General features: G+C 45.7%; 1 pseudogene; it reads right to left on the bottom strand.

Moving 5' to 3' along the window:
* Positions 1 to 45,257: 45,257 nt before the first annotated feature.
* Positions 45,258 to 46,277, bottom strand: LOC129552021 (high mobility group protein B2 pseudogene; annotated as a pseudogene).
* Between the last annotated feature and the right edge of the window lie 24,656 nt (positions 46,278 to 70,933).

Genomic DNA, 70,933 nt, shown 5'->3' with positions numbered 1-70,933 from the left:
CAGAGTCCTTCATATGGGCAACAGCATCCATGGAAGTGCATTCGAGATTCATAGGAGAAAGCGGCCTCCTGTTGTGGTGGGAGAAGAGAAAATGATTCCTCTTGAGTTGAAGCAGGGTTTCAACGCTCATATTGTGAGGAAGTTGGGAATACGGAGCCCTTTTGAGGTGTGGAAAGAAACTCAAGTGTTCTCTCAATTGAAGATGGGTATTCTGGGAGCCCCCTGAATTGTAAATAGGAATTCGAGCCTCCTATCATATGTCAAGAGAGAACTCGACTCGGGATTGCCCTTCAGGCGCTGCAGGAAGAGAAGGGCCTCATGTGACGTTCCTGGGGCATCTCGCGGTTTTTGGCGAGTTGCGGGGGGACGTTTGGTTTTCCTTTCGACTTACGATGGGGTACTCAGGTTGACACTCTGTTGCCTCAGGGAAGTCCAGTTGCAAGTGGAAGGTCGTGATTGCTCTTGAGTCAATGCAGAGAAATCGGGCTTCAATTCACATTGAAATGTGTAATCCCAAAGTGTTTCTCGAATTGGGGCAGGAAACTTTCGGATCTCTTGCGTGGCAATAGGGGCCTCACGGAGCCTATCAAGTTGTCTCTGGGAAGACCGGAATCCTTAGAGGTGTGAGGAGACTTTGGGATGACTTTGTAGGCAGTGCAGGGGAATAGGGTCTCAACTGTAGTTGAGACAATATCCTCAGGGTGCCTCTCCAGTTCCGACACGGATCTCAGTGTTCCTATGAAGTTTCAACAGGGGAATCCTGCCACGTCTCTTGTTGTGGCATAGAACTCCGCAATCTTTTGAGTTATAAAAGAGGTGGGAGGCCTCTTGTCGAGTTGAAATTCTGTCCTGGGGTTTTTTCTCCATGATGAACCTGGGCAGTCAGGCCTCCCTCTGTGTTGGTAGTTCATCCCAGGGGTTCTATTTTAATGGGTATAGCGGAATGATTCCTTATGTCCAGCGGATGGGGATATCCTTGACATTTTGCATTGTGGCACGACTCCCAGGGGTCCTCTCGAGTTTCAAAGGAACAATGGCCTCCTCTTCGGATTCGACGGGAATATCGGGATTAATTTCCAGACGAAACAGGGGAATCGATCTTCACCTGGAGATGACAAGTGGAAAACGGGTCTCTTCTTGAGCTGTGGCAGGAACGTCACTGCCCCTCTCGAGTTGGGCCGGGTATCTCGGTTAACTTCTTGAGTTGCGTATAGTTTGCCGAGTATCCTTTCAAGTTTGAAGAGAGTAATGTGGGATTTCTCTGGAGACGCTGAACTGGACAGGGGCGTCGTGTTGCGTGGAGTGGAGCATTTAATGGTTTTTTGCGAGTTGCGTCTTGAAGCTTGCAGGTCTTCTCGAGTTAAGACAGGAACCACTGGGACTTGCTAGTGTTGCTTCAGAGAAGTCAGGTCTGCTTTCTTGTTGAAAGTGGAACCTCGGGATTCCTTTCGAGTCTCTGCAGGGCATGAGGGCCTCATTTAGACTGGAGTGGGTAAACTCAGCTTTCCTCTCCAGTGGCCACAGGGATCTTGGGGTTGCCATGAAGTTGCCACTGAGGAGTCAGGCCTAGTCTTTGTGAAGATGGAGCTCTGATTTCCGCTCCAGTTTAAAAGGATTGTCAGGTCTGCTGTCTTTACAAGCGGGAAATTTGGGCTTTTTTGAGTGTCTCAGCGGGGGATTCATTCCTCAGATCAAGTTGGGAGGTGATATTCGGTGTTCCACGGGAACTGCTTTAAGCGCAACATGACTCATCTCTAGTTGAGTGTGAAGTCGGAGTCTTTGACCTTGCTACAGGATCCACAGGGGTGCCCTCGAGTGTCAATTGAAGTGATAGGCCTCTTCAAGTGGTGCAACAGGAAGTTGGGATTCCTCTTCAGTTGAAAGTGGAATGGCCCATACTTTTCAGCTGAGGTGAGACCATGTGGCTTTTCTTAAATTGTGTCAGGAAATTCGGTTTTCTTCTCTCATAAGGACGGGTATCTCTGGGTGACCATTAAGTTGTTTCAAGGAATTCAAAACTCATAATCAATTTGGAAAATGAACTCTGGACTTCTGTCTATCTGCTGCAGGAAAAAAAGGGCCTCATCTTGCTTTGAAAGAGGAACCTCGAGGTTTTTCTTGAGTTGCTGCTGGAAGTGTGCTGATCTTCTTGAGTAACAACGGAAATATCAGGGAGCCTCCAGTGTTGTCTCTGGGAAGTCAGAACACCTTTCCATTTGCGAGGGGAACCTCGGGATTTCTTTGGAGTCACTGCAGAAAATACGTCTGCATCTTAATTTGAGTCCGTTTCACTCAGGATTCCTCTCCAGTAGCAACAGAGTTCTCGGGGTTGCTCTCCAAATTTACCTGGGAGTCAGGTCTCGTCTCGTGTTCAGACATGGAACTCCGTTTTCTTCGCCATTTGTAAAAGGGGTGTTAGGCCACAGTGAAGATCGATTTGTACCTGGAGATTGTACTGAGAATGCTCGGGGAGTCAGGTCTCCTCTCGTCTAGTGAGTTGATACTCGAGGATACATTTGAATATGTGCAGTGGAATTAGACAATATCTCGAGTGGGTGGGGAAATCGGTACCATTTACACGTGTGTTTTTGAAATCCCGGGGACTCTGCTGAGTTTAAGATGGTACCAGCCTCCTCATACTGTGCGACGGGAATGTCCGGTTTCCATTCCAGACAAAGCAGTGGATTCGTTTGTCATCTGGAAAAGAGGACCTGAAAATGGGGCACTTTGTCAGTTGTGGCGGGAAACTGGCTGTTCCTCTCGATTGGAGCTGGGTAGGTCTGTGTAATTTTTGAGTCCCATAAAGGATGTTAAGTAACGTGTCCTGTTTCATGCGTGAATGTGGGACTTCTCTTGAGAATCTGCCACGGAAATGTTCCTCATCTCACCTTGAGGGCAGAATCTTGTGGTTTTACTCGAGTTGCGGAGGGATACTTGGGGTCTCTCTCGAGATGCGACGGGGACGTAGGAACTCACTCGTGTTGCTTCGGCAAAGTCAGGTCTCCTTTTGTGTTGGAACTGGTACTTCGGTTTACTCTTGAGACGTGGAATGGGAATAGAGCCTCATCTAGTGTTGAATCCGAAAATTGTGTGCTCCTTTCCAGTGGGGATGGCTATGTCGGGAAGTTTTTCAGTTGCATAAAGGATGTCAAAGTACCCGTTCAGGGTTCAAGCGTGAATGTGGGATTTCTCCTGTGACTCTGCAGCGGAAAACTTTCTCATCTCACTTTGAGGGGAGAATCTTGTAGTTTTTCTCGAGTTGCGGCTGGAAGCTTGGGGTTCGTCTCGAGTTGCGACAGGGAACTCAGGAACTCACTTGTGTTGACCCAAGGAAGTCAGGTCTCCTATCGTGTTGGAAGGGAAACCTCGGGATTCCTCTCGAGGCGCAGCAGAGGAATACGGCCTCATCTAGCTTTGAGTCGGTCAACTGTGTGTTCCTCTCCAGTGTCGAAAGGGATCTCGGGGTTGCTCTGAAGGTTCTACTGGGGAGTCAGGTTTCGTCTCGAGTTGAGGCATGGAATTCTGCTTTCCTATCGAGTTGTAAAAGGGGAATCAGTCCTCCTGTCGTGATACGTCATTTCATAAGGCTTTTTCTACAGGCTCAGCACGGTTGTCATGTATCCCGTCATGTTGTGATGTCATAGTCAGTGTTCCCTTGGAGCTTTGCTAGATCGTCAGGACCTACCTCGATTTGAGGAGGAACTCAGAGTCCTTTACACTTGCAGCAGGATCCACGGGAGTGCATTCGAGATTCATAGGAGAAAGCGACCTCATCTTGTGTTGGGAGAAGATGGAAGGATTCTTCTGGATTTGAAGTAAGGTTTGAATGCTCTTGTCGTGAGGAGGATGGGAATACGGAGCCCTTCTTGAGGTGTGGAAAGAAACTAAGTTTTTCTCTCAATTGAAGACGGGTATTTTGGAATCCCTTGAATTGTAAATAAGAAATCAAGCCTCCTATCGTATTTCAAGAGAGAACTCGATTTGGGATTGCTCTTCAGGCGCTGCATGAAGAGAAGGGCCTCCTGTGACGTTCCCGGGGCATGTCGTGGTTTTTGATGAGTTGCGGGGGACATTTGGCTTTCCTTTTCAATTACGAAGGGAACTCAGGTTGACACTCTGTTGCAACAGGGAAGTCAAGTTGCAAGGGGAAGGTCGTGATTGCTCTTGAGTCAATTCAGAGGAATCGGGCTTCAATTTTCATTGAAAGGGGTAATCCCAAAGTGTTTTTCGAAACGGGGCAGGAAATTTTCGGATCCCTAGGTGGCAACAGGGGCCTCACGAATCCTCTCAGATTTTCTCTGGGAAGACCGGAATACTTTGAGGTGTGAGGAGACTTTGTAATGCCTTTGTAGGCAGTGCAAGGGAATAGAGTCTCATCTGGAGTTGAGGCGCTATCCTCAGGGTGCCTCTCCAGTTCCAACAAAGATCTCAGGGATCCTATGAAGTTTCAGCAGGGGATTCATGCACGTCTCTTGTTGAGGCATGGAATTCAGCTATCTTTTCAAGTTTTAAAAGAGGTGGGAGGCCTCGTGTCGAGTTGCATTTCTGTCCTGGGGCTTTTTCTCCATGCACCTGTGAAATCAGGCCTCCCTCTGTGTTGTTAGTTGATCCCAGGGGGTTCTCTTTGAAATGGTACAGTGGAATCAGTGCTTACGTCGAGCGGATGGGGATATCGGTGTCTTTTGATTTGTGGCACAACTACCCGGGGTCCTCTCGAGTTTCAAGGGGAGATTGGCCTCCGCTTCAGATTCGACAGGAACATCAGGATTAATATCCAGATGAAGCAGGGGAATCGATCCTCACCTGGAGATGACAAGAGGAAAACGGGTCTCTTCTTGAGTTGTGGCAGCAACCTCGCTGCTTCTCTCCAGTTGTGCCCGGTATCTCAGTTAACTTCTTGAGTTACATATAGGGTGTCGGGTATCCTTTCGAGTTTGAAGAGTGAATGTGGAATTTCTCTTAAGACGCTGCACTGGATAGGGGCGTCGTGTCACGTGGAGTGGAGCATATAATGGTTTTTCGTGTGATTCATCTTGAAGCTTGGAAGTCTTCTCAAGTTAGAACAGGAACCGCTGGTTCAGGTCAGCTTTTCTGTTGAAAGTGGAACCTCAGGATTCATTCGAGTCGCTGCAGGGCATGAGGGCCTCAATTAGAATGCAGTGGGTAAACTCAGCATTTCTCTCCAGTGGCCACAGGGATCTTGGGGTTGCAATGAATTTGCCACTGAAGAGTCCGGTCTAGTATTTGTTGAGGATGGAACTCTGCTCTCCTCCCCAGATTAAAAGGATTGTCAGGTTTGCTCTCTTTACAATCGGGAAATATGGGCTTTTTCGAGAGTCTCAGTGGGAGATTCATGCCTCAGATCATGTTGGGAGGTGATACTCGGTGTTCCAGGGGAGCTGCTTTAAGCCCAACATGACTCATCTCTAGTTGAGTGTGAACTTGGAGTCCTTTGACCTTGCTGAAGGATCCACGGGGTTGCCCTCGAGTGTCAATTGATGTGACAAGACTTGACAGGTGATGCAAGGGGAAGTTGTGATTCTTCTTCAGTTGAATCTGGAATGGCCCATTATCTTCAGCTGAGGTGTGACCATGGGGCTTCTCTTAAATTGCAGCAGGAAATTCGGTTTTCTTCTCTCAGCGGGACCGGTATCTCTGGGCGACACTTAAGTTGCTTCTAGGAATTCAAAACTCATATCCTATTTGTAGAAGGAATTCTGGACTTCTGTCTATGTGCTTCAGGAAAAAGGGCCTCATCCTGCTTTGAAAGGGGAACCTCGAGGTTTTTCTCGAGTTGCTGTTGGAAGTGTGCAGATTCTCTCAAGTAACGACAGGAATATCAGGGAGCCTCCCGTGTTGTCTCTGGGAAGTCAGAACGCCTTTCCCCTGCAAGGAGAACTTCGGGATTCCTTTGGAGTCGCTGCAAAGAAATAGGTCTGCATCTAGATTCGAGTCAGTTTTCCTCAGGATTCCTCTCCAGTAGCAACAGGGTTCTCGGGGTTGCTCTCCAAATTCACCTGGGAATCAGGCCTTGTCTCATGTTCAGACATGGAACTCCGCTATCTTCTCCATTTATAAAAAGGGTGTTAGGCCAAAATCTAGTTGGAGTTGTACCTGGGGACTGCACTGAGAATGCTCCTGAAGTCAGCTCTCCTGTTGTCCAGTGAGTTGATATTCGAGGATACATTTGAATCTGTGCAGTGGAATTAGACAATATCTCGAGTGAGTGGGCAAATTGGTACCATTTCCAAGTGTGTTTTTGAAATCCAGGGGATTCTGCTGAGTTTCAAGGTGGTCCCAGCCTCCTCATACTGTGCGACCTGAATGTCCGGTTTCCATTCCAGACAAAGCAGTGCTTTCGGCTTTCATCTGGAAAAGAGGACTGGAAAATGGGACACTTCGTTAGTTGCGGCGGGAAATTGGCTGTTCCTCTTGATTGGGGCAGGGTACTTCTCTTGAGAATCTGCAAGGATAATGTTCCTCATCTCGCCTTTAGGGCAGAATCTTGTGGTTTTACTCCAGTTGTAGCGGGAATCTTGGGATATCTCTCGAGTTGCGACGGGGACATAGGAACTTGCTTGTGTAGCTTCAGGAAAGTCAGGTCTCCTTTCGTGTTGGAACGGGTACTTCGGGATTACTCTTGAGACATGGAATGGGAATAGAGCCTCATCTAGTGTTGAGTCCGAAAATTGTGTCCTCCTCTTCAGTGGGGACGGCTATGTCGGGTAGTTTGGGAGTCGTAAAAGGTGTCAAGTACCCATTCGGGGTTCAAGTGGGAATGTGGGATTTCTCTTGTGACTCTGCAGTGGAAAATTTTCTCATCTCACTTTGATGGGAGAATCTTGTGGTTTTTCTCGAGTTGCCACTGGAAGCTTGGGGTACCTCTCGAGTTGCGACAGGGAACTCAGGAACTCACTCGTGTTTACCCAGGAAAGTCAGGTCTACTATCGTGTTGGAAGGGAAACCCCGGGATTCCTCTTGAGGTGCAGCAGAGGAATACGGCCTCATCCAGCTTTGAGTCGGTCAACTGTGTGTTCCTCTCCAGTGGCGAAAGGGATCTCGGGGTTGCTATGAAGTTTCTACTGGAGAGTTAGGTTTCGTATAGATTTGAGGCATGGAATTCTGCTTTCCTATCAAGTTGTAAAAGGGGAATCAGTCCTCCTGTCGTGATAAGGCGGTTCATGAGGCTTTTCCTACAGGCTCAGCATGGTTGTCATGTATCATGTCATGTTGTGATATCATAGTCAGTGTTCTCTTGGAGCTTTGCTTGATCATCAGGACATACCTCGAGTATAGGAGGAACTCAGAGTCCTTTATACTTGCAGCAGGATCCACGCCAGTGCATTCGAGTTTCATAGAGAAAAGCGGCCTCCTCTTGTGGGAGAAGAGGAAAGGATTCCTCTTGAGTTGAAGCAGGGTTTGAACGCTCATATCCTGAGGATGTTGGGAATACGGAGCCCTTTTTGAGGTGTGTAAATAAACTCAGTTTTTTCTTAATTGAAGACAGGTGCTCTGGGAGCCCCTTGAATTGTAAATAGGAATTCCAGCCTCCTATCTAATGTCAAGAGAGAACTTGAATCGGGATTGCTCTTCAGGCGCTGCAGGAAGAGAAGGGCCTCCTGTGACATTCCTGGGGCATCTCTTGGTTTTTCGCGAGTTGCGAGGGGACGTTCGGCTTTCCTTTCGACTTACAACGGGGAACTCAGGTTGACATTATGTTGCCTCAGGGAAGTCAAGTTGCGAGGGGAAGGTCGTGATTGCTCTCAAGTCAATGCGGAGGAATTGGGCTTCAATTTGCATTGAAAGGGGTAATCCCAAAGAGTTTCTCGAGATGGGGCAGGAATCTTGCAGATCCCTCGGTGGCAACAAGGACCTCACAGATAATCTCAGGTTGTCTCTGGTAAGACCGGAATCCTTTGAGGTGTTAGGCGACTGTGGGATGCCTATCGAGGCAGTGCAGGTGAATAGGATCTCATCTGGATATGAGGCGCTATCCTCAGGGTGCTTCTCCAGTTCTGACAAGGATCTCAGTGATCCTATGAAGATTCAACAGGGCAGTCATGCCACGTCTCTTGAGGCATGGAACTCCACTGTCTTTTCTAGTTATAAAAGAGGTGGGAGGCCTCGTGTCGAGTTGCATTTCTGTCCTGCGGCTTTTTCGCCATGATGCACCTGGAAACTCAGGCCTGCCTCTGTGCTGTTATTTGATCCCGGGGGTTTTCTTTGAATCGGTACAGTGGAATCAGTCCTTATGTCGAGTGGATGGGGATATCGGTGTCTTTTGAACTGTGGCACAGCTACCCGGGGTCCTCTAGAGTTTTAAGGGGAGATGGGCCTCCTCATCAGATTCGAAAGGATCATCGGGATTAATATCCAGATGAAGCAGGAAAATCGATCCTTACCTGGAATTTACAAGTGGAAAACGGATCTCTTCTTGAGCTGTGGCAGGACACTGGCTGCTCCTCTCGAATTGGGCCAGGTATCTAGGTTAACTTCTTGAGTTACATAGAGGGTGACGGGTATCCTTTCGAGTTTGAAGAGCGAATATGGGATTTCTCTGAAGTCGCTGTACTGGAAAGGGGCGTCTTGTCGCGTGGAGGGGAGCATTTAATGGTTTTTTGCATGTTGCGTCTCGAAGCTTGGAGGTCTTCTCGAGTTAGGACAGGAACCGCTGGGACTCACTAGTTTTGATGCAGAGAAGTCAGGTCGGCTTTCTTGACGAAAGTGGAAACTCAGGATTCCTTTCGAGTCTCTGCAGGGCATGAGGGCCTCATTTAGACTGGAGTGGGTAAACTCACCCTTCCTGTCAAGTGACCACAGGAATCTTGGGGTTGAAATGAAGTTGCCACTGAGGAGTCAGGCCTGGTCTTTGAGGATGAACTCTGTTTTCCAATTCAGTTTAAAAGGATTGTCAGGTCTACTGTCTTTACAAGCGGGAAATTTGGGCATTTTCGAGAGTCTCTGCGGGGGATTCATGCCTCAGATCATGTTTGGAGGCGATACTCGGTGTTCCACGGGAGCTGCTTTAAGCACAACGTGACTCATCTCTAGCTGAGTGTGAACACGGAGTCCTGTGACCTTGCTGCAGGATCCACTGCGTTTCCCTCGAGTGTCAATTGATGTGACAGGACTCGACACGTGGTGCGATGGGAAGTTGGGATTACTCTTCAGTTGAATCTGGAAAGGCCCACTATCTTCACCTGAGGTGTGACCACGGGGCTTCTCTTAAATTGTGGCAGGAAATTCTGTCTTCTTCTCTCATCTTGACAGGTATCTTTGGGTGACCCTTAAGTTGCTTCAAGGAATTCAAAACTAATATCCTATTTGTAGAAGGAAATCTGGACTTCAGGCTATGTGCTGCAGGAAAAAAGGGTCTCATCCTGCTTTGAAAGAGGAACCTCGAGGTTTTTCTCGAATTGCTCCTGGAAGAGTGTTTATTCTCTCCAGTACCAACGGGAATATCAGGGAGCCTCCCGTGTTGTCTCTGGGAAGTCAGAACGCATTCACATTTGCAAAGGGAACCTCGGCATTCCTTTGGAGTCGCTGCAGAGAAATAGGTCTGCATCTAGATTTGAGTCCATTTCACTAAGGATTCCTCTCCAGCAGCAACAGGGTTCTTGGGTTTACTCTCCAAATTCACCTGGGAGTCAGGCCTGGTCTCTTGTTCTGGCATGGAACTCCGCTTTTTTCTCGATTTCTAAAAGGTGTGTTAGGCAACAGTCGAGTTAGATTTGTACCTGGAGATTGTACTGAGAATGCTCGGAGGTTCAGGTCTCCTCTCGTCTATGAGTTGATACTCAATGTTACATTTGAATCTGTGCAGTGGAATTAGACAATATCAAGAGTGGGTGGGGAAATTGGTACCATTTCCATGTGTGTTTTTGAAATCCCGGGGACTTGGCTGAGTTTAAGATGATACCAGCCTCCTCATACTGTGCGACGGGAATGTCCGGTTTCCATTCCAGACAAAGCAGTGGATTCGGCTGTCATCTGGAAAAGAGGACCTGAAAAAGGGGCACTTTGTCAGTTGTGGTGGGAAACTGGCTGTTCCTCTCGATTGGGGCAGGGTAGGTCAGTGTAACTTTTGAGTCACATAAAGTATGTAAACCGTGAACTCCCAGATGTTCAAGCAGGTTTTAGAAAAGGCAGAGGCACCAGAGATCAAATTGCCGACATCCGCTGAATCATGGAGAAAGCAAGAAAGTTTCAGAAAAACTTCTATTTCTGCTTCATTGACTATGTCAAAGCCTTTGACTGTGTCGATCACAATAAACTGTGGAACATTCTGAAAGAGATGGGAATCCCAGACCACCTGACCTGCCTCTTGAGAAACCTGTATGCAGATCAGGAAGCAACTGTTAGAACTGGACATGGAATAAGACACTGGTTCCAAATAGGAAAAGGTGTACGTCAAGGTTGTCTATTGTCACCTTGCTTATTTAACTTATATGCAGAGTACATCATGAGGAACGCTGGGCTGGAAGAAGCTCAAGCTGGAATCAAGATTGCCGGGAGAAATATCAATAACCTCAGATATGCAGATGACACTACCCTTATGGCAGAAAGTGAAGAGGAACTCAAAAGCCTCTTGATGAAAGTGAAAGAGGAGAGTGAAAAGGTTGGCTTGAAGCTCAACATTCAGAAAACAAAGATCATGGCATCTGGTCTCATCACTTCATGAGAAATAGATGAAAAAACAGTGGAAACAGTGTCAGACTTTGTTTTTTTGGGCTCCAAAATCACTGCAGACGCTGATTGCAGCCATGAAATTAAAAGACGCTTGCTCCTTGGAAGGAAAGTTATGACCAACCTTGATAGTATATTAAAAAGCAGAGACATTACTTTGCCAACCAAGGTCCACCTAGTCAAGGCAATGGTTTTTCCCGTGGTCATGTATGGATGTGAGAGTTGGACTGTGAAGAAGGTTGATCGCCGAAGAATCGATGCTTTTGAACTGTGTTGTTGGAGAAGCCTCTTGAGAGTCCCTTATATTGCAAGGAGACCCAACCATTCCATTCTAAAGGAGATCAATCCTGGATGTTCATTGGAGGGACTGATGCTAAAGCTGAAGCTGCAATACTTTGGCCACCTCATGCAACGAGTTGACTCACTGGAAAAGACTCTGATGCTGGGAAAGGTTGGGGGCGGGAGGAGAAGGGGACGACGGAGAATGAGATGGCTGGATGGCATCACCGACTCAATGGACATGAGTTTGAGTGTACTCCGGGAGTTGGTGATGGACAGGGTTGCCTGGCGTGCTGTGATTCATGGGGTCGCGGAGAGTCGGACACGACTGAGCGACTGAACTGAAACGATGTTAAGTATCGTGTCCTCTTTCATGAGGGAATGTGGGACTTCTGTTGAGAATCTGCAACGGTAATGTTCCTCATCTCACCTTGAAGGCAGAATCTTGTGGTTTTTCTCGAGTTGTGGCGGGAATCTTGGGATTTCTCTCGAGTTGGGATGGGGACAAAGGAACTCGCTTGTGTTGCTTCAGGAATTTCAGGTCTTCTTTCATTTTGTAACGGCTACTTGGGGATTACTCTTGAGACGTGGAATGGGAATAGAGCCTCATCTATTGTTGAGTCCGAGAATTGTGTGCTCCTCTCCAGTGGGGACGGCTATGTTAGGCAGTTTTTGAGTCACATAAAGGGTGTCAATTACCCGTTCAAGGGTTCAAGCGGGAATGTGGGATTTTTCTTGTGACTCTGCAGAGGAAAAATTTCTCATCGCACTTTTAGGGGAGAAACTTGTGGTTTTTCTCGAGTTGTGGCTGGAAACTTGGGGTACATCTCGATGTGCAACGGGGAACTCAGGAACACACTCTTGTTGACCCAGGGAAGTCAGGTCTACTATCGTGTTGGAAGGGAGACCTCGGGATTCTTCTCGAGGTGCAGCAGAGGAATACGGACTCGTCCAGCTTTAAGTTGATGAACTGTGTGTTCCTCTCCACTGGCTAAAGGGATCTCGGGGTTGCTATGAAGTTTCTACTGGAGAGTCAGGTTTCGTCTCAATTTGAGGCATGGAATTCTGCTTTCCTATCGAGTTTTAAAAGGGGAATCAGTCCTCATGTCGTGATAAGGCGGTTTATAAGGCTTTTTCTACAGGCTCAGCATGGTTGTTATGTATCCCGTCATGATGTGATGTCATAGTCAGTGTTCCCTTGGAGCTTTGCTTGATTTTCAGGACCTACTTCGATTATAGGGATTATAGGAGGAACTCAGAGTCCTTTATACTTGCAGCAGGATCCACAGGAGTGCATTCGAGTTTCATAGAAGAAAGCGGCCTCTGCTTGTGGGAGAAAAGGAAAGGATTCCTCTTAAGTTGAAGTAGGGTGTGAACGCTCATATCGTGAGGAGATTGGGAATACGGAGCCTTTCTTGAGGTGTGGAAAAAAACTCAAATATTCTCTCAATTGAAGATGATATACTGGGAGCCCCTTGAATTGTAAATAGGAATTCCAGCCTTCTATCTTATGTCAAAGGAGGACTCGACTAGGGATTGCTCTTCAGGTGCTGCAGGAAGAGAAGGGCCTCCTGTGACATTCCTGGGATATCTCGTTGTTTTTGGCGAGTTTTAGGGGTACGTTGGCCCTTCCTTTCGACTTACGACGGGGAACTCAGTTTCACACTCTGTTGCCTAAGGGCAGTCAAGTTGCGAGGGGAAGGTCGTGATTGCTCTTGAGTCAATGCATAGGAATCTGGCTTCAATTCGCATTTAAAGGGGCAATCCCAAAGAGTTTCCAGAGATGGGGCAGGAAATTTTCGGATCCCTCGGTGGCAACAGGGGACTCTCGGATACTCTCAGGCTGTCTCTTCAAAGACCGGAATCCTTTGAGTTGTGAGGAGACTTCGGGATGCCTTTCGAGGCAGTGCATGGAAATAGGTTATCATCTGGGGTTGAGCCGCTATCCTCAGGGTGCCTCTCCAGTTCCGACAAAGATCTCAGTGATCCTATGAAGTTTCAACAGGGAAGTCATGCCACGTCTCTTGTTGAGGCATGGAACTCCGCTATATTTTCTAGTTATAAAAGAGGTGGGAGGCCTCATGTCGAGTTGCATTTCTGTCTTGAGGCTTTTTCTCCATGATGCACCTGGGAATTCAGGCCTGCCTCTGTGCTGTTAGTTGATCCCGGGCGTTCCCATTGAATCGGTACAGTGGAATCAGTCCTGATGTCCAGCGAATGGAGATATCGGTGTTTTTTGAATTGTGGCACAACTACCCGGGGTCCTAAAGAGTATCAAGGGGAGATTGGCCTCCTCATTAGATTCGACAGGATCATCAGGGTTAATATCCAGACGAAGTAGAAATATCGATCCTCACCTGGAGATGACAAGTGGAAAACGGGTCTCTTCTTGAGCTGTGGCAGGAACCTCGCTGCTCCTCTCGAGATGGGCTGGGTATCCCGTTTAACTTCTTGAGTTACGTATCGGGTGTCAGGTATCCTTTTGAGTTTGAAGAGCGAATGTGGGATTTCTCTGAAGACGCTTCACTGGAAAGGGGCATCCTGTCGTGACGAGTGGAGCATATAATGGTTTTTCACGTAATGTGTCTTTAAGCTTGGAATTCTTCTCTAATTAGGATAGGAACTGCTGGGACTCGCTAGTTTTGATGCAGAGAAGTCAGGTCGGCTTTCCTGGTGAAAGTGGAACCTCGGGATTGCTTTCGAGTCTCTGCAGGGCATGAGGGCCTCATTTAGACTGGAGTGGGTAAACTCAGCATTCCTATCCAGTGACCACAGGAATCTTGGGGTTGCAATGAGGTTGCCACTGAGGAGTCAGGTCTAGTCTTTGTTGAGGATGGAACTCTGCTTTTCGCCCCAGTTTAAAAGGATTGTCAGGTCTGCTGTCTTTATAAGTGAGAAACTTGGCCTTTTTCGTGAGTCTCAGCGGGGGATTCATGTCTCAGATCATGTTAGGAGGTGATACTCGGTGTTCCAGGGGAGCTGCTTTAAGCGCAACAGAACTCATCTATAGTTGAGTGTGAACTCGGAGTCCTTTGACCTTGCTACAGGATCCACGGGGTTGTCCTCAAGTGTCAGTTGATATGACAGGACTCGACACGTGGTCCAAGGGGAATTTGGGATTCCTCTTCAATTGAATGTGGAATGGCCCATTATCTTCAGCTGAGGTGTGACCACGCGGCTTCTCTTACATTTTGGCAGGAAATACTTTTTCCTTCTCTCATCGGGACAGGTAACTCTTGGCGACCCTTAAGTTGCTTCAGTTCAGTTCAGTCGCTCAGTCGTGTCCGACTCTCCGTGACCCCATGAATCACAGCACGCCAGGCCTCCCTGTCCAACACCAACTCCCGGAGTACACTCAAACTCATGTCCACAGAGTCGGTGATGCCATCCAGCCATCTCATTCTCCGTCGTCCCCTTCTCCTACCGCCCCAACCTTTCCCAGCATCAGAGTCTTTTCCAGTGAGTCAACTCGTCGCATGAGGTGGCCAAAGTATTGCAGCTTCAGCTTTAGCATCAGTCCCTCCAATGAACATCCAGGATTGATCTCCTTTAGAATGGACTGGTTGGATCTCCTTGCAGTATAAGGGACTCTCAAGAGTCTTCTCCAACACCACAGTTCAAAAGCATCGATTCTTCGGCGATCAGCTTTCTTCACAGTCCAACTCTCACATCCATACATGACCACGGGAAAAACCATTGCCTTGACTAGGCGGACCTTGGTTGGCAAAGTAATGTCTCTGCTTTTTAATATACTATCAAGGTTGGTCATAACTTTCCTTCCAAGGAGCAAGCGTCTTTTAATTTCATGGCTGCAATCAGCATCTGCAGTGATTTTGGAGCCCAAAAAAATAAAGTTGCTTCAAGGAATTCAAAACTCATATCCTATTTGTAGAAGGAACTCTGGACTTCTGTCTATGTGCAGCAGGAAAAAAAGGGGCTCATCCTGCTTTGCAAGAGGAACCTCGAGGTTTTTCTCGAGTTGCTGCAGGAAATGTGCTGATACTCTCAAGTAATGACTGAGCTACTGAACTGAACTGATTCTGGGAACCGCTTGAATTGTAATTAGAAATTCAATCCTCCTATCGTATGTGAAGAGAGAACTCGACTCCTCATTGCTCTTTAGACACTGCTTGAAGAGAAGGGCCTCATGTGACGTTCCTGGGGCATCTCGTGGTTTTGGCTAGTTGCGGGGGGACGCTTGGGTTTCCTTTTGACTTACGATGTGGAACTCAGGTTGACACTCTCTTGCCTCAGGGAAGTCAATTTGGGAGGGTAAGGTCGTGATTGCTCTCAAATCAATGCAGAGGAATCGGGCTTCAATTCGCAGTGAAATGTGTAATCACAAAGAGTTTCTCGAGATGGGGCAGGAAACTTTCGGATCCCTCGCTTGGAAACAAACGCCTCACGGAGCCTCTCAAGTTGTCTCTGGGAAGACCAGAATCCTTTGAGGTGTGAGGAGACTTTGGGATGCCGTTCTAGGCCGTTCAGGGGAAAGGGGTCTCATCTGGAGTTGAGGCGCTATCCTCAGGGTGCCTCTTCAGTTCTGACTAGGATCTCAGTGTTCCTATGAAGTTTCAACAGGGGAGTCATGCCACGTCTTTTGTTGAGGCATGGAACTCCGCTATCTTTTGCAGTTATAAAAGAGGTGGGAGGCCTCATGTCGAGTTGAATTTCTGTCCTGGGGCTTTTTCTCCATGATGCACCTGGGAAGTCAGGCCTCCCCTTGTGGTGTTAGTTGATCCCGGGGGTTCTCTTTGAATCGGTACGGTGGAATGAGTCCTTATGTCGAGCGGAAGGGGATATTGGTGTCCTTTTGAATTGTGCTAAGACTCCCCGGGATCCCCTCCAGTTTCAAGGGGAGATTGGGCTCCTCTTCAGATTCGACGGAAATATGGGGATTAATTGCCAGACGAAGAGGGGGAATCGATCCTCACCTGGAGATTACAAGTGGTAAACGGGTCTATTCTTTATCTGTGGCAGGAACCTCGCTGCTCCTCTCGAGTTTGGCCGTGTATCTCGGTTAACTTCTTGAGTTGCGTATAGGGTGCCGAGTATCCTTTTGTGTTTGAAGAGCGAATGTGTGAGTTCTCTTAAGGTGCTGCAGTGGAAAGGGGTCTTCTGTCGGGTGCAGTGGAGCATTCCATGGTTTTTATCCAGTTGTGTCTTGAAGCTTGGAGGTCTTCTTGAGTTACGACAGGAACCATTGGGATTTGCTTGTTTTGCTTCAGAGAAGTCAGATCTGCTTTCTTGTTGAAAGTGGAACCTCGGGATTCCTTTTTAGTCGATGCAGGGCATGAGGGCCTCATTTAGACTTGAGTGGGTAAACTCAGTTTTTCTCTCCAGTGGCCACAGGAATCTTGGGCTTGCTATGAAGTTGCCACTGAGGAGTCAGGCCTAGTCTTTGTTGAGGATGGAACTCTGCTTTCCGCCCGAGTTTAAAAGAATTGTCAGGTCTGCTGTCTTTTCAAGTGGGAAATTTGGGCTTTTTCGAGATTCTCAGCGGGGGATTCATGCCTCAGATCATGTTGGGAGGTGATACTCCGTGTTCCACGGGAGCTGCTTTAAGCACAACATGACTCATCTCTGTTGAGTGTGAACTTGGAGTCCTTTGACCTTGCAGGATCATTGAGGTTGCCCTCGAGTGTCAACAAATGTGACAGGACTCGACAGGTAGTTCGAGAGGAAGATGGGAATCCTATTCATTTGAAAGTGGAATGGCCCATTATCTTCAAGTTTGGTGTCACCATGGGGCTTCTCTTAAATTGTGGCAGGAAATTCGGTTTTCTTCTCTCATCGGGATGGGTATCTCTGGGCGACCCTTAAGTTGCATCAAGGAATTCAAAACTCATATCCAGTTTGGAGAAGTAACTCTGGACTTCTGTCTACGTGATGCAGGAAAAAAAAAAAAAGGGCCTCATCGTGCTTAGAAAGTGGAAACTCGAGGATTTTCTTGAGTTGCTGCGGGAAGTGTGGTGATCCTCTCGAGTAACGACGAGATTATAAGGAGCCTGCCGTGTTGTGTCTGGAAAGTCAGAACTCCTTTCCTTTTGGAAGGGCAACCTCGGGATTCCTTGGGAGTCGCTGCACATAAATCGGTCTGCATCTAGATTTGAGTCCGTTTAACTCAGGATTTCTCTCCTGTAGAAACAGGGTTCTCGTGGTGGCTTTCAAAATGCACCTGGGGAATGAGGCCTTGTCTCTTGTTGAGATATGGAATTCTGCTTTCTTCTCGAGTTGTCAAAGGGGTATTAGGCCACTGTCGAGATGAATTTGTATCTGGAGATTGTATTGAGAATGCTCCGGGAGTCAGGTCTCCACTTGTCTTGTGAGTTGATACTCGAGGATACATTTGAATCTGTGCAGTGGAATCAGACAATATCTCGAGTGTGTGGGGAGATCGGAACCTTTTCCAAGTGTGTTTTGATATCCCGGGGATTCTGCTTAGTTTCAGATTGGTACCATCCTTCTCATACTGTGCGACTGGAAAGTCCAGTTTCCATTCCAGACAAAGCAGGGGATTCAGCTGTCATCTGTAAAAGAGGAATGGAAAATGGGGCACTTTGTCATCAGTGGTCGGAAACTCGGTGTTCGTCTCGATTGGGGCTGGGTATGTCATTGTAATTTTTGAGTCACATAAAGAATGTTAAGTAACTTGTCGAGTTCAAGCGAGAATGTGGGACTTCTCTTGAGATTGTGCAACGAAATGTTCCTCATTTAGCCTTGAGGGCAGAATCTTTCGGTTTTTCCCGAGTTGCTGCGAGAAGCTTCTGGTCCCTCTCGAATTGTGATGGGGACATCAGGAACTTGCTCGTGTGGCTTCAAGGAAGTCAGGTCGCCTTTCTTGTTGGAAAGGGAACCTCGCAATTTCTCTTGAGGCACAGCAGAGGAATAGGGCCGCATCCAGCATTGAGTCAGTCAACTGTGTGTTCCTCTCCAGTGGCGACAGGGATCTCGGTGTTGCTATGAAGGTTCTTCTGGGGATTCATGCTTCGTCTCGATTTGAGCATGGAATTCTTCTTTACTTTCGAGTTTGAAAAGGGAAATCAGTCCTCTTGTCATGTTCAAGTGGTTCCTTAGGGCTGTTTCTATCGACTCAGCATGGGTGTCAGTTTTCCCATCATGTTGTGAGGGGATTGTTGGTGTTCCATTGGAGATTTGCTAGATCCTAGGGACCTACCTCCATTTTAGGGTGAACTCAGAGTCCTTTATCCTTGCAGCAGGATCCGCGGGAGTGCACTCGAGTTTCAATAGGAGACCGAGGCCTCCTCTTGTGCTGGAAGAAGAAGAAAGAATTCCTCTAGAGTTGAAGTAAGATTTGAACGGTCATATCATGTGGAGGGGGAGAATACGGAGCTTTTCTAGAGCTCTGGATGGAAACTCGGGGTTTCTCTCCATTGAAGATGGGTATTCTGGGAGCTCCTTGAATTGTAAATAGGGATTCAAACCTCCTTTGGTATCTTGACAGAGAATTCAGGATTGCTCTCCAGGCGCTGCAGGAAAAAACGGGCCTCATGTGATCTTGCCTCGGGCTTCTTGTTGTTTTTGACCACTTGGGCAGTGAAGTTTAGTTTCCTTTCCAGTTACGACAGGGAACTCAGGGAGATACTCGTGTTGCCTCAGGTAAGTCAAGTAGTGAGGGGAAGGTCTTGATTGAACTCTAGTCAATGCAGAGGAATCGGGCTTCAATTCACTCTGAAAGGGGTACTCCCAAAGTGTTTCTCTCTTTTATTTTTTAATTTGTTTTATTGGAGGCAAATTACCTTACATTAATATATTGGTTAGATTTGCCATACATTGACATGAATCTGCCCCGGGTGTACATGTTTTCCTTTTCTTGAACCCCCCTCCCACCTCCCTTTTCCCCATATCCTCCCTCCAGGTCATCCCTGTGCACCAGCCCCAAGCATCCTGTATCATGCATCGAACATGGACTGGTCACATATGATAATATACATGCTACAATGCCGTTCTCCCCAATCATCTCACCTTCACTCTCTCCCACAGAGTCCCAAAAACTGTTCTATATACCTATGTCTCTTTTGCAGTCTCGTATACAAGGTTAAGGTTACCATCTTTCTAAAATCCATATATATGCGTTAGTATACTGTATAGATGTTTTTCTTTCTGGCTTACTTCACTCTGTATAATAGACTCCAATTTCATCCACCTCATTAAAACTGATTCAAATGCATTCTTTTTGATGGCTGAAAAATACTCCATTGTGTATATGTATCGAAGCTTTCTTATCCATTCATCTGAAGATGGACATCTAGGTTGCTTCCATGTCCTGGCTATTATAAACAGTGCTGCAATAAACATTGGAGTACATTTTTCTCTTTCAATTCTGGTTTCCTCGGTGTGTATGCCCAGGAGTGCGATTGCTGGATCATATGTCAGTTCTATTTCCTTTTATTTGAGGAATTTCCATAGTGTTCTCCATAGTGGCTGTACTAGTTTGCATTCCCACCAACAGTGTAAGAGGGTTCTCTTCTCTCCACACCCTCTCCAGCATTTATTGCATGTAGACTTTTGGATAGCAGCCATTCTGACTGGTGTGAAATGGTATTTCATTGTGGTTTTGATTTGCATTTCTCTGATTATGAGGGATGTTTAGCATTTTTTCATGTGTTTGTTAGCCATCTTTATGTCTTCTTTGGAGAAATGTCTGTTTAGTTCTTTGGCCCATTTTTTGATTGGGTCACTTATTTTTCTGGAATTGAGCTGTAGGAGCTGCTTGTATATTTTGGAGATTAATCCTTTATCAGTTGCTTCATTTGCTATTATATTCTCCCATTCTGAAGCCTGTCTTTTCACCTTGCTTAGACTTTCCTTTGCTGTGCAGAAGCTTTTGATTTTAATTAGGTCCCATTTGTTTATTTTTGCTTTTATTTCCGATATTCTGGGAGGTGGGTCCTGGAGGATCCTGCTGTGATTTATGTCGGAGAGGGTTTTGCCTACATTCTCCTCTAGGAGTTTTATAGAATCTGGTCTTACATTTAGCTCTCTAATACATTTTGAGTTTATTTTGGTGTATTGTGTTAGGAAGTGTTCTAATTTCATTCTTTTACAAGTGGCTGACCAGTTTTCCTAGCACCACTTGTTAAAGAGACTGTCTTTTCTCCATTTTATATTCTTGCCTCCTTTGTCAAAGATAAGGTGTCCATAGGTGCGTGGATTTATCTCTGGGCTTTCTATTTTGTTCCATTGATCTATATTTCTGTCTTTATGCCAGTACCATACTGTCTTGATGACTGTGGCTTTGTAGTAGAGCCTGAAGTCTGGCAGGTTAATTCCTCCAGTTCCATTCTTCTTCTTCAAGATTGCTTTGGCTATTCGAGGTTTTTTGTATTTCCATACAAATTGTGAGATTATTTGTTCTAGTTCTGTGAAAAATATCGTTGGTAGCTTGATAGGGATTGCATTGAATGTATAAATTACTTTGGGTAGTATACTCATTTTCACAATATTTATTCTTCCAGTCCATGAACACGGTATATTTCTCCATCTATTAGTGTCCTCTTTGATTACTTTCACTAGTGTTTTATAGTTTTCTATGTACAAGTCTTTTGTTTCCTTAGGTAGATATATTCCTAAGTATTTAATTCTTTTCGTTGTAACAGTGAATGGAATAGTTTCCTTAATTTCTCTTTCTATTTTCTCATTATTAGTGTATAGGTATGCAAGGGATTTCTGTGTGTTGATTTTATATGCTGCAAATTTACTGCATTAACTGATTAGCTCTAGTAGTTTTCTGGTAGAGTCTTTAGGGTTTTCTGTGTAGAGGATCATGTCCTCAACGAACAGTGGAAGTTTTAGTTCTTCTTTTCCAATTTGTATTCCTTTTATGTCTTTTTCTGCTCTGATTGCTATAGCCAAAACTTCCAGAACTATGTCGAATAATAGTGGTGAGAGTGGGCACCCTTGCCTTGTTCCTGACTTTAGGGGAAATTCTTTCAGTTTTTCACCATTGAGGATAATGTTTGCTGCGGATTTGTCGTATATAGCTTTTATTATGTTGAGATATGTCCCTTCTATACCCACTTTCTGGAGAGTTTGTATCATAAATGGATGTTGTATTTTGTCAAAGGCTTTTTCTGCATCTATTGAGATAATCATATGATTTTTATTTTTCAGTTTGTTAATGTGGTGTATTACGTTGATTGATTTGTGGATATTGAAGAATCTTTGCATACCTGGGGTAAAGCCCACTTGGTCATGATGTATGATCTTCTTAATGTGTTGGGGAAGGAATCTTTCGGATCCCTCGAGTTGCAAAAGGGGCCTCACGGAGCCTCTCATGTTGTCTCTGGGAAGCCCGGAATCCTTTTGAGGTGTGAGGAGCTTTGGGATTCCTTTCGAGTCAGTGCAGGGGAATAGGGTCTGATCTGGAATTGAGGCACTAACCTCAGGGTGCCTCTGCAGTTCTGACATGGATCTCAGTGTTCCTAAGAAGTTTCAACAGGGGAGTCATGCCACGTCTCTTGTTGAGGCATGGAACTCCGCTATCTTTTCGAGTTGTAAAAAGGGTTGCAGGCCTCCTGTCGAGTTGAGTTTCTGTTCTGGGGCTTTTTCTCCATGATGCACCTGGGAAGTCAGACCTTCCTTTATGGTGTTACTTGACCCAGGGTTTTCACTTTGAATCGGTACACTGAAATCAGTTCTTATGTCGAACGGATGGGGAAATCGGTGTCTTTTTGAATTGTGGCACGAGTCCCCACTGTCCTCTCCAGTTTCAAGAGGACATCGGCCTCCTCTTCAGATTCGATGGGAACATTGGGATTAATTTCCAGACGAAGCAGGGGAATCGATCCTCAACTCGAGATGACGAGTGGATAACGGGTCACTTCTTGAGCTGTGGCAGGAACCTCGCTGCTCCTCTCGAGTTTGTCTGGGTATCTCGGGGAAATTCATAAGTTGCCTATAGGGTGCCAAGTATTGTTTCGAGCTTAAAGAGGGAATATGGGACTTCTCGTAAGACGCTGCAGTGGAAATGGGCATCCTGTCGCATGGAGTGGAGAATTTCATGGTTTTTCTCGAGCTGTGGCTTGAAGCTTAGAGGTCTTCTCGAGTTACGACAGGAATCACTGGGACTCGGTAATTTCACATCAGAGAAGTTGGGTCAGCTTTCTTGTTGAAAGTGTATCCTCGTGATTCCTTTTGCCTCACTGCAGGGCAGGATGGCCAAATTTAGACTTGAGTGGGTAAACTCAGTGTTCCTCTCCAGTGGCCACAGGGATCTTGGGGTTGCAATGAATGTTGAGCTGGGGAGTAAGGCCTAGTCTTCGTTGAGTTTGGAACTCTGTTTCCCCCCAAATTTAAAAGGATTGTCACATCTGGTTCCTGTTCAAGCGGTAAACTTGGGCTTTTTCTGGAGGATCAGGGGGAATCCATGCCTCAGATCATGTTGGGAGGTGATACTCCGTGTTCCACTGGAGCTTCTTGAAGCACAACTTGACTCATCTCTAGTTTAGTGTTAATTCAGAGTCGTATGACTTTGCTGCAGGATGCACGGGGTTGTCTTTGAGTCTGAATAGATGTGACAGGTCTCTACACGTGGTGTGAAGCGAAGTTGCAATTCCTCTTCAGTTGAAAGTGGAATGACACATTATCTTCAGCTGAGGTGTGACCACGGGCTTCTCTTAAATTGTGGCAGAATACTAGGTTTTCTTCTTTCATTGGGACGGGTAGCTCTGGGTGAGTCTTAAGTTGAATCAAGGAATTCAAGCCTCATATCGAATTTGGAGAAGGAACTCGAGACTTCTGTCTATGTACTGCAGGACAAAAACGGCCTCATCTTGCTTGGAAATAGGAATCTCGAGGTTTTTCTTAGGTTGCTGCGGGAAGTGTGGTGATCCTCTCAAGTAACGACGGGAATATCAGGGAACCTCCCCTGTCATCTCTGGGAAGTCAGAACGGCTTTCCTTTTGCAAGAGGAACCTCGGGTTTCCTTTGGAACTGCTGCAGAGAAATCGGTCTGCATCTAGATTTGAGTCTGTTAAACTCAGGATTCCTCTCCAGCAGCAACAGGGTAATCAAGGTAGCTTTCAAAACTCACCTGTGGAGACAGGCCTCGTCTCCTGTTCAGAATTGGAACTCCGCTTTCTTCTCGAGTTGTCAAAGTGATGTTAGGCCCCAGTCGAGTTGAATTTGTACCTGGAGATTGTATTGAGAATGCTCGGGGAGTCAGGTCTCCACTCGTCTTGTGAGATGATACTCAAGGATACATTTGAATCTGTGCAGTGGAATCAGACGTTATCTCGAGTGGGTGGGCACATCGGTACCTTTTCCAAGTGTGTTTTGAAATCCCGGGGATTCTGCTGAGTTTCAAGGTGGTACCTGCCTCCTCATACTGTTCGAGAGGAACGTCCGGATTCCATTGCAGACAAATAAGTGGAATCGACAATCATCTGGGAAAGAGGACTGGGAAATGGGGCACTTTATCAGTTGTGTCGGGAAACTCGGGATTTTTCTCGATTGGGGCTGGGTATGTCGTTGTAATTTTTGAGTCACATAAAGGATGTAAAGTAACTTGACCAGTATTCAGTGGGAATGTGGGATTTCTCTTGAGAACCTGCAACGGAAATGTTCCTCATCTCGCCTTGAGGGCAGGATCTTGTGGTTTTTCTCGAGTTGCTTCGGGCAGCCTGGTGTCTCTCTCGAGTTGCTACGGGGACCTAGGAACTCGCTCATGTTGCTTCATGGAAGTCAGGTCTCCTTTCGTGTTGGAAGGGGAACAATGGGATTACACTCGAGGCATTGAATGAGAATAGTACCTCATCTAAAGTTGAGTCCATAAATTATGTTCTCCTCTCAAGTGGGGACAACTATTTCAGGGAATGTCTTGTGTCGCATAAAGGGTGTCAAGTATGCGTTCGTGTTTCAACTGGGAATGTGGGATTTCTCTTGAGACTCTCCAGGGGAAATTTTTCACATCTCACATTGAGTGAAGAATCTTCTGGTTTTTATCGAGTTGTGGCGGGAAGCTTGATGTCTTTGTCGAGTTGCGTCAGGGACCTCAGGAACTGGCTCGTGTAGTCCCTGGGAATTCAGGTATACTTTCATTTTGGTAGGGGAACATCGGGATTACTCTTGAGGCATGGATTGGGAATAATGCCTCATCTAAATTTGAGTCCATAAATTTTGTTCTCCTCTCAAGTGGGGACAGCTATATCAGGGAATATCTTGTTTAGCATAAAGGGTGTCAAGTAGGCGTTCGACTTTCAAGCAGGAATTTGGGATTTCTCTTGAAACTCTGTAAGGGAAATTTTCCTCCTTTCAATTTGAGTGAAGGAACTTGTGGTTTTTCTCGAGTTGCGGCTCGAAGCTTGGGGTCCTTCTCGAGTTGCGACAAGGACCTCAGGAACTGGCTCGTGTAGTCCCTGGGAAGTCAGGTCTCCTTTCGTTTTCGAAGGGGAACATCGGGATTACTATCGAGTCGTGGAATGTGTATAGGGCCTCATCTAAATTTGAGTCCATAAATTGTGTTCTCCTCTCAAGTGGGGACAGCTATGTCAGGGAATGTCTTGAGTCGCATAAAGGGTGTCAAGTAACCGTTCGGGTTTCAAGCGGAGATGTGGGATTTCTCTTGAGACTCTGCAGGGGAAATTTTCCATATCTCATCTTGAGTGCAGAATATTGTGGTTTTTCTCGTGTTGTGGCGGGGAGCTTGGGGTCCTTCTCGAGTTGCGACAGGGATTACAGGAACTCGCTCCTGTAGTCCATGGGAATACATGTCTCATTTTGTTTTTGTAGGGGAGCATCGGGATTACTCTCAAGGTGTGGAATGGTAATAGGGCCTCATCTAAATTTGAGTCCATAAATTGTGATTTAAGCTCAAGTGGGGAAAGTTGTGTCAGGGAATGTCTTGAGTCACATAAAGGGTGTCAATACCCGTTCGCGTTTGAAGCGGGAATGTGGGATTTCTCTTGAGACTCTGCAGGGGAAATTTTCCTCAACTAACCTTGAGTGCAGAATCTTGTGGTTTTTCTCGAGTTGCGGTGGGAAGCTTGGGATCCTTCTCGAGTTGCGAAAGGGACCTCAGGAAATCGCTGGTGTAGTCCCTTGTAAGTCTGTTCTCCTTTCATTTTGGTGCGGATTCATCGGGATTAATCTCAAGGTGTGGAATGGGAATAGGGCCTCATCAAAAATTGTGTCTATAAATTTTGTTCTGCTCTCAAGTGGGGACAGGTGTGTCAGGGAATGTCTTGAGTCGCATAAATGGTGTCAAGTAGTCATTCGTGTTTCAAGTGGGAATGTGGGATTCTCTTGATACTCTGCAGGGGATATTTATCTCATCTCACCTTGAGTGCAGAATCTTGTGGTTTTTCTCGAGTTGCGGCAGGAATCTTCGGGTCCTTCTCGAGTTGCGACAGGGAACTGAGGAACTCGCTCGGTAGCCCTTGGGAAGTGAGGTCTCCTTTCGTTTTGGAAGGGGAACATCGGAATTTCTCTCGAGGCTTGGAATGGGAATTGGGCCTCATTTAAAGTTGAATCCATTAATTGTGTTCTCCACTCAACTGGGGACAGATATGTCAGGGAATGTCTTGAGTCGCCTAAAGGGTGTCAGGTACCCGTTCGCGTTTGAAGAGGCAATGTGGGATTTCTTGAGACTCTGCAGGGGAGATTTTCCTCATCTCACCTTGAGTGGAAAATCTTGTGGTTTTTCTCGAGTTATGGCGGCAATTTTGGTGTCCTACTCGAGATGCGATGGGGACCTCAGGAACCCGCACGTGTAGTCCCTGGGAAATCAGGTCTCCTTTCGTTTTGGTATGGGAACATCAAGATTACTCTCAAGGAGTGGAAAGGGAATAGGGCCTCATCTGAAGTTGAGTCCATAAATTGTGTTCTCCTCTCAAGTGGGGACAGCTCTGTCAGGGAAAGTCTTGACTCGCGTAAACGGTAACAAGTACCTGTTCGCAGTTCAAGTGGGAATGTGGGTTTTCTTTGACACTCTGCAGGGGAAATTTTCCTCATCTTATCTTGAGTGCAGAATCTTGCTGCTTTTTCAAGTTGCGGTGGGAAGCTTGGGGTCCTTCTTGAGTTTCGAGAGGTACCTCAGGAACTCGCTCGTGTAGTCCCTGGGAAGTCAGGTCTTCTTTCGTTTTGGTAGGGGATCTTCGCAATTACTCTCGAGGTGTGGAAAGGGAATAGGGCCTCACCTATAGTGAGTCCATAAAATGTGTTCCCCTCTCACGTGGGGACAGCTATGTCAGGGAATATCTTGAGTCACATAAAGGGTGTCAAGTACCCGTTCGCCTTTCAAGCGGGAATGTGAGATTTATTGAGACTCTGCAGGGGAAATTTTCCTCATCTCACCTTGAGTGCAGAATCTTGTGGTTTTTCTCGAGTTGCTTCGGGAAGCTTGGCGTCCTTCTCCTGTTGCGACAGGAACCTCAGGAACTTGCTTGTGTAGTCTCTGGGACATCAGGTCTCCTTTCGTTTTGGTTATTGTAACATCGGGATTTTTCTCGAGGCGTGGAAAGGGAATAGGGCCTCATCTAAAGTTAAGGCCATAAACTGTGTTCTCCTCTCAAGTGGGGACAGCTATGTCAGGGAATGTCTTGAGTCGTATAAAGATTGTCCAGTACCCATTCTGGTTTCAAGCAGAAATGCGTGATTACTCTTGAGAATCTGCAGGGGCAACTTTCCTCCTCTTACCTTGAGTGCAGTATCTTGTTGTTTTTCTCGAGATGCGGCAGGAAGCTTGGGGTCCTTTACGAGTTGCGACAGGGACCTCAGGAACTCGCTCTTGTAGTCCCTTGGGAAATCAGGTCTCCTTTAGTTTTGGTAGGGGAACATCGAGATTACTCTCGAGGCGTGGAATTGGAATAGGGCCTCATCAAAAATTGAGTCCATACATTGTGTTGTCCTCTCAAGTGGGGACTGCTATGTCAGGGAATGTCTTGAGTCGCAAAAATGGTGTCAAGTACTCATTCACGTTTCAAGCGGGAATGTGGGATTTCTCTTGAGACTCTGCAGGGGATATTTACCTCATCTCACCTTGAGTGCAGAAACTTGTGGTTTTTCTCGAGTTGCGACAGGGACATCACGAGCTCGATCATGTAGTCCCTGGGAAGTCAGGTCTCCTTATGTTTTGGTAGGGGAACTTCGGAATTACTCTCGAGGGCTGGAATGGGAATAGGTCCTCATCTAAAGTTCAGTCCATAAATTGTGTTCTCCTCTCAAGTGGGGACAATTCTGTCAGGGAAAGTCTTGACTCGCATAAATGGTAACAAGTATCCGTTCTTGATTCAAGCGGGAATGTGGGTTTTCTTTGACACTCTGCAGGGGAAATTTTCCTCATCTCATCTTGAGTGCAGAATCTTGCGGCTTTCTCAAGTTTCAGCGGGAAGCTTGGGGTCCTTCTTGAGTTTCGAGAGGTACCTCAGGAACTCGCTCATGTAGTCCCTGGGAAGTCAGGTCTCCTTTCGTTTTGGTAGGGGAACTTCGCAATTATTCTCGAGGTGTGGAAAGGGAATAGGGCCTCATCTAAAGTGAGTCCATAAAATGTGTTCTCCTCTCAAGTGGGGACAGCTATGTCAGGGAATATCTTGAGTCACATAAAGGGTGTCAAGTACCCATTCGCCTTTCAAGCGGGAATGTGAGATTTATTGAGAGTCTGCAGGGGAAATTTTCCTCATGCCACCTTGAGTGCAGAATCTTGTGTTTTTTCTCGAGTTGCGGCGGGAAGCTTGGGGTCCTTCTCGAGTGGCGACAGGGACTGCAGGAACTCGCTTGTGTACTCTCTGGGACGTTAAATCTCCTTTCGTTTTGGTTATCATAACATCGGGATTATTCTCGAGGCGTGGAAAGGGAATAGGGCCTCATCTAAAGATGAGTCCATTAATTGTGTTCTCCTCTCAAGTGGGGACTACTATGTCAGGGAATGTCTTGAGTCGCATAAATGGTATCAAGTACTCATTCGCATTTCAAGCGGGAATGTGGGATTTCTCTTGAGACTCTGCAGGGAATATTTATCTCATCTCACCTTGAGTGCAGAAACTAGTGGTTTTTCTCGAGTTGCGGCAGGAAGTCGGATCCTTCTCGAGTTGTGACAGGGACCACACGATCTCGCTCATGTAGTCCCTGGGAAGTCAGTTCTCCTTTCGTTTTGGTAGGGGAACTTCGGAATTAAACTTGAGGGGTGGAATGGGAATAGGGCCTCATCTAAATTTGAGTCCATAAATTGTGTTCTCCTCTCAAGTGGGGACAGTTATGACAGGGAATGTCTTGAGTAACATAAAGGGTGTCAAGTTCCTGTTCTCGTTTCAAGCGAAAATGTGGGATTTGTCTTGAAATTTTGCAGGGGAAATTTACCTAATCTCAACTAGAGTGCAGAATGTTGTGGTTTTTCTCGAGTTGCGGCAGGAAGCTTGGGGTCCTTCTCGAGTTGCAACAGGGACTTAAGGAACTCGCTCGTGTAGTCTCAGGGACGTCAGGTCTCCTTTCGTTTTGGTTATTGTAACATCAGTATTATTCTCGAGGCGTGGAAGGGGAATAGGTCCTCATCTAAAGTTGAGGCCATAAACTGTGTTCTCCTCTCACGTGGGGACAGCTATGTCAGGGAATGTCTTGAGTCGTATAAAGATTGACAAGTACCCGTTTTGGTTTCAAACGGAAATGTGTGATTTCTCTTGAGAATCTGCAGGTAAATGTTCTTCCTCTTACCTTGAGTGCAGTATCTTGTTGTTTTTCTCGAGATGCGGCGGAAACTTGGGGTCCTTTACAAGTTGCTACAGGGACCTAAGGAACTCGCTCTTGTAGTTCCTTGGGAAGTCAGGTCTGCTTTCGTTTTGGTAGGGGAACTTCGGAATTACTCTCGAGGCGTGGAATGGGAATAGGGCCTCTTCTAAGTTGAGTCCAAACGCAGTGTTTTCCTCTCAAGTAGGGACAGCTATGTTAGGAAATGTCTTGAGTGGTGTAATGATTCTCAAGTACCCGTTCGGGTTTCAAGCGGGAAGGTGTGATTTCTCTTGAGACTCTGCAGGGGAAATTTTCCTCCTCTTATCTTGAATGCAGAATCTTGTGGTTTTTCTCAAGTTGCGGCGGGAAGTATGGGGTCCTTCTCGAGATGGGACAGGGACCTCGGAAACTCCCTCGTGTAGTCCCTGGGAAGTCAGGTCTCCTTTCGCTTTTTAGGGAAACTTCGAAATTACTCTTCAGAGGGTCTCAACTATATTTGAATCCATAAATTGTATTCTTCTCTCAAGAGGGGCAGCTATGTCAGGAAATGTCTTCAGTAGGATAACGGGTGTCAAGTACCAGACCGGGTTTCAAGCGGGAATGTGGGATTACTCTTGAGACTCTGCGTGGGAAATTTTCCTCATCTCACCTAGAGTGCAGAATCTTGTGGTTTTTCTCGAGTTGCGGCGGAAGCTTGGGCTCCTTTACGAATTGTGACAGGGACTTCAGGAACTCGCTCGTGTAGTCCCTGGGACATCAGGTCTCCTTTTGTTTTGGTAGAGGAACATCGGGATTTCTCTCGAGGCTTGGAATAGGGATTGGGCCTCATCTAAAGTTGAGTCCATTAATTGTGTTGTCCTCTCAAATGGGGACAGCTATGTCAGGGAATGTCTTGATTCGCCTAAAGGGTGTCAAGTACCCGTTCGCGTTTGAAGCGGCAATGTGGGTTCTTGAGACTCTGCAAGGGAAATTTTCATCATCTCACATTGAGTGCAGAATCTTGTCGTTTTTCACAAAGATCGGTGACAAGTTTCTGGTCCTTCTCGAGATGCGACAGGGACCTCGGGAACTCGCAAGTGTAGTCGCTGGGAAATCAGCTCTCCTTTCGTTTTGGTAGGGGAACAACGGGATTACTCTCGAGCAGTGGAAAGGGAAATGGCCTCATCTAAACACGAGTCCATTAATTTTGTTCTCAAGTGGGGACTACTATGTCAGGGAATGTCTTCAGTTCAGTTCCCTTCAGTAGCTCAGTCCTGTCCGACTCTCCGCGACCCCATGAATCACAGCACGCCAGGCCTCCATGTCCATCACCAACTCCCGGAGTACACTCAAACTCATGTCCACAGAGTCGGTGATGCCATCCAGCCATCTCATTCTCCGTCGTCCCCTTCTCCACCCGCCCCCAACTTTTCCCAGCATCAGAGTCTTTTCCAGTGAGTCAACTCGTCGCATGAGGTGGCCAAAGTATTGCAGTTTCAGCTTTAGCATCAGTCCCTCCAATGAACACCCAAGATTGATCTCCCTTAGAATGGACTGGTTGGATCTCCTTGCAGTATAAGGGACTCTCAAGAGTTTTCTCCAACACCACAGTTCAAAAGCATCGATTCTTCGGTGATCAGCTTTCTTCACAGTCCAACTCTCACATCCATACATGACCACGGGAAAAACCATAGCCTTGACTAGACGGACCTTGGTTGGCAAAGTAATGTCTCTGCTTTTTAATATACTATCAAGGTTGGTCATAACTTTCCTTCCAAGGAGCAAGCGTCTTTTAATTTCATGGCTGCAATCACGATCTGCAGTGATTTTGGAGCCCAAAAAAATAAAGTCTGACACTGTTTCCACTGTTTTTCCATCTATTTCCCATGAAGTGATGGGACCAGATGCCATGATATTCGTTCTCTGAATGTTGAGCTTCAAGCCAACTTTTCACTCTCCTCTTTCACTTTCATCAAGAGGCTTTTGAGTTCCTCTTCAGTTTCTGCCATAAGCGTAGTGTCCTCTGCATATCTGAGGTTATTGATATTTCTCCCAGCAATCTTAATTCCAGCTTGTGCTTCTTCCAGCCCAGAGTTCCTCATGATGTACTCTGCATAGAAGTTAAATAAGCAAGGTGACAATATACAAGCTTGACATACACCTTTTCCTATTTGGAACCAGTCTGTTGTTCCATGTCCAGTTCTGACTGTTGCTTCCTGACCTGCATACAGGTTTCTCAAGAGGCAGGTCAGGTGGTCTGGGATTCCCATCTCTTTCAGAATGTTCCACAGTTTATTGTGATCGACACAGTCAAAGGCTTTGGCATAGTCAATGAAGCAGAAATAGATGTTTTTCTGAAACTCTCTTGCTTTCTCCATGATCCAGAGGATGTTGGCAATTTGATCTCTGGTGCTTCTGCCTTTTCTAAAACCTGCTTGAACATCTGGGAGTTCACGGTTTACATACTGCTGAAGCCTGGCTTGGAGAATTTTGAGCATGACTTTACTAGCGTGTGAGATGAGTGCAATTGTGCGGTATTTTGAGCATTCTTTGGCATTACCTTTCTTTGTGATTGGAATGAAGACTGACCTTTTCCAGTCCTGTGGCCAGCGCTGAGTTTTCCAAATTTGCTGACATATTGAGTGTAGCACTTTCACAGCATCATCTTTCAAGACTTGAAATAGCTCAACTGGAATTCCATCACCTCCACTAGCTTTGTTAGTAGTGATGCTTTCTAAGGCCCACTTGACTTCACATTCCAAGATGTCTGGCTCTAGGTCAGTGATCACATTATCGTGACTATCTTGGTCGTGAAGATCTTTTTTGTACAGTTCTTCTGTGTATTCCTGCCACCTCTTCTTAATATCCTCTGCTTCTGTTAGGTCCATACCATTTCTGTCCTTTATCGAGCCCATCTTTGCATGAAATGTTCCCTTGGAATCTCTAATTTTCTTGAAGAGGTCTCTTGCTTTTCCTATTCTGTTGTTTTCCTCTATTTCTTTGCATTGATCACTGAGGAAGACTCTCTTATCTCTCCTTGCTATTCTTTGGAACTCTGCATTCAGATTCTTATATCTTTCCTTTTCTCCTTTGCTTTTCGGCTCTCTTCTTTTCACAGCTATTTGTAAGGCCTCCTTAGACAGCCATTTCGCTCTTCTGCATTTCTTATCCATGGGGATGGTCTTGGTCCCTGTCTCCTGTACAATGTCACGAACCTCCGACCAGAGTTCATCAGGCACTCTATCTATTAGATCTAGTCCCTTAAATCTATTTCTCACTTCCACTGTATAATCATAAGGGATTTGATTGTTAGTGGGCGTCAGAGGGCAGCCACACTGAAATCATTATCACAGGAAACTAGTCTATCTGATCACATGGACCACAGCCGAATGGGGTCCACTGGAGAAGGGAATGGCCAACCACTTCTGTATACTTGAGAAACCCATGAACAGTAACAAAGGGCAAAATGATAGGATACTGAATGAGGAATTCCCCAGGTCGGTAGGTGCCCAGTATGCTACTGGAGCTCAGTGGAGAAATAACTATAGAAGGAATAAAGGAATGGAGCAGGAGCAAAAGCAAAACCAATACCCAGCTGTGGATGTGACCAGTGATAGAAGCAAGGTCCGGTGCTGTAAAGAACAATATTGAATAGGAACCTGAAATGTTAGGTCCATGAATCAAGGCAAATTGGAAGTGGTCAAACGGGAGATGGCAAGAGTGAACATAGACATTCTAGGAATCAGTGAATTAAAATGGACTGGAATGGGTGAATTTAACTCGGATGACCATTATATCTACTACTCTGGGCAGGAAACCCTTAGAAGAAATGGAGTAGCCATCACGGTCAACAAAAGAGTCCGAAATGCAGTACTTGGATGCAATCTTAAAAATGACAGAATGATTTCTGTTCGTTTCCAAGGCAAACCATTCAATATTACAGTAATTCAGGCCCATGCCCCAACCAGTAATGCTGAAGAAGCTGAAGTTAATCGGTTCTATGAAGACCTATAAGACCTTTTAGAACTAACAGTCAAAAAAGATGTCCTTTTCATTATAGGGGACTGGAATGCAAAAGTAGGAAGTCAAGAAACACCTGGAGTAACTGGGAATGTCTTGAGTTGCATAAATGGTGTCAAATAGTCATTCGCGTTTCAAGCGGGATTGTGGGATTTCTCTTGAGACTCTGCAGGGGATATTTATCTCATCTCACCTTGAGTGCAGAAACTAGTGGTTTTTCTCGAGTTGCGGCAGGAAGCTTCGAGTCCTTCTCGAGTTGCGACAGGGACCTCACGAACTCGCTCATGTAGTCCCTGGGAAGTCAGGTCTCCTTTCGTTTTGGTAGGGGAACTTCGGAATTACTCTCGAGTGGTGGAATGGGAATAGGGCCTCATCTAAAGTTGAGTCCATAAACAGTGTTCTCCTCTCAAGTGGGGACAGCTATGTCAGGGAATGTCTTGAGTGTGATAAAGATTGTCAAGTACCAGCCCGGGTTTCTAGTGGGAATGTGTGATTTCTCTTGAGACTCTTCAGGGGAATTTTATTCCTCTTATCTTGAATGCAGAATCTTGTGGTTTTTCTCAAGTGTCGGTGGGAAGTTTGGGGTCATTCTCGAGATGCAACATGGACTTCAGAAACTCCCTCATGTAGTCCCTGGGAAGTCAGTTCTCCTTTGGTTTTTTAGGGGAACTTCGGAATTACTCTTGAGGCTTGGAATGGGAATTGGGCCTCATGTATAGTTGAGTCCATAAATTGTGTTCTCCTCTCAAGAGGGGACAGCTTTGTCAGGGAATATCTTTAGGAGCATAAAGGGTGTCAAGTTTCTGTTCTCGTTTCAAGCGAGAATGTGGGATATGTTTTGAGATTTTGCAGGGAAAATTTTCCTTATCTCACCGAGAGGGCAGAATATTGTGCTTTTTCAAGAGTTGTGGCGGCAAGGTTGGGGGTCTTCTCGAGCTGCGATGGCGACCTCAGGAACTCGATCGTGTAGTCTCTGGGAACTCAGGTCTCCTTTAGTTTTGGTAGGGGAACTTCGGAATTACTCTCGAGGCGTGGAATGGGAATCGGGCCTCATCTAAATTTTAGTCCATTAATTGTGTTCTCCTCTCAAGTGGGGACAGTTATTTCAGGGAATGTCTTGAGTCGCATAAAGGATGTCAAGTTCCTGTTCTCATTTCAAGCGAGAATGTGGGATTTGTCTTGAGATTTTGCAGGGGAAATTTTCCTCCTCTTACCTTGAATGCAAAATCTTGTGGTTTTTCTCGAGTTGCGGCGGGAAGTTTGGGTCCTTCTCGAGATGCGACAGGGACCTCAGAAACTCACTCGTATAGTCCCTGAGAAGTCAGGTCTCCTTTCGTTTTTTAGGGGAACTTCAGAATTACTGTTGAGGCTTGCAATGGGAATAGATTCTCATCTATAGTTGAGTCCATAATTTGTGTTCTCCTCTCAATAGGGGAAGCTATGTCAGGGAATGTCTTGAGTAGCATAAAGGGTGTCAAGTACCCATTCGGGTTTCAAGCGGAATGTGGGTTTTCTCTTGAGACTCTGCAGGGGAAATTTTCCTCATCTCACCTAGAGTGCAGAATTTGTGGGTTTTCTCGAGTTGCGTCGGGAAGCTTGGGGTCTTCTCGAATTGCGACAAAGAAATGAGGAACTCACTCGGTAGTCCCTGGGACATCAGGTCTCCTTTAGTTTTGGAAGGGGAACATCGGCATTTCTCTCGAGACTTGGAATGGGAATTGGGCCTCATCTAAAGCTGAGTCCATGAAATGTGTTCTCCTCTCAAGTGGGGACAGCTCTGTCAGGGAAAGTCTTGACTCGCATAAAAGGTAAAAAGAACCCGTTCTCGATTCAAGCGGGAATGTGGGTTTTCTTTGACACTCTGCAGGGGAAATTTTCCTCATCTCACCTTGAGTGCAGAATCTTGCGGCTTTCTCAAGTTGCAGCGGGAAGCTTGGGGTCCTTCTTGAGTTTCGAGGGGTACCTCAGGAACTCGCTCATGTATTCCCTGGGAGGTCAGGTCTCCTTTCGTTTTGGTAGGGGAACTTCGCAATTACTCTCGAGGTGTGGAAAGGGAATAGGGCCTCATCTAAAGTGAGTCCAGAAAATGTGTTCTCCTCTCAAGTGGGGATAGCCATGTCAGGGAATATCTTGAGTCACCTAAAGGGTGTCAAGTACCTGTTCGCCTTTCAAGCGGGAATGTGAGATTTATTGAGACTCTGCAGGGGAAATTTTCCTCATGTCACCTTGAGTGCAGAATCTTGTGTTTTTTCTCGAGTTGCGGCGGGAAGCTTGGGGTCCTCCTCGAGTTGCGACAGGGACTTCAGGAACTCGCTCGTGTAGTCTCTGGGAGGTCAGGTCTTCTTTCGTTTTGGTTATCGTAATATCGGGATTATTCTCGAGGGGTGGAAAGGGAATAGGTCCTCATCTAAAGTTGAGGCCATAAACTGTGTTCTCCTCTCACTTGGGGGCAGCTATGTCAGGGAATGTCTTGAGTCGTATAAAGATTGTCAAGTTCCCGTTCTGGTTTCAAGCGGAAATGTGTGATTTCTCTTGAGAATATGCGGGGGAAAATTTCCTCCTCTTTCCTTGGGTGCAGTATCTTTTTGATTTTCTCGAGATGCAGCGGGAAGCTTGGGGTTCTTTTCTAGTTGCAACAGGGACCTCAGGAACTCGCTGTTGTAGTCCCTTGGGAATTCAGGTCTGCTTTCGTTTTGGTAGGGGAACATCGGGATTACTCTCGAGGCATGGAATGGGAATAGGGCCTCAACATTAATTGATTCCATAAACTGTGTTCTCCTCTCAAGTGGGGACTGCTATGTCAGGGAATGTCTTGAGTAGCATAAAGGGTGTCAGATACCCGTTCGGGTTTCAAGCGGGAATGTTGGATTAATCCTGAGACTGTGCATGGGAAATTTTCCTCATCTCACCTAGAGTGCAGAATCTTGTGGTTTTTCTCGAGTTGAGGCGGAAGCTTGGGCTCCTTCTCGAAGTGCGACAGGGACTTCAGGAACTCGCTTGTGTAGTACCTGGGACGTCAGGTCTCCTTTCGTTTTGGTAGGGGAACATCAGAATTTCTCTTGAGGCTTCGAATGGGAATTGAGTGTCATCTAAAGTTGAGTCCATTAATTGTGTTCTCCTCTCAAGTATGGAGAACTATGTCAGGGAATGTCTTGATTCACCTAAAGGGTGTCAAGTATCCGTTCGCGTTTGAAGTGGCAATGTGGGATTTCTTGAGACTCTGCAGGGGAAATTTTCATCATCTCACCTTGAGTGCAGAATCTTGTAGTTTTTCACAAAGATCGGTGGCAAGTTTGGGGTCCTTCTAGAGATGCGACCGGGACCTCAGGAACTCGCACGTGTAGTTCCTGGGAAATCAGCTCTCCTTTCGTTTTGGTAGGGGAACATCGGGATTACTCTCGAGGAGTGGAAAGGGAATACGGCCTAATCTAAAGTTGAGTCCATTAATTGTGTTGTCCTCTCAAGTGGGGACTGCTATGTCAGGGAATGTCTTGAGTCGCATAAATGTTGTCAAGTACTCATTCGCGTTTCAAGCGGGAATGTGGTATTTCGCTTGAAACTCTGCAGGGGATATTTATCTCATGTCACCTTGTATGCGGAAAGTTGTGGTTTTACTCGAGTTGCGGCAGAAAGCTTCGGGTCCTCCTCGAGTTGCGACACGGACATCACGAACTCGCTCATGTAGTCCCTGGGAAGTCAGGTCTCCTTTCGTTTTGGTAGGCGAACTTCGGAATTACTCTCGAGTGGTGGAATGGGAATAGGGCCTCATCTAAAGTTCAGTCCATAAATTGTGTTCTCCTTTCAAGTGGGGACAATTATGTCCGGGAATGTCTTGAGGCGCATAAAGGGTGTCAAGTTCCCGTTCGCTTTTCAAGCGGGAATGTGGGACTTGTCTTGAGATTTTGCAGGGGAAATTTTCCTCATCTCACCTAGAGTGCAGAATCTTGTGGTTTTTCTCGAGTTGCGTTGGGAAGCTTGGGGTCTTCTCGAGTTGCAATGGGGAATTCAGGGACTCAATCATGTAGTCCCTGGGAAGTTAAGTTTCCTTTCGTTTTGGTATGGAAACTTCGGAATTACTCTCGAGGAGTGGAATGGGAATAGGGCCTCATCTAAAGTTTAGTCCATAAACAGTGTTCTCCTCTCAAGTGGGGACAGCTATATCAGGGAATACCTTGACTGGTATAAAGATTCTCAAGTACCCGTTCGGGTTTCAAGCGGGAATGTGTGGTTTCTCTTGAGACTCTGCAGTGGAAATGTTCCTCCTCTTATCTTGAATGCAGAATCTTGTGGTTTTTCGCGATTTGTGGCGAGATGTTTGGGGTCCTTCTCGATAAGGGGCAGGGACCTCAGAAACTCCTTCTTGTAGTCCCTGGGAAGTCAGGTCTCCTTTCGTTTTGGTAGGGGAACATCGGAATTACTCTCGAGGCTTGGAATGGGAAATGGGCCTCATCTAAAGTTGAGTCCATAAACTGTGTTCTCCTCTCAAGTGGGGACAGCTATGTCAGGGAATGTCTTGAGTCGCCTAAAGGTTGTCAAGTATCCGTTCCCGTTTCAAGCGGGAATGGGGAATTTCTTAAGAGTCTGCAGGGGAAATTTTCCTCATTTCACCTTGAGTACAAAATCTTTTGGTTTTTCTCGAGCTGCGACGAGAAGCTTTGGGTCCTTCTCGATTTGCGACGGGAACGTCAGGAACTCGCTCGTGTAGTCCCTGAGAAGTCAGGTCCCCTTTTGTGTTGGAAGGGGAACTTCGGAAATACTCTCGAACCGTTTAATGGGAATAGGGCCTCTTCTCCACTTGAGTCCATAAATTGTTTTCTCCACTCCAATGGGCACGGCTGTGTGAGAGAACTTTCAGATTCTTTTAAAGGGTGTCAAGTACCCTTTTGCCTTTCAAGCGGGAATGTTGGATTTCTCTTGAGGGACTGCACCGCAAAATTTCCTAATCTCGCATTGAGGGGACAATCCTGTGGTGTTTCTCGAGTTGCGGCGGGAAGCTGGGGATACTTCTCAACTTTCGACGGGGACCTCAGGAACTGGTTTGCGTTGATTCAGGAAGTCAGGTCCTCTTTTTTGTTGGAAGGGGAACTTCGGGATTACTCTCGAGACGTTAAATGGGAATAGGTCCTCTTCTCAAGTTGAGTCCATAAAGTGTTTTGTCCTCTGCATCGGGGAAGGCTGTTTGAGCAAACTTTCTGAGTCGAATAAAGGGTGTCAAGTATAATTTAGCCTTTCAAGAGGGATTGTGGGATTTCTCTTGATATTGTGAAGGGCAAAACTTCCTCCTTTCGCATTGAAGGGATAATTTTGTTGTATTTATCGAGTTGGGGCGGGAAGTTGGGTGTACATCTCGAGTTGTGACAGGGACATCTGGGAATCGCTCGGGTTGCTTCAGGGAAGTCAAGTCCCTTTTGTTTTGGAAGGGGAACTTCGGGATTACTCTCGAGCCGTTAAATGAGAATAGGGCCTATTTTCAATTTGAGTCCATAAAGTGTGTTCTCCTCTCCAATGGGGATGGCTGTGTTACGGAACTTTCTTAGTCGCATAAAAGGTATCAAATACAATTTTGCCTTTCAAGCTGTAATGTGTGATTTATCTTGAGATTCTGAAGCGCAAAATTTCCTCATCTCGCATTGAGGGGATAATTTTGTGGTGCTTCTAGAGTTGTGGCGGGAAGCTGGGGGTAGTTCTCGAGTTGCAACGGGGACCTCAGGTAATCGCTCGGGTTGCTTAAGGAAGTCACGTCCCCTTTTGTATTGGAAGGGAAATTTCGGGATTACTCTCCAGCCGTTGAATAGGAATAGGGCCTCTTCTGGAATTGAGTCCATAAAGTGTGTTTTCCTATCTAACGGGGACGGCTGTGTGAGGAAATTTTCAGAGTCTCTGAAAGGGTTTCAAGTACCATTTTGTCTATCAAGCGGGAATGTGGGATTTCTCTTGAGATTCTGCAGGGAAAATTTCTTCATCTCGCATTGAGTGGAAAATTTTGTGTTATTTCTCGAGTTGCAGCGGGAAGATGGGGATATTTCTCGAGTTGTGACGGGGACCTCAAGAACTCTCTCGGGTTGCTTCAAGGAAGTTAGGTCCCCTTTTGTGTTGGAAGGCGAACTTCGGGATTACTCTCGAGCCATTAAATGGGAATAGGGCCTCTTCTCGAGTTGAGTCCATAAACTGTGTTCTCCTCTGCAATGGGGACGACTGTGTCAGGGAAATTTCTGAGTCGCATAACGGGTGTCAAGTACACTTTCTCCTTTCAAGCGGGAATGTGGGATTTCTCTTGAGATTCTGCAGCGCAAAATTTCCTCATCTCGCAATGAGGGGTTAATTTTGTGCTGTTTCTCCAATTGTGGCGGGAAACTGGGGTACTTCTCGAGTTGCGACGGGGACTTCAGTAACTCGGTCAGGTTGCTTCAGGGAAGTAAGGTCCCCTTTTGTGTTGGAAGGGGAACTTTCGGATTACTCTCGAGTCGTTAAATTGGAATAGGGCCTCTTCTCGTGTTGAGTCCATAAAGAGAGTTCTCGTCTTCAAAGTGGATGGATGTTAGGGAATTTTCTGAGATGAATAAAGGGTGTCAAGTACCCTTTTGCCTTTCAAGTGGGAATGTGGGATTTCTCTTGAGATTCTGCCTCGCAAAATATCCTTATCTCACATGAGGCCATATTTTTGTGTTGTTTCTCGACTTTCAGCTAGAAACTGGGAGTATTTCTCGAGTTGGGACGGGGACCTCAGGAAATCGTTCGGGTTGCTTCCGGGAAGTCAGAACCCCTTTTGTGTTGGAAGGGAACTTCCAGGTTACTCTCGAGCTGTTAAATTGGAATTGGCCTCTTCCCGATTTGAGTCCATAAAGTGTGTTCTCCTCTCCAATGCGGATGGCAGTTTGAGGGACCTTTCTGAGTCTCATAAAGGGTGTAAAGTACCCTTTTGACTTTCAAGAGGGAATGTGGGATTTCCCTTGAGATTCTGCCACGCAAAATTTCCTCAGTTCACATTGAGGGGATAATTTGGTTTTGTTTCTCGAGTTTTGGTGAAAAGCTGGGAGTAGTTTTTGAGATGTGCCGGGGACCTCAGGAACTAGTTTGGGTTACTTCAGGGAAGTCAGTTCCCCTTTTGTGTTGGAAGGGGAACATCAGGATTACTCTCCAGCCGTTAAAAGTGAATAGGGCCTCTTCTCGAGTTGAGTCCCTAAAGTGTGTTCTACTCTCCAATGTGGACTGCTGTGTGAGGGAACACTCTGAGTCGCACAAATGGTGGCAAGTACACTTTTGCCTTTCAAGCGGGAATGTGGGATTTCTCTTGAGATTCTGCAGCGCAAAATTTCCTCATCTCGCATTGAGGCGATTATTTTGTGGTGTTTATCGAGTTGCAGCGGGAAGCTCTGTGTACTTCTCGATTTGCAAAGGGGACCTCAAGAACTCGCTCGCGTTGCTTCAGAGAAATCAGGTCCCCCTTTTTTTGGAAGGGGAACGTCGGGATTACGCTCGAGCCACTAAATATGAACAGGACCTCTTCTCAACTTGAGTCCATAAAGTGTGCTGTCCTCTCCAATGGGGACGGCTGTGTGAGGGAAATTTCTGAGTCGCATAAAGGGTGTCAAGTACACTTTTTACTTTCAAGCGGGAATGTGGAATTTCTCTTGTGATTCTGCAGCGCAAAATTTCCTCATCTCGCATTGAGGGGATAATTCTGTGGTGTTTCTCGAGTTGCGGCGTGAAGCTGGGGGTACTTCTCGAGTTGCGACGGGGACCTCAGGAACTCGCTCGGGTTGCTTCAGAGAAGTCAGGTCCCCTTTTGTTTTGGAAGGGGAACTTGAGTATTACTCTCGAGCCGTTTAATGGAAATAGGGCCTCTTCTCGAGGTGAGTCCATAAAATGTGTTCTCCTCTTCAATGGGGACGGCAGTTTGAGGGAACTTTCTGAGTCGCATAACGTGTGTCAAGTACCCTTTTGCCTTTCAAGCGGGAATGTGGGATTTCTCTTGAGATTTTGCAGTGCCACATTTCCTTATCTCGCATTGAGGGGATAATTTTGTTGTGTTTCTCTTATTTTAATTTATTTTATTGGAGGCAAATTACCTTAAATTAATATATTGGTTGGTTTTGCCATACATTGACATAAATCCGCCCTGGGTGTACATGTGTTCTCTTTCTTGAACATCCCTCCCACCTCCCTCTTACCCATATCACCCCTCCATGTCATCCTCGTGTTCCAGCCCCAAGCATCCTGTATCAGGAGTTGAACCTGGACAGGTCACTTATGATAATATACATGCTACAATGCCGTTCTCCCCAATCATCCCACCTTCACCCTCTCCCACAGAGTCTCAAAGACTGTTCTATATGCTTATGTCTCTTTTGCAGTCTCGTATACAGGGTTCAGGTTACCATCTTTCTAAATTCCATATATATGCGTTAATATACTGTATTGATGTTTTTCTTTCTGGCTTATTTCACTCTGTATAATTGGTTCCAGTTTCATCCACCTCATTAGAACTGATTCAAATGCATTCTTTTTGATACCTGAAAAATACTCCATTGTGTATATATACCAATTCTTTCTTATCCATTCATCTGAAGATGGACATCTAGGTTGCTTCCATGTCATGGCTATTATAAACAATGCTGCAATGAATATTGGAGTACATGTGCCTCTTTGAATTCTTGTTTCCTCGGTGTGTATGCCCAGGAGTGCGATTGCTGGATCATATGTCAGTTCTATTTCCAGTTTTTTGAGGAATCTCCACACTGTTCTCCATAGTGGCTGTACTAGTTTGCATTCCCACCAACAGTGTAAGAGTGTTCCCTTTTCTCCACACCCTCTCCAGCATTTATTGCATGTAGACTTTTGGATAGCAGCCATTCTGACTGGTGTGAAATGGTATCTCATTGCGGTTTTGATTTGTATTTCTCTGATTATGAGGGATGTTTAGCATTTTTTCATGTGTTTGTTAGCCATCTTTATGTATTCTTTGGAGAAATGTCTGTTTAGTTCATTGGCCCATTTTTTGATTGGGTCACTTAGTTTTCTGGAATTGAGCTGCAGGAACTTCTTGTATATTTTGAAGATTAATCCTTTATCAGTTGCTTCATTTGTTATTATTTTCTCCCATTCTGAAGGCTGTCTTTTCACCTTGCTTAGACTTTCCTTTGCTGTGCAGAAGCTTTTGATTTTAATTAGGTCCCATTTGCTTATTTTTGCTTTTATTTCCAATATTCTTGGAGGTGGGTCTTGGAGGATCCTGCTGTGTTTTATGTCAAGGAGTGTTTTGCCTACGTTCTCCTCTAAGAGTTTTATAGAATCTGGTCTTACATTTAGCTCTCTAATACATTTTGAGTTTATTTTGGTGTATGGTGTGAGGAAGTGTTCTAGTTTCATTCTTTTACAAGTGGCTGACCAGTTTCCCCAGCACCACTTGTTAAAGAGACTGTCTTTTGTCCATTTTATATTGCCTCCTTTGTCGAAGATAAGGTGTCCATAGGTGCGTGGGTTTACCTCTGGGCTTTCAATTTTGTTCCATTGATCTATATTTCTGTCTTTATGCCAGTACCATACTGTCTTGATGACTGTGGCTTTGTAGTAGAGCCTGAAGTCTGGCAGGTTAATTCCTCCAGTTCCATTCTTCTTCTTCAAGATTGCTTTGGCTATTCGAGGTTTTTTTTGTATTTCCATACATATTGTGAGATTATTTGTTCTAGTTCTGTGAAAAATATCATTGGTAGCTTGATAGGGATTGCATTGAATGTATTAATTATTTTGGGTAGTATACTCATTTTCACAGTATTTATTCTTCCAATCCACGAACACGGTATATTTCTCCATCTATTAGTGTCCTCTTTGATTACTTTCACTAGTGTTTTATAGTTTTCTATGTACAAATCTTTTGTTTCCTTAGGTAGATATATTCCTAAGTATTTAATTATTTTTGTTGCAACAGTGAATGGAATAGTTTCCTTAAGTTCACTTTCTATTTTCTCATTATTGGTGTATAGGAATGCAAGGGATTTCTGTGTGTTGATTTTATATCCTGCCACTTTACTGTATTAATTGATTAGCTCTAGTAGTTTTCTGGTAGAGTCTTTAGGGTTTTCTGTGTAGAGGATCATGTCATCAGCGAACAGTGAAAGTTTTACTTCTTCTTTTCCAATTTGGATTCCTTTTATGTCTTTTTCTGCTCTGATTGCTGTGGCCAAAAATTCCAGAGCTATGTTGAATAGTAGTGGTGAGAGTGGGCACCCTTGTCTTGTTCCTGACTTTAGGGGAAATGCTTTCAGTTTTTCACCATTGAGGATAATGTTTGCACTGGGTTTGTCGTATACAGCTTTTATTATGTTGAGATATGTCCCTTCTATTCCCACTTTCTGGAGAGTTTTTAATCATAATTAGATGGTGTATTTTGTCAAAGGCTTTCTCTGCATCTATTGAGATAATCATATGATTTTTATTTTTCAGTTTGTTAATGTGGTGTATTATGTTGAGTGATTTGCGGATATTGAAGAATCCTTGCATTCCTGGGATAAAGCCCACTTGGTCATGATGTATGATCTTCTTAATGTGTTGTTGGATTCTGATTGCTAGAATTTTGTTAAGGATTTTTGCATCTATGTTCATCAGTGATTTTGGCCTGTAGTTTTCTTTTTTTGTGGGATCTTTACCAGGTTTTGGGATTAGGGTGATGGTGGCCTCATAGAATGAGTTTGGAAGTTTTCTTTCCTCAGCAATTTTCTGGAACAGTTTAGAATAGGTGTTAGCTCTTCACTAAATTTTAGGTAGAATTCAGCTGTGAAGCCGTCTGGACCTGGGCTTTTGTTTGCTGGAAGCTTTCCAATTACTTCCTCTATTTCTGTGCTTGTGATGGGTCTGTTCAAATTTTCTATTTCTTCCTGGTTCAGTTTTGGCAAGGTGTACTTTTCTAGGAATTTGTCCATTTCTTTCAAGTTATTCATTTTATTGCCATATAATTGCTGATAGTATCCTCTAATAATCCTTTGTATTTCTGTGTTGTCAGTTGTGATCTCTCCGTTTTCATTTTTAATTTTATTGATTTGGTTCTTCTCCCTTTGATTCTTGATGAGTCTGGATAGTGATTTGTCAGTTTTATTTACCTTCTCAAAGAACCAGCTTTTGGCTTTGTTGATTTTTGCTATGGTCTCTTTTGTTTCTTTTGCATTTATCTCTGCCCTAATTTTTACAATTTCTTTCCTTCTGCTCACCCTGGGGTTCTTCATTTCTTGCTTTTCTAGTTTCTTTAGACGTAGAGTTAGGTTATTTAGTTGACTTTTTTCTTGTTTCTTGAGATGTGTCTGTATTGCTATGAACTTCCCCCTTAGCACTGCTTTTACAGTGTCCCGGAGGTTTTGGGTTGTTGTGTTTTCATTTTCATTCATTTCTATGCATATTCTGATTTCTCTTTGATTTCTTCTATGGTTTGTTCATTATTCAGCATCGTGTTGTTCAGCCTCCATATGTTGGTATTTTCAATAGTTTTTCTCCTGTAACTGAGATCTAATCTTAATGCATTGTGGTCAGAAAAGATGCTTTGAATGATTTCAATTTTTTTGAATTTACCAAGGCTAGATTTATGGCCCAGGATGTGATCTATCCTGGAAAAGGTTCCGTGTGCGCTTGAGAAAAAGGTGAAATTCATTGTTTTGGGGTGAAATGTCCTATAGAGATCTATTAGGTCTAACTGGTCTATTGTATCATTTAAAGTTTGTGTTTCCTTGTTAATTTTCTGTTTAGTTGATCTATCCATAGATGTAAGTGGGGTATTAAAGTCTCCCACTATTATTGTGTTATTGTTAATTTCCCCTTTCATACTTGTTAGTAATTGTCTTACATATTGTGGTGCTCCTATGTTGGGTGCATAAATATTTATAATTGTTATATCTTCTTCTTGGTTGATCCTTTGATCATTATGTAGTTTCCTTCTTTGTCTCTTTTCACAGCCTTTGTTTTAAAATCTATTTTATCTGATATGAGTATTGCTACTCCTGCTTTCTTTTGGTCTCTATTTGCGTGGAATATCTTTTTCCAGCCCTTCACTTTCAGTCTGTATGTGTCCCTCGATTTGAGGTGGGTCTCTTGTAGACGACATATATGGGGGTCTTGTTTTTGTATACATTCAGCCAACCTTTGTCTTTTGGTTGGGGCATTCATCCCATTTACGTTTAAGGTGATTATTGATAAGTATGATCGCGTTGGCATTTTCTTTATTGTTTTGGGTTCGAGTTTATATACCCTTTCTGTGTTTTCAGTCTAGAGAAGATCCTTTAGTATTTGTTGGAGAGCTGGTTTGGTGATGCTGAATTCTCTCAGCTTTTGCTTGTCTGTAAAGCTTTTGATTTCTCCTTCATATTTGAATGAGATCCTTGCTGGGTACAGTAATCTTGGTTGTAGGTTATTTTCTTTCATCACTTTAAGTATGTCTTGCCATTCCCTCCTGGCCTGTAGGGTTTCTGCTGAAAGATCAGCTGTTATCCTTATGGGGATCCCCTTGTGTGTTATTTGTTGTTTTTTTTTTTTTAATATATATAATTTTATTACAAATTTAAAAAATAATGCAACATTCTCGTTCTAGAAAACCCAAATTTTGCTATTGATGCTAATTTCTATGAGTTTGCTGTGCTACCATACACAAGTCAAGAAATTAAAGAAACCATTAAATATTTAGAAACATTTAACATCAGAAGCTTGATAATCTAACTGTATGTAGTAGCCCCTCAAAAAGCCACAACTTGCATTTTTAAAAAAGTATTTTCTCTACAAAGAATCTTATCAGCTATACAAAAATCTGTACAGTTTTTATACTGAAGCTAATATTGAGCTGCACTTGAATTCACATTCTTAGCAAAACAATTGCCTGAGCACACACGCACACTCCACACACATCATTACAAGATAGCCATTTATTCCTCATCTTCTTCCTCCTCCTCCTCATCTTCATCTTCTTCCTCCTCTTCTTCCTCCTCATTCTTCTTCTTGGAGCCTGTCAGCCTGCCAGGGCCCTTTTTTCCCGCTTCACTCTTGCCCTTGGCACGGTATGCAGCAATATCCTTTTCGTATTTCTCCTTTAGCTTAGCTGCTTTCTGTTCGTATGGCTGTTTATCTTTGGCTGACTGCTCAGACCACATTTCACCTAATTTTTTTGCAGTATCCCCAATGGATAAGCCAGGGTGTTCGCTTTTGATCTTTGGGCGATGTTCTGAGCAAAACAGGAAGAAGGCAGATGGAGGCCTTTTCGGAGCGTTGGGATCTTTTTTCTTTCCCTTTTTGTCACCTTTAGGAGGGACATAATTTTTCATCTCCCTGTCGTAGCGAGCTTTGTCACTTTTTGCCATGTCTTTGAACTTGGACTTTTCCTTGGCCGACATAGTCTTCCATCTCTCGGAACACTTCTTGGAAAACTCTGCGAAATTGACTGAGGAGTCGGGGTGCTTCTTCTTGTGCTCCTCGCGGCAGGTCTGCACGAAGAAGGCGTACGAAGACATCTTGCCCCGCGGCTTGTTGGGGTCGCCCTTCCCCATGATGCTGCTGCTGCGGCGGAGGCGGCGTGTCAACCTGGCGAAAGATTTTCCACAGAGTTCCGAGCAGCGGCCGCGTCTGACCGCGACGCTGCTGCCCCGGCTCCGGCGTGAACTGGTTCCTGTTATTTGTTGTTTTTCCCTTGCTGCTTTTAATATTTTTTCTTTGTGTTTGATCTTTGTTAATTTGATTAATATGTGCCTTGGGGTATTTCGCCTTCGGTTTATCATGTTAGGGACTCTCTGTGTTTCTTGGACTTGGGTGATTGTTTCCTTCCCCATTTTAGGGAATTTTTCAACTATTATCTCCTCAAGTATTCTCTCATGGTCTTTCTTTATGTCTTCTACTTCTGGGACTCCTATGATTCGAATGTTGGGGCGTTTAATATTGTCCGATATGTCTCTAATATTGTCCCATATGTCTCTAATATTGTCCTCATTTTTTTAAAATTCTTTTTTCTTTTTCCTCTCTGTTTCATTTATTTCTACAATTCTATCTTCTAGCTCGCTTATCCTGTCTTCTGCCTCCGTTATTCTACTGTTTGTGCACTCGAGAGTGTTTCTGATCTCATCTATTGTATTATTCATTGTATATTGACTCTTTTTTATTTCCTCTAATTCCTTATTGAACATTTCTTCCTTCTTCTCAATCCTTTTCTCCAGTTTATTTATCTGTAACTCCATTTTTCTTTCCAGATTTTGAATCATTTTCATAATTAAAATTCGAAATTATTTATCGGGTAAGTTCCCTATATCTTCCTCTTTTGTTTGTGTTGGTGGACATTTATCTTGTTCCTTTACTTGTTGGGTATTTCTCTGCCTCTTCATCTTGCTTATATTGCTGTGTTCGGGGTGGCCTTTCCGTCTTCTGACAGTTTGTGGAGTTTTCTTTATTATGTAGTTACCTCGTTGTGTGTGGGGTTGGATGGGTGACTTTTCAAGTTTCCCTGGTTAGGGAAGCTTGAGTCGATGTTCTGGTGGGTGGAGCTGGATTTCTTCTCTCTGGAGTGCAATGAAGTGTCCAGTAATGAGTTTGAGATGTCAGTGGGTTTGGGGTGGCTTTGGGCAGCCTGTGTATTGAAGCTCAGTGCTATTTTCCTGTGTTGCTGGATAGCTTGCGTAGCATGTCTTTCACTGTAACTTGTTGACCCTTGGGTGGTGCCTGGTTTCAGTGTATGTATGGAGGCATTTGATGAGTACCTATCAGTTAATGTTCTCTGGAACAGGAGATCTCTGGTGTTCACAGGATTTGGCCTTAAGCCTCTGCCTCTGGTTTTCAGCCTTATTTTTTCAGGAGGCTCAAGGCTTCTCCCTCTGTTACTTCCAACGCAGTCCTTCTGTTGAAAAAGCTCTTCTGTTTTCTGGTCTCTCAGTGTCTAATTCCCGTCCTGACACCAGGATGCGGTGGTGGGCAGTATTTTTTTTTTCCTAAGGCTCTCCTATTCAGTTCTGCTATGGGGAGGCAGGAACAGCTAACAAATATCCCTGGCGTCTGTGGGGAGTGCTCGCGGTGTCTCGGTAACACTGGGAATGCTCCCGCTCGAGGCGTGTGTGCTTTCCCTTTTTATGCTGCTTAGGCTTTAGTTTGCTCTGCTGCGAGCTCTCCGCAGCTGGCACTAGGTTGCATGCACTTCCCAGGTCTGAGCGGCTCAGGTTCAGGTCCCCGGGGACTCGACAAAGGCGCAGACATGGCTGGGCGTGCGTTTTGTGCCTTCCCCGTTCCTTGAAGCTCAGGTGACCAGGCGTTTGGCGAGAGCGGTCGCTGCGACTTATCGCCTTCCCGGTCCCTGCCGCTTGGTTTTCTGGGAGTACAACCGGCGCACTTTCTCAGGCGGATATAGACCGGCCCGAACCCAAGAAGTCCTGGTCAACAAGTTAGCCTGCCTGCAGCTTGGCACGGGAAGCCTCTCTGGGGGCGCGGGCTGCCCTCCCCGCCCGCGTCGGTGGGGGCTGGGGGATGGGTCGCCCGCTGCCGGCTCGCTCCGCTCAGTGCCTGGTTCTGTGGGCTGGGCTGGCTTGGGGCTTTTCTCAGGCTTTTTCTAGCCCTCTCGCCCTTCATTTTGCCTTTTGATACTGTTCATGTGGTTCTCAAGGCAAGTGTACTGAAGCAACAGTCAGACCTTTACATGGAACAACAGACTGGTTCCAAATAGGAAAGGGAGTGCGTCAAGGCTGTATATTGTCACCTTGCTTATTTAACTTATATGCAGAGTACACCATGAGGAATGCTGGGCTGGAAGAAGCACAAGCTGGAATCAAGATTGCTGGGAGAAATATCGATAATCTCAGATATGCAGATGACATTACACTTATGGCAGAAAGTGAAGAGGAACTCAAAAGCCTCTTGATGAAAGTAAAAGGGGAGAGTGAAAAAGTTGGCTTGAAGCTCAACATTCAGAAAACAAAGATCATGGCATCTGGTCCCATCACTTCATGGGAAATAGATGGGGAAACAGTGGAAACAGTGTCAGACTTCATTTTTGGGGGCTCCAAAATCACTGCAGATGCTGATTGCAGCCATGAAATTAAAAGACGATTACTCCTTGGAAGGAAAGTTATGATCAACCTTCATAACATATTAAAAAGCAGAGACATTATTTTGCCAACAAATGTCCGTCTAGTCAAGGCTATGGTTTTTCCCGTGGTCATGTATGGATGTGAGAGTTGGACTGTGAAGAAAGCTGATCACTGAAGAATCGATGCTTTTGAACTGTGGTGTTGGAAAAGACTCTTGAGAGTCCCTTGTACCGCAAGGAGATCCAACCAGTCCATTCTAAGGGAGATCGAACCTGGGTGTTCGTTGGAAGGACTGATGCTAAAGCTGAAACTGCAATACTTTGGCCACCTCATGCGACGAGTTGACTCACTGGAAAAGACTCTGATGCTGGGAAGGGTTGGGGGCGGGAGGAGAAGGGGCGACCGAGAATTAGATGTCTGGATGACATCACTGACTCTGTGGACATGAGTTTGAGTGAACTCCAGGGGTTGGTGATGGACAGGGAGGCCTGGCGTGCTGTGATTCATGGGGTCATGGAGAGACGGACACGACTGAGTGACTGAACTGAACTCGCCCTTCAGCTGCAACATCTGCTCTGGTATCTTAAGTTCGAACCCTCAGTTTGCCCTGGGGCGTTCAAGCCCGGTTCTCCCTCTACGCTCAGCTGCCAGTTCTTCCTCTAAGCGCAACCGCCGGGTCTCCCTCTAAGCGCCACCACCGGTTCTCCCTCTAAGGGCAGCTGTAGGGGCCTCCCTGCCCAGCTCCCGCCTGCTAGTGAAGGGTGCTGTCATCTGCGCTGCTTCTCCACTGAGAGTTTCCTCTGGGCACTTAGTCTGTGAGTTTTAATTATTTATGTCTTTTGTCTGACAGTTGTGCGGCCCTCTGAGATTCCACTCGCCAGTGTTTCCAGGTGCTTGGAAACTTCTCTCTTTTTTTTTTAAGCCTCCCTTCCCGGGACAGAGCTTCGTCCCTCCCTCTTTTGTGTTTCTTTTTATCTTTTTATCTATTTCCTACCTCCTTCTGTCGACTATGGGCTGCTTTTCTCAGTGTCTGATGTCCGCTGCAAGTATTCAGAAGTTTTTGTGGGGTTTACTCAGCGTTCAAATGTTCGTTTGTTGATTTTTTGGGGGAGAAAGTGGCCTCCCAGTCCTATTCCTCCACCATCTTCCCGTGATCATCTGTGGTGTTTCTTGAGTTGTGGCCGGAAGATGGGGGTACTTCTCCAGTTGCGAGCGGGACCTCAGGAACTCGCTCGGGTTGCTTCAGGGAAGTCAGTTCCCATTTTGTTTTGGAAGCGGAACTTGTGGATTACGCTCGAGCCATTAAATGGCAATAGGGCCATTTTTCAAGTTAGTCCATAACGTGTGTTCTCATTGTCAATGGGGCAGGCTGTGTGAGGGAATTTTCTGAGTCGCATAAAGGGTATCAAGTAACCTTTTAACTTTCAAGCATTAATGTGGGATTTCTCTTGAGATTCTGCAGCGCACAATATCTTTATCTCGCATTGAGGGGATAATTTTGTGGTGTTTCTCGAGTTGCGGCGGGAAACTGGGGGTACTTCTCCAGTTGAGACGGGGACCTCTGGAACTCGCACGTGTTTCTTCAGGGAAATCAGGTCCCATTTTTTGTTGGAAGGGAAACTTCGGGATTACTCTTGAAGTGTTAAATGGGAATACGGCCTCTTCTCGGGTTGAGTCCATAAAGTGTGTTCTCCTGTCCAATGGGGACAGCTGTTTGAGGGAACTTTCTGAGTCGCATAAAGGGTGTCAAGTACCCTTGAGTCTTTCAAGCGGATATGTGGGGTTTCTCTTGAGATTCTGCAGTGCAAAATTTCCTCATCTCGCTTTGAGGGGATAATTTTGAGGTGTTTCTCGAGTTGCCCGTGAAGCTGGGGATAATTTCCGAGTTGAGACGGGCACCTCAGGAACTTGCTCATGTTGCTTCAGGGAAGTCAGGTCCCCTTTTGTGTTGGAAGGGGAACTTCGGGATTACTCTCGAGCTGAGCCGTTAAATGGGAATAGGGCCTCTTCTCGAGTTGAGTCCATAAAGTGTGTTCTCCTCTCCATTGGGGACGGCTGTGTGAGGGAACTTTCTGAGTCGCATAAAGGGTGTCAAGTACACTTTTGCCTTTCAATCGTGAATGTGGGATTTCTCTTGAGATTCTGCAGCGCAAAATTTCCTCATCTAGCATTGAGGGGATAATTTTGTGGTGTTTCTCGAGTTCCAGCGGGAAGCTGATGGTACTTCTCGAGTTGTGACGGGAACCTCAGGAACTCGCTCGGGTTGCTTCAGGGAAGGCAGGTACCCTTTTTTGTTAGAAGGGGAACTTCGTGATTACTCTCGAGGCTTTAAATGCGAATAGGGCCTCTAATCGGCTTGATTCCATAAAGTGTGTTCTCCTCTCCAATGGGGATGGCTCTCTGAGGGAATTTTCTGAGTCGCATGAAGGGTGTCAAGTACCCTATTGCCTTTCAAGTGGGAATTTGGGATTTCTCTTGAGATTCTGCAGCGGAAAATTTCCTCATCTCGCATTGAGGGGATAATTTTGTAGTGTTTCTCGACGTTCGGCGGGAATCTGGTGGTACATCTTGAGTTGTGATGGCGACCTCAGGTACTCGCGCGGGTTTCTTCAGGGAAGTCAGGTCCCATTTTTTGTGGAAGGGGAACTTCGGGATTACTCTCCAGTTGTTAAATGGGAATAGGGCCTCTTCTCTGGTTGAGTCCATAAAGTGTGTTCTCCTCTCCAATGGGGACTGCTGTGTGAGGGAAGTTTCTGAATCGCATAAAGGGAGTCAAGTACCCGTTTGCCTTACAAGCAGGAATGTGGGATTTCTCTTGAGATACTGCAGTGCAAAATTTCCTCATTTTGCAATTAGTGAATTATTTTCAAGTGTTTCTCGAGTTGCGGCGGGAAGCTGGGGGTACTTCTCCAGTTGTGACGGGGACCTCAGAAACTCGTTCGCGTTGCTTCAGCAAAGTCAGGTCCCCTTTTGTGTTGGAAGGGGTATTTCGGGATTACTCTGGAGCCGTTAATGTGAATAGGACCTCTTCTCTTGTTGAGTCCATAAAGTATATTTTCATCTACAATAGGGACAGCTGTGTGAGGGAACCTTCTGAGTCGCTAAACTGTGTCAAGTTCCTTTTTGCCTTTCAAGCAGGAATGTGGGATTTCTCTGGAGATTGTGCAGTGCAGAATTACCTCATCTCTCATTGAGGTTATAATTTTGCGGTATTTCTTGAGTTGTGATCGGAAGCTGGGGGTAATACTCGAGTTGCGATCGGGAACACAGGAAATCGATTGGGTTGTTTCAGGGAAGTCAGGTCCCGTTTTGTGTTGGAAGGGAAACTTTGGGATTACTCTCGAGCCGTTAAATGGGAATAGGGCCTCTTCTCGAATTGATTCCATAAAGTGTGTTCTCCTCTCCAATAGGCACGGCTGTATGAGGGAACTTTCTGAGTTGCATAAAGGGTGTCAAGTACACTTTTGCCTTTCAAGTGGGAATGTGGGATTTCTCTTGAGATTCTGCAGCGCAAAATTACCTCATTTCGCAATGAGCGAATAATTTTCTAGTGTTTCTCGAGTTGCGGCGGAAAAGTGGGAGTACTTCTCGAGTTGCGACGGTGACTTCAGGAACTCGCTTGGGTTGCTTCAGGGAAGTCATGTCCCCTTTTGTGTTGGAAGGGGACCTTCGGGATTACTCTCTAGCCCTTAACTGGGAATAGGGTCTCTTCTTGAATTGTGACCATAAATGAGTTGTCCTCTCCAAGGGGACTGCTGTGTCAGGGAAAATTCTGTGTGGCATAAAGGGTGTCCATTACCCTTTTGCCTTTCAAGCGGTAATGTGGGATTTCTTTTGAGACACTGCAGCGCAAAATTTCCTCACCTGGCATTGAGGGGATAATTCTGTGGTGTTTCTTGAATTTCGGCTGGTAGCTAGGTGTACTTCTCGAGTTGCGACGGGGACCTCAGGAACTCGCTCGAGTTGCTTCAGGAGAATCAGGTCCCCTTTTGTGCTGGAAGGGGAACTTCCAGATTACTCTCTAGCCATTAAATGAGAATAGGGGCTCTTCTCGAGTTGAATCCATAAAGTGTGTTCTCTTCTCCAATGGGGACGACTGTGTGAGGGAACTTCCTGAGTCGCATAAAGGGTGTCAAGTACCCTTTTGCCTTTCAAGAGGGAATGTGGGATTTCTCTTGAGATTCAGCAATGCAAAATTTCCTCATCTCGCATTGAAGGGATAATTTTGTGGTGTTTCACGAGATTCCGCGGGAAGCTGGGGATACTTCTGGAGTTGCGACGTGTATCTCAGGAACTCCCTCGGGTTGATTCAGGGAAGGCATTTCCACTTTTGTGTTGGAAGGGGAACTTCGTGATTACGCTCGAGCTGTTAAATGGGAAGAGGGCCTCTTCTCGGTTTGCGTCCATAAAGTATGTTCTCCTCTCCATAGGGACAGCTGTGTGAGGGAACGTTCTGAATCGCATAAAGGGTTTCAAGTACGGTTTTGCTTTTCAAGCGGGAATGAGGGATAGATACTTCAGCGCAAAATTTCGTCATCTCGCAATGGGTGAATATTGTTGTAGTGTTTCTCGAGTTGCGACAGGAAGCTGGGAGTACATTTGCAGTTGCGACAGGTTCCTCAGGTACTCGCAAGCGTTGCCTCAGGGAAGTCAGGTCACCTTTTGTGTTGGAAAAGGAACTTCCGGTTTACTTTCGAGCCGTCAAATGGGAATGGTCCTCATCTCGAATTGAGTCCATAAAGTGTGTTCTCCTGTCCAATGGAGACGGCTGTGTGAGGAAACTTTCTGAGTCACATAAAGGGTGTCAAGTACACTTTTGCCTTTCAAGAGGCAATGTGGTATTTCTCTTCAGATTCTGCAGTGCAAAATTTCCTCATCTCGCATTGAGGGGATAATTTTGTGGTGTTTCTCGAGTTGCGGCAGGAAGCTGGGGGTACTTCTTGAGTTGCGACAGGGACCTTAGGAACTCGCTTGTGTTGCTTCAGGGAAGATAGTTCCCCTTTTGTGTTTGAAGAGGAACTTTCGGTTTACTCTTGAGCGGTTAATTGGGAATAGGGCCTCATCTCGAATTGAGTCCATAAAATGTGTTCTCCTCTCCAATGGGGACTGATGTTAGTGCAATTTCTGAGTCGCATAAAGTGTGTCAAGGGAATGTGGTATTTCTCTTGAGATTCTGCAGCGTAAAATTTCCTCATTTCGCATTGAGGGGATAATTTTTTGGTGTTACTCGAGTTGCACTGGGAAGCTGGGGGTAATATTCGAGTTGTGACCGGGACCTCAGGAACTCGCTTGGGTTTCTTCAGGGAAGAAAGGTCCGCTTTTGTGTGGGAAGGGGAACTTCCAGTTTACTCTCAATCCATTAAATGGGAATAGGGCCTCATCTCGAATTGAGTCCATAAAGTGTGTTCTCCATTCCAATGGCGACGGCTGTGTGAAGGAACTTTCTGAGTCGCATAAAGGGTGTCAAGTACTCTTCTGCCATTCAAGAGGGAATGTGATATTTTTCTTGAGATTCTGCAGCGCAAAATTTCCTCATCTCGCATTGAGGGGATAATTTTGAGTTGTTTCTCCAGTTGCGAAAGGAAGTTGCGGGTACTTCTCGAGTTGCCACGGAAATCTCAGGAACTCGCTTGGGTTGCTTCTGGGAAGTCAGGTCCCCTTTGGTATTGGAAGGGGAACTTCTGGTTTACTCTCGAGCCGTTATTTGGGAATATTGCCTCTTCTAGATTTGAGTCCATAAAATATGTTCTCCTGTCCAATGGGGACAGCTGTGTGAGGGAAATATCTGAATGGCATAAAGGGTGTCAAGTACCCTTTTGCCTTTCAAGAGGAAATGTGGTATTTCTCTTAATATTCTGCAGCGTAAAATTTCCTCATCTCGCATTGAGGGGATAATTATCTGGTGTTACTCGAGTTGCAGCGGGAAGCTGGGGGTACATCTCGAGTTGTGACCGGGACCTCAGGAACTCACTTGGGTTTCTTCAGGGAAGGAAGGTCCCCTTTTGTGTTGGAAGGGGAACTTCCGGTTTACTCTCGAGCCGTTAAATGGGAATAGGGCCTCATCTCAAATTGAGTAAATAAAGTGTGTTCTCCATTCCAATGGCGACGGTTGTGTGAGGGAACGTTCTGAGTCGCATAAAGGGTGTCAAGTACTCTTCTGCCATTCAAGAGGGAATGTGATATTTTTCTTGAGATTCTGCAGCGAAAAATTTCCTCATCTCGCATTGAGGGGAAAATTTTGTGTTGTTTCTCCAGTTGCCAAGGGAACTTGCGGGTACTTCTGGAGTTGCCACGGAAATCTCAGGAACTCGCTCGGGTTGCTTATGGGAAGTAAGGTCCCCTTTGGTATTGAAAAGGGAACTTCCGGTTTACTCTCGAGCCGTTATTTGGTAATATTGCCTCTTCTCGATTTGAGTCCATAAAGTGTGTTCTCCTGTCCAATGGGGACAGCTGTGTGAGGGAACTTTCTGAATTGCATAAAGGGTGTCAAGTACCCTTTTGCCTTTCAATAGGGAATGTGGTATTTCTCTTGAGATTCTCCAGTGAATATTTCCTCATCTCACATTGAGGGGATAATTTTTTACTGTTCTCGAGTTGCGGCGGGAAGCTAAGTGTACTACTCGAGTTGCGACGGGGACCTCAGGAAATCTCTGGGGTTGATTCAGGGAAGTCAGGTCCCCTTTGGTATTGGAAGGGGAACTTCCGATTTTCTCTTGAGCCGTTAAATGGTAATAGGGCCTCATCTCGAATTGAGTCCATAAAGTGTGTTCTCATCTCCAATGGGGAATGATGTCAGCGAAATTTCTGAGTCGAAGAAAGGGTGTCATGTACACTTTTGCCTTTCAAGAGGGAATGTGGTATTTCTCTTGAGATTCTGCAGCGCAAAATTTCCTCATCTCGCATTGAGGGGACAATTTGGTGGTGTTTCTGGAGTTGTGGCGTGAAGATGGGGGTACTTCTCGAGTTACGACGTGGACCTCAGGAACTCGCTCGTGTTGCTTCAGGGAATTCAGGTTACCTTTGGTGTTGGAAGGGGAAATTCCTGTTTACTCTTGAGCCGTTAAATGGGAATAGGGGCTCATCTCGAATTGATTCCAAAAAGTGTGTTCTCCTGTCCAATGGGGAGGGCTGTGTGAGGGAACTTTCTGAGTCGCATAAAGGGTGTCAAGTACCCTTTTGCCTTTCAAGAGGGAATGTGGTATTTCTCTTGAGATTCTGCTGTGCAAAATTTCCTCATCTCGCATTGAGGGGATAATTTTGTGGTGTTTCTCGATTTGTGGCGGGAATTTGGGGGTACTGTTCTAGTTGGGACGGGAACCTCAGGAACTCGCTCGGGTTACTTCAGGGAAGTCAGGTCCCCTTGGGTGATGGAAGGGGAACTTCCGGTTTACTGTCGAGCCGTTAAATGGGAATAGGGGCTCATCTCTAATTGAGTCCATAAAGTGTGTTCTCCTCTCCAACTGTGACTGATGTTAGTGCAATTTCTGAGTCGCATAAAGGGTGTCAAGTACCCTTTTGCCTTTCAAGAGGGAATGTGGTGTTTCTCTTGAGATTCTCCAGTGAAAAATTTCCTCATCTAGCATTGAGGGGATAATTTTGTGGTGTTTCACCAGGTGTGGCGGGAAGATGGAGGTATTTCTCGAGTTTCGACCGGGACCTAGGAAATTGCTCGGGTTGCTTCAGGAAAGTCAGGTCCCCTTTTGTGTCGGAGGGGAACTTAGGATTTACTCTCGAGCCGTTAAGTGCAATAGGTGCTCATCTCGAATTCAGTCCATGAAGTGTGTTCTCCTGTCCAATGGGAATGGTTGTGTGAGGGAACTTTCTGAGTCGCATACTGGGTGTCAAGTACCCTTTTGCCTTTCAAGAGGGAATGTCGTATTTCTCTTGAGAATCTGCAGTGCAAAATTTCGTCATCTCGCATTGAGGGGATAATTTTGTGGTGTTTTACTAGTTGCGGCGGGAAGCTGGGGGTAATTCTCGAGTTGAGATCGGGACATAGGAACTTGCTCGGGTTGCTTCAGGGAAGTCAGGTCAACTTTTGTGTTGGAAGGGAACTTCCGGTTTACTCTCGAGCCCTTACATGGGAATAGGGGCTCATCTCGAATTGAGTCCATAAAGTATATTCTCCTGTCCAATGGGGACGGCTGGTTGAGGGAACATTCTGAGTCGCATAAAGGGTGTCAAGTACCATTTTGGCTTTCAAGAGGGAATGTAGTATTTCTCTTGAAATTCTGCAGCGCAAAATTTCCTCATGTCGCATTGAGGGGATAATTTTGTGGTGTATCTCGTGTTGCAGCAGGAAGTTTGGGGTACTGCTTGAGTTGCGACCGGACCTCAGGAACTCGCTCGGGTTGCTTCAGGGAAGTCAGGTCCCCTTTTGTGTTGGAAGGGAACTTCCGGTTTACTCTCGAGCCGTTAAATGGGAATAGGGGCTCATCTCGAATTGAGTCCATAAATTGTGTTTTCCTGTCCAATGGGGAGGTCTGTGTGAGGGAACTTTCTGAGTTGCATAAAGGGTATCAAGTACCCTTTGGCCTTTCAAGAGGGAAGGTGGTATTTCTCTTGAGATTCTGGAGCGCAAAATGTCCTCATCTCGCATTGAGGGGATAATTTTGTGGTGTTTACCGAATTGCGGCACGAAGCTGTGGGTACATCTCGAGTTGCCATGGGGACCTCAGGAACTCGCTCGGGTTATTTCAGGGAAGGCAGGTCGCCTTTTGTGTTGGAAAGGGAACTTCCTGTTTAATCTCGAACCCGTAAGTGGCAATAGGGTCTAATCTCGAATTGAGTCCATAAAGTGTGTTCTCCTCTCCAATTGGGAGTGTTAGTGAAATTTATCAGTCGCAAAAAGGGTTTCAAGTACACTTTTGCCTTTGAAGAAGGAATGTGGTATTTCTCTTGAGATTCTGCAGTGCAAAATTTCCTCATCTCGCATTAAGTGGATAATTTTGTGGTATTTCTCACTTTGTTCCGGGAATTTGAGGGTACTGCTCTAGTTGCGCTGGGGACCTCAGGAACTCGCTCGGGTTGCTTCAGGGAAGTCAGCTCCCCTTAGATGTTGGAAGGGGAACTTGCGGTTTACTCTCGTGCCGTTAAATGGGAACAGGGGCTCATCTCGAATGGAGTCCATAAATTTTGTTCTCCTCTCCAATGGGGACTGATGTTAGTGAAATTATTGAATCACATAAAGAATGTCAAGTACCCTTTTGCCTTTCAAGAGGGAAAGTGGTATTACTCTTTATATTCTGCATTGCAAAATTTCCTCATCTTACATTGAGAGGATAATTTTGTGGTGATTCTCGAGTTGCAGTGGTAAGCTGGGGGTACTGCTCGAGTTGTGATGTGGACCTCAGGAACTCCCTCGGGTTGTTTCAGGGCCTTCAGGTCCCCTTTTGCGTTGGAAGGGGAACTTCCGGTTTACTTTCGAGCCGATAAATGGGAATAGGGCCTCATCTCCAATTGAGTCAATAAAGTGTGTTCTCCTCTCCAACAGTGACTGATGTAAGTGAAATTTCTGAGTCGCATAAAGGGTGTCAAGTATCCTTTTGCCTTTCAAGAGGGAATGTGTTATTTCTCTTGATATTCTGCAGCATAAAATTTCCTCATTGGGCATTGAGGGCATAATTTTGTGGTGTTTCTCGAGTTGCAGCGGGAAGCTGGGGGTACTTCTCGAGTTGCGACGGGAACCTCAGGAACTCGCTCAGGTTGCTTCAGGGAAGTCAGGTCTCCTTTTGTGTTGAAGGGGAACTTCCGGTTTACTCTCGAGCCTTTAAATGGGAATAGGGGCTCATCTCGAATTGAGTCCTTAAAGTGTGATTTCCTGTCCAATGGGGACGGCTGTGTGAGGGAACTTTCTGAGTCTCATAAACGGTTTCAAGTACCCTTTTGCCTTTCAAGAGGGAATATGATATTTCTCTTGAGATTCTATAGCACAAAATTTCCTCATCTGGCATTGAAGGGATAATTTTGTGGTGTTTCTCGAGTTGCAGTGGGAAGAAGGGGGTACTTCTCGAGGTGCGATGGGGACCTCAGGAACTCTCCCGGGTTTCTTCAGGGAAGTCAGGTCCGCTTTTGTGTTGGAAGGGGAACTCCCAGTTTATTCTCGAACCGTTAAATGGGAATAGGTCTCATTTCTAATTCAGTCCATAAAGTGTGATCTCTTCTCCAATTGGAATACTGTTAGTGACTTTTCTCAGTTGCATAAAGGGTGTCAAGTACCCTTTTGCCTTTCAAGAGGGAATGTGGTATTTCTCTTCAGATTCTGCATCGGAAAATGTCCTCATCTCGCATTGAGGGGATAATTTTGTGGTGTATCTCGAGTTGCGGCAAGGTGGGGGTACTTCTCGACTTGCGACGGCGACCTCAGGAAATCGCTCGGGTTTCTTCAGGGATGTCAGGTCCCCTTTGGTGTTGGAAGGGGAACTTCCGGTTTACTCTCGAGCCGTTAAATGCAATAGGGGCTCATCTCAAATTCAGTCACTGAAGTGTGTTCTCCTGTCCAATGGGAATGGCTGTGTGAGGGAACTTTCTGAGTCGCATACAGGGTGTCAAGTACCCTTTTGCCTTTCAAGAGGGAACGTGGTATTTCTCTTGAGATTATGCAGCACAAAATTTCCTCATCTCGCATTAAGGGGATAATTTTGTATTGTTTCTCGATTTGCGGCGGGAAGCAAAGGGTAATACTCGATTTTCGATGGAGACCTCAGCAACTCGCTCGGGGTGCTTCAGGGAAGTCAGCTTCCCTTTTCTGTGGAAGGGGAACTTCCGGTTTACTCTCGAGCCGTTAAATGGGAATAGGACCTCATCTCGAATTGAGTCCATAAAGTGTGGTCTCCTCTCTATTGGGTACGGATGTAAATGAAATTTCTGAGTCGCAGAAAGGGAGTCAAGTACCCTTTAGCCTTTCAAGAGGGAATGTGTTATTTTTCTTGAGATACTGCAGCGCAAAATTTCCTCATCTCGCATTGACAGGATAATTTTGTGGTGTTTATCGAGTTGCGGCCGGAAGCTGGGGGTAATTCTCCAGTTGCGATGGGGACATAGGAACTCGCTCGGCTTGCGTCAGGAATGTCAGGACCCGTTTTGTGTCGGAAGGGGAAATTCCGATTTACTCTCGAGCCATTAAATGGGAATAGGGGCTCATCTCGAATTGAGTCCATAAAGTGTACTCACCTGTCCAATGGGGACGGCTGTTTGAGAGAACATTCTGAGTCGCATAAAGGGTGTTAAGTACCCTTTTGCCTTTCAAGAGGGAATGTAGTATTTCTCTTGAGATTTTCCAGAGAAAAATTTCCTCATCTCGCATTGAGAGGATAATTTTGTGGTGTTTCTCGTGTTGCAGCGGGAATCTTGGGGTACGGCTCGAGTTGCGAACGGACCTCAGAAACTCTCTCGGGTTGCTTCAGGGAAGTCAGGTTCCCTTTTGTGTTGGAAGGGGAACTTCCGGTTTTCGTTCGAGCTTTTAAATGGGAATAGGGGCTCATCTCGAATTGAGTCCATAAAGTCTGTTCTCCAGTCCAATGGGGAGGGCTGTGTGAGGGAACTTTCTGAGTCGCATAAAGGGTATGCAGTACCCTTTTGCCTTTCAAGAGGGAATGTGGTATTTCTCTTGAGATTCTGCTGCGCAAAATGTCCCCATCTCGCATTGAGGGGAAAATTTTGTGGTGTTTCTCGAGTTGCGGCGGAAAGCTGCTGGTACTTCTCAAGTTGCGACAGAGACCTCAAGGACTCGCTCGGGTTGCTTCAGGGAAGTCAGGTCCCCTTTTGTGTTCGAAGGGAAATTCCGGTTTACTCTCGAGCCGTTAAACGTGAGTAGGGGCTCATCTCGAATTGAGTCCATAAATTGTGTTCTCCTGTCCAATGGGGACGACTGTGTGAGGGAACTTTCTGAGTCGCATAAAGGGTGTCAAGTACCCTTTTGCCTTTCAAGAGGGAATGTGGTATTTCTCTTGAGATTCTGCTGCACAAAATTTCCTCATCTCCCATTGAGGGGATAATTTTGTGGTATTTTACTAGTTGCGGGGGGAAGCTGGGGGTAATTCTCGAGTTTCGACCGGGACCTCAGGAACTCGCTCGGGTTTCCTCAGGGAAGTCAGGTCCCCTTTTGTGTTGGAAGGGGAACTTCCGGATTACTCATGAACCTTTAAATGGGAATAGGGTCTCATCTAGAATTCATTCCATATAATGTGTTGTCCTCCCCAATTGGAATACTGTTAGTGACTTTTCTCAGTCGCATAAAGGGTGTCAAATACCCTTTTGCCTTTCAAGAGGGAATGTGGTATTTCTCTTCAGATTCTGCAGTGCAAAATTTCCTCATCTCACATTGAGGGGATGATTTTTTATTGTTTCTAGATTTGCGGCGGGAAGCTAAGGGTACTTAGTACTCGAATTGCGACAGGGACATCAGGAACTTGCTCGGGTTGCTTCAGGAAAATCAGGTCCCCTTTTTTGTCTGAAGGGGAACTTCAGATTTACTGTCGAGCCATTAAATGCAATGGGGGCTCATCTCGAATTCAGTCCATGAAGTGTATTCTCCTGTCCAATGGGAAAGGCTGTGTGAGGGAACTTTCTGAGTCGAATAGAATGTGTCAAGTACACTTTTGACTCTCAAGGTGGAATGTGATATTTCTCTTGAGATTCTGCAGCACAAAATTTCCTCAATTCGCATGGAGGGGATAATTTTTTGGTGTTTACCGAGTTGCGGCACGAAACTGTGCCTACATCTCGAGTTGCCAAGGGGACTTCAGGAACTCGCTCGGGTTGTTTCACGGAAGTCAGGTCGCCTTTGTGTTGGAAGTAGAATAGGGGCTAATCTCGAATTGAGTCCATAAAGTGTGTTCTCCTCTCCAATGGGGACTGTTGTTAGTGAAATTTCTCAGTCGCATAAAGGGTTTCAAGTACACTTTCGCCTTTGAAGTGGGAATGTGGTATTTCTCTTGAGATTCTGAAGCGCAAAATTTCCTCATCTCGCATTGAGGGGATAATTTTGTGGTGTTTCTCGATTTGTGGCGGGAAAGTACGGGTACTGCTCGAGTTGCGACGGGGACCTCAGGAACTCGCTCGGGTTGCTTCAGGGAAGTCAGGTCCCCTTTTGTGTTGGAAGGGGAACTTCCGGTTTACTCTTGAGCCGTTAAATGGGAATAGGGGCTTATCTCGAATGGAGTCCATAAATTTTGTTCTCCTCTCCAATGGGGACTGATGTTAGTGAAATTATTGAATCGCATAAAGGGTGTCAAGTACACTTTTGCCTTTCAAGAGGGAATGTGGTATTACTCTTGATATTCTGCAGCAAAAAATTTCCTCATCTCGCATTGAGGGAATAATTTTGTGTTGTGTCTCGAGTTGTGGCGGAAAGCTGGGGATCCTGCTCGAGTTGCGATTTGGACTTCAGGAACTCGCTCGGGTTACTTCATTGAAGTCAGGTCCCCTTTGGTCTTGGAAGGGGAATTTCCAGTTTACCCTCAACCCATTAAATGGGAATAGGGAATCATCTCGAATTGAGTCCATAAAGTGTGTTCTCCTCTCCAATGGGGACGGATGTGTGCGGGAACTTTCTGGGTCGCATAGAGGGTGTCAAGACCCTTTCCCTTTCAAGAGGCAATGTGCTATTGCTCTTGAGATTCTCCGCGTAAAATTTCCTCATCTCGCATTGAGGGAATAATTTTTTATTTTTTCTCGAGTTGCGGCGGGAAGCTTAGGTTACTACTCGAGTTGCGATGGGGACCGCAGGAACTCGCTCGCGTTGCTTCAGGGAAGTCAGGTCCCCTTTTGTGTTGGAAAAGGAACTTCCGGATTACTCTCCAGCTGTTAAATGGTAATAGGACCTCATGTCGAATTGAGACCATAAAGTGTGTTCTCATCTCCAACGGTGACTGATGTTAGTGAAATTTCTGAGTCGCATAAAGGGTGTAAAGTACGCTTTTGCCTTTCAAGAGGGAATGTGGTATTTCTCTTGAGTTTGTACAGCGCAAAATTCCCTCATCTCGCATTGAGGGGATAATTTTGTGGTGTTTCTATAGGTGCGGCGGGAATCTGGCGGTACATCTCGAGTGGCGACGGGGACCAAGGAACTTGGTCGGGTTGCTTCAGGAAAGTCACGTCCCCTTTTGTGTCGGAAGGGGAACTTCTGATTTTCTCTCGAACCGTTAAATGGGAATAGGGGCTCATCACGAATCGAGTCTATGAAGAGTGTTCTCCTGTCCAATGGGGACGGCTGTGTGAGGGAACTTTCTGAGTCGCATAAAAGGTGTCAAGTACCCTTTTGCCTTTCAATAGGGAAAGTGGTATTTCCCTTAACATTCTGCAGCGCAAAATTTCCTCATCTCACATTGAGGGGATAATTTTGTGGTGTTTCTCTAGTTGTGGTGGGAAGCTGGGGGTAATTCTCGAGTTGAGATCTGGACATATGAACTTGCTCGGGTTGCTTCAGGAAAGTCAGGTGCCCTTTTGTGTCGGAAGGGGAACTTCCGATTTACTCTCGATCCGTTAAATGGGAATAGGGGCTCATCTCGAATTGAGTCCATATAGAGTGTTCTCCTGTCCAATGGGGACAGCTGTGTGAGGGAACTTTCTGAGTCGCATAAGGGGTTTCAAGTACCCTTTTGCCTTTCAAGAGGGAATGTGGTATTTCTCTTGAGATTCTTGAGCGCAAAATTTCCTCATCTCGCATTGAGCGGATAATTTTGTGGTGTTTCTCGAGTTGTGGCGGAAAGCTGCAGGTACTACTCAAGTTGCGACGGAGACCTCAGGAACTCGCTCGGGTTGCTTCAGGGAAGTCAGGTCCCCTTTGATGTTGGAAGGGAACTTCCGGTTTACTCTCGAGCCATTATATGGGAATAGGGGCTCAACTCGAATTGAGTCCATAAATTGTGTTCTCCTGTCCAATGGAGACGACTGTGTGAGGGAACTTTCTGAGTCTCTTAAAGGGTGTCAAGTACCCTTTTGCCTTTCAAGAGGGAATGTGGTATTTCTCTTGAGATTCTGCTGCACAAAATGTCCTCATCTCGCATTGAGGGGATAATTTTGTGGTGTTTACCGAGTTGCGGCACGAAACTGTGTACATCTCGAGTTGCCAAGGGAACCTCAGGAACTCGCTCGGGGTGCTTCAGGGAAGTCAGGTCCCCTTTGGTGTTGGAAGGGGAACTTCCGGTTTACTCTCGAGACGTTAAATGGGAATAGGGGCTCATCTTGAATGGAATCCATAAACTTTGTTCTCCTCTCCAATGGGGACTGATGTTAGTGAAATTATTGAATCGCATAAAGGGTGTCAAGTACACTTTTGCCTTTCAAGAGGGAATGTGGTATTACTCTTGATATTCTGCAGCGCAAAATTTCCTCATCTCGCATTGAGAGGTTAATTTTGTGGTGTTTCTCGAGTTGCGGCGGAAAGCTGGGGATACTGCTCGAGTTGCGATTTGGACCTCAGGAACTCTCTCGGGTTGCTTCATTGAAGTCAGGTCCCCTTTGGTCTTGGAAGGGGAATTTCCGGTTTACTCTCGAGCCATTCAATGGGAATAGGGAATCATCTCGAATTGAGTCCATAAAGTGTGTTCTCCTCTCCAATGGGGACGGATGTGTGCGGGAACTTTCTGGGTCGCATAGAGGGTGTCAAGACCCTTTTCCCTTTCAAGAGGCAATGTGCTATTTCTCTTGAGATTCTCTGCGTAAAATTTCCTCATCTCACATTGAGGGGATAATTTTTTATTTTTTCTCGAGTTGCGGCGGGAAGCTTAGGGTACTACTCGAGTTGCGATGGGGACCGCAGGAACTCGCTCGCGTTGCTTCAGGGAAGTCAGGTCCCCTTTTGTGTTGGAAAAGGAACTTCCGGTTTACTCTCCAGCTGTTAAATGGAAATAGGACCTCATCTCGAATTGAGACCATAAAGTGTGTTCTCATCTCCAACGGTGACTGATGTTAGTGAAATTTCTGACTCACATAAAGGGTGTCAAGTACGCTTTTGCCTTTCAAGAGGGAATGTGGTATTTCTCTTGAGTTTGTACAGCGCAAAATTCCCTCATCTCGCATTGAGGGGATAATTTTGTGGTGTTTCTATAGGTGCGGCGGGAACCTGGCGGTACTTCTCGAGTGGCGACGGGGACCAAGGAACTTGGTCGGGGTGCTTCAGGAAAGTCACGTCCCCTTTTGTGTCGGAAGGGAACTTCCGATTTTCTCTCGAACCGTTAAATGGGAATAGGGGCTCATCACGAATCGAGTCTATGAAGAGTGTTCTCCTGTCCAATGGGGACGGCTGTGTGAGGGAACTTTCTGAGTCGCATAAAAGGTGTCAAGTACCCTTCTGCCTTTCAATAGGGAAAGTGGTATTTCCCTTCACATTCTGCAGCGCAAAATTTCCTCATCTCACTTTATGGGATAATTTTGTGGTGTTTTTCTAGTTGTGGTGGGAATCTGGGTTAATTCTCGAGTTGAGATCGGGACATAGGAAATTGCTCGGGTTGCTTCAGGAAAGTCAGGTCCCCTTTTGTGTCGGACGGGGAACTTCCAATTTACTCTCGATCCGTTAAATGGGAATAGGGGCTCATCTCGAATTGAGTCCATATAGAGTGTTCTCCTGTCCAATGGGGACGACTGTGTGAGGGAACTTTCTGAGTCGCATAAAGGGTGTCAAGTACCCTTTTGCCTTTCAAAAGGGAATGTGGTATTTCTCTTGAGATTCTGCAGCGCAAAATTTCCTGATCTCGCATTGAGGGGATAATTTTGTGGTGTTTTTTTTTTTTACTAGTTGCGGTGAAAACTGAGGGTAATTCTCGAGTTGCGACGGGGACCTCAGGAACTCGCTCGGGTTTCTTCAGGGAAGTCAGGTCCCCTTTTGTGTTGGAAGGGGAACTTCCGGTTTACTCTTGAACGTTTAAATGGGAATACGGTCTCATCTCGAATTCAGTCCATAAAATGTGTTCTCCTCTCCAGTTGGAATACTGTTAGTGACTTTTCTCAGTTGCATAAAGGGTGTCAATTACACTTTTGCCTTTCAAGAGGGAATGTGGTATTTCTCTTGAGATTCTACAGCGCAAAATTTCCTCATCTCACATTGAGGGGATAATTTTTTATTGTTTCTCGAGTTGTGGCGGGAAGCTAAGGGTACTTACTACTCGAGTTACGACAGGGATATCAGGAACTTGCTCGGGTTACTTCAGGAAATTCAGGTCCCCATTTTGTCGGAAGGGGAACTTCAGATTTACTGTCGAGCTGTTAAATGCAATGGGGGCTCATCTCAAATTCAGTCCATGAAGTGTGTTCTCCTGTCCAATGGGAATGGCTGTGTGAGGGAACTTTCTGAGTCGAATAGAGGGTGTCAAGTACACTTTTGCCTTTCAAGACGGAATGTGATATTTCTCTTGAGAATCTGCAGCGCAAAATTTCTTCATCTCGCATTGAGGGGATAATTTTGTGGTGTTTTACTAGTTGCGGCGGGAAGCTGGGTGTAATTCTCTTGTTGCGATCTGGACATAGGAGTTTGCTCGTCTTGCTTCAGGAAAGTCAGGTCCCCTTTTGTGTCGGAAGGGGAACTTCCGATTTACTCTCGAACCGTTAAATGGGAATAGGTGCTGATCACGAATTGAGTCCTTAAGAGTGTTTTCTTGTCCAATGAGGACAGCTATGTGAGGGAACTTTCTGAGTCGAATAAGGGGTTTCAAATACCCTTTTGTCTTTCAAGAGTTAATGTGGTATTTCACTTGAGATTCTGCGGCGCAAAATTTCCTCATCTCGCATTGAGGGCATAATTTTGTGGTGTTTCTCGAGTTGCGGCGGAAAGTTGCTGGTACTTCTCAAGTTGCGACGGGGATCTCAGGAACTCGCCCGGGTTGCTTCAGGGAAGTCAGGTCCTCTTTTTGTGTTGTAAAGGGAACTTCCGGTTTACTCTCGAGCCGTTAAATGGGAATAGGGGCTCATCTCAAATTGAGTCCATAAATTGTGTTTTCCTGTCCAATGGGGAGGTCTGTGTGAGGGAACTTTCTGAGTCGCATAAAGGGTATCAAGTACCCTTTTGACATTCAAGAGGGAATGTGGTATTTCTCTTGAGATTCTGGAGCGCAAAATTTCCTCATCTCGCATTGAGGGGATAATTTTGTGGTGTTTACCGAATTGCGGCACGAAGCTGTAGGTACATCTCGAGTTGCCACGGGGACCTCAGGAACTCGTTCGGGTTGTTTCAGGAAAGGCCATTCGCCTTTTGTGTTGGAAGGGGAACTTCCGGTTTAATCTCGAACCCGTAAATGGCAATAGGGTCTAATCTCGAATTGAGTCCATAAAGTGTGTTCTCCTCTCCAATGGGGACTGTGGTAGTGAAATTTTTCTGTCGCAAAAAGGGTTTCAAGTACACTTTTGCCTTTGAAGAAGGAATTTGGTGTTTCTCTTGAGATTCTGCAGTGCAAAATTTCCTCATCTCGCATTAAGTGGATAATTTAGTGGTATTTCTCGATTTGTGGCGGGAATTTGAGGGTACTGCTTGAGTTGCGACGGTGACCTCAGGAACTCGCTCGGGTTGCTTCAGGGAAGTCAGGTCCCCTTTGGTGTTGGAAGGGGAACTTCCGGTTTAGTCTCGAGCCGTTAAATGCAATAGGGGCTCATCTCGAATTCAGTCCATGAAGTGTGTTCTCCTGTCCAATGGGAATGGCTGTGTGAGGGAACTTTCTGAGTCGCATACAGGGTGTCAAGTACCCTTTTGCCTTTCAAGAGGGAATGTGGTATTTCTCTTGAGATTCTGCAGCACAAAATTTCCTCATCTCGCATTGAGGGGATAATTTTGTATTGTTTCTCGAGTTGCGGCGGGAAGCAAACGGTAATACTCGATTTTCGACGGAGACCTCAGGAACTCGCTCGGGTTTCTTCAGGGAAGTCAGGTTCCCTTTTGTGTGGAAGGGGAATTTCCGGTTTACTCTCGAGCCGTTAAATGGGAATAGGACCTCATCTCGAATTGAGTCCATAAAGTGTGGTCTCCTCTCCAACGGGTACGGATGTAAGTGAAATTTCTGAGTCGCAGAAAGGGTGTCAAGTACCCTTTAGCCTTTCAAGATGGAATGTGGTATTTTTCTTGAGATTCTGCAGTGCAAAATTTCCTCATCTCGCATTGAGAGGATAATTTTTGTGGTGTTTCTCGAGTTGCGGCCGGAAGCTGGGGGTAATTCTCCTGTTGCGATGGGGACATAGGAACTCGCTAGACTTGCGTAAGGATTGTCAGGACCCGTTTTGTGTTGGAAGTGGAAATTCCGATTTACTCTCGAGCCGTTAAATGGGAATAGGGGGTCATCTCGAGTTCAGTCCATAAAGTGTATTCACCTGTCAAATGGGGACGGCTGTTTGAGAGAACATTCTGAGTCGCATAAAGGGTGTTAGGTACCCTTTTGCCTTTCAAGAGGGAATGTAGTATTTCTCTTGAAATTCTGCAGCGAAAAATTTTCTCATCTCGCATTGAGAGGATGATTTTGTGCTGTTTCTCGAGTTTTAGCCGAAAGCTGGGGTACTTCTCCAATTGCGAAATGGAACTCAGTAACTCGCTTGGGTTGCTTCAGGGAAGTGAAGTACCCTTTTGTTTTGGAAGGGGAATTTCCGGTTTTCTCTCGAGCCCTTAAATGGGAATAGGGCCTCATCTCGAATTGAGTCCATAAAGTGTATTCTCCTCTCCATTATGGACTGATGTTAGTGAAATTTCTCAGTCGCATAAACAGTGTCAAGAACCCTTTTGCCTTTCAAGAGGGAATGTATAATTTCTCTTGAGATTCTGCAGCCCAAATTTCCTACTCTCGCATTGAGGGGATAATTTTGTGGTGTTTCTCGATTTGTGGCTGGAAGCTGGCTGTACTTCTCGAGTTGCGACGGGGACCTCAGGAACTCGCTCTGGGTTGCTTCAGTGAAGTATGGTCCCCTTTGGTGTTCTAAGGGGAACTTCCGGTTTACTCTCGAGCCTTTAAATGGGAATAGGGGCTCATCTCAAATTGAGTCCATAAAGTGTGTTCTCCTCTCCAATGGGGACGGCTGTGTGAAGGAAATTTCTGAGTCGCATAAAGGGTGTCAAGTACCCTTTTGCCTTTCAAGAGGGAATGTGGTATTTTTCCTGAGATTCTGCAGCGCAACATTTCCTCATCTCGCATTGAGGGGATAATTTTGTGGTGTTTCTCGTGTTGCAGCCGGAATCTTGGGGTACTGCTCGAGTTGCGAACGGACCTCAGGAACTCGCTCGGGTTGCTTCAGGGAAGTCAGGTTCCCTTTTGTGTTGGAAGGGGAACTTCCGGGTTTATCTCGAGCCGTTAAATGGGAATAGGGGCTCATCTCGAATTGAGTCCATAAAGTGTGTTCTCCTGTCCAATGGGGAGCGCTGTGTGAGGGAACTTTCTGTGTCGCATAAAGGGTGTCCAGTAGCCTTTTGACTTTCAAGAGGGAATGTGGTATTTCTCTTGAGATTCTGCTGCGCAAAATGTCCTCATCTCGCATTGAGGGGATAATTTTATGGTGTTTACCGAGTTGCGGCACGAAACTGTGTGTACATCTCGAGTTGCCAAGGGGACCTCAGGAACTCGCTCGGGTTGTTTCACGGAAGTCAGGTCTCCTTTGTGTTGGAAGGAGAATAGGGGCTATCTCGAATTGACTCCATAAAGTGTGTTCTCCTCTCCAATGGGGACTGTTGTTAGTGAAATTTCTCAGTCGCATAAAGGGTTTCAAGTACACTTTCGCCTTTGAAGTGGGAATGTGGTATTTCTCTTGAGATTCTGAAGCGTAAAATTTCCTCATCTCGCATTGAGGGGATAATTTTGAGGTATTTCTCGATTTGTGGCGGGAAATTGCGGGTACTGCTCGAGTTGCGACGGGGACCTCAGGAACTCGCTTGGGTTGCTTCAGGGAAGTCAGGTCCCCTTTGGTGTTGGAAGGGGAACTTCCGGTTTACTCTCGAGCCATTAAATGGGAATAGGGGCTCATCTCGAATGGAGTCCATAAACTTTGTTCTCCTCTCCAATGGGGACTAATGTTAGTGAAATTATTGAATCCAATAAAGGGTGTCAAGTACACTTTTGCTTTTCAAGAGGGAATGTGGTATTACTCTTGATATTCTGCAGCACAAAATTTCCTCATCTCGCATTAAGAGGTTAATTTTGTGGTGTTTCTCGCGTTGCGGCGGAAAGCTGGGGATACTGCTCGAGTTGCGATTTGGACCTCAGGAACTCTCTCGGGTTGCTTCATTGAAGTCAGGTCCCCTTTGGTCTTGGAAGGGGAATTTCCGGTTTACTCTCGAGCCATTCAATGGGAATAGGTGATCATCTCGAATTGAGTCCATAAAGTGTGTTCTCCTCTCCAATGGGGACGGATGTGTGCGGGAACTTTCTGGGTCGCATAAAGGGTGTCAAGACCCTTTTCCCTTTCAAGAGGCAATGTGCTATTTCTCTTGAGATTCTCCGCGTAAAATTTCCTCATCTCGCATTGAGGGGACAATTGTTTATTTTTTCTCGAGTTGCGGCGGGAAGCTTAGGGTACTACTCGAGTTGCGATGGGGACCGCAGGAACTCGCTCGGGTTGTTTCAGGGAGGTCAGGTACCATTTTGTGTTGGAAAAGGAACTTCCGTTTTACTCTCCAGCTGTTAAATGGAAATAGGACCTCATCTCGAATTGAGACCATAAAGTATGTTCTCATCTCCAACGGTGACTGATGTTAGTGAAATTTCTGAGTCGCATAAAGGGTGTCAAGTATACTTTTGCCTTTCAAGAGGGAATGTGGTATTTCTCCTGAGTTTGTACAGCGCAAAATTTCCTCATCTCGCATTGAGAGGATAATTTTGTGGTGTTTCTATAGGTGCGGCGGGAAGCTGCAGGTACTATTCAAGTTGCGAAGGAGACCTCAGGAACTCGCTCGGGTTGCTTCAGGGAAGTCAGGTCCCCTTTTGTGTTGGAAGGAAACTTCCGGTTTACTCTCGAGCCGTTAGATGGGAATAGGGGCTCATCTCGAATTGAGTCCATAAATTGTGTTCTCCTCTCCAATGGGGACGACTGTGTGAGGGAACTTTCTGAGTCTCATAAAGGGTGTCAAGTACCCTTTTGCCCCTCAAGAAGGAATGTGGTATTTCTCTTGAGATTGTGCAGCGCAAAATTTCCTCATCTAGCATTAAGGGGATAATTTTGTGGTGTTTTACTCGTTGCGGGGGGAGCTGGGGGTAATTCTCGAGTTGTGACGGGGAACTCAGCAACTCGCTCGGGTTTCTTTAGGGAAGTCAGGTCCCCTTCTGTGTTGGAAGGGGAACTTCCGGTTTACTCTT

This window comes from Moschus berezovskii, chromosome 3, assembly GCF_049115385.1.
Source record: "Moschus berezovskii isolate FMDL1 chromosome 3, NW_MosBer_1.0, whole genome shotgun sequence".
Classification (NCBI taxonomy): domain Eukaryota; kingdom Metazoa; phylum Chordata; class Mammalia; order Artiodactyla; family Moschidae; genus Moschus; species Moschus berezovskii.
The sequence above is the reverse complement of the archived record's forward strand: the minus strand, read 5'-3'. Positions and strand labels throughout refer to the sequence as shown.